Raw genomic sequence first — 71936 nt, 5'->3', positions numbered from 1 at the left:
TCTAGTTTCACTCTATCTGCATGAAGATAGACACACAGAGAAACAAAAAAATTATATGTGACTTACATAGACCATCCATGACATGCCTGGGCTTTCTGTTCAGTCCCAGATTTTCTTCTTCTTCTTTAGATAACCAGTCATTTTACTCTAGGCCAAAAAAATTTACCATACAAGATCCTTTCTCATAAAAATTATTATATTTTCTTTATAACCTTCCTTACCAAAAATACATCTTTGTAAGCGTAACTGTCTTCCTATCTCTTTGACCTACTTACAGATTTCTTACTACCTTGTGTCATAAGTAACTTTTTCAAATATGTAATTTGAACTATCTTTTAATTTTTATTATTTTTCCCACTAATAGCACATCTTTTGGCACATTTTATGTATAGAATTATATATTAACTATAATTCTTGTCCTTAGTAGCCTTAACTTTTAGTGAAACCCTTAAAAGCAAGAAATCTTGAACTGTCAGATATGAGCATTTTATAGATAAAAACAATTCCACAATTTTTAGAAACATATTTCCCCATATCACAACCCTTTCATAATTGGAAATGATCCAGATATTCAATGAGCATCAAAAATAATTTTCATATTTTAAATTACACAAAAAGTTTACCTAAAACATTTATCCTATTTATATGTACTCAATTATTTCATTTTTAACAGTTTATTTAGGTTACTTCTGAAAACTGAGGTGTTAGACACCATCATTTAAACTCAGACATTTCCTTGTTAACCATTTTATAATCTATGGATATCAAGTGTTCACTGAAATAAGAACCTTAAAGTGAATTACACAGACATTTTCACCAATAACAGAGAAGATTCAGCTGTTTTATTTTGTATTATGTTATTGTTTTAAGTTCTGGTGTACATGTGCAGGTTTGTTACATAGGTAAATATGTGCCATGGTGGTTTGCTGCCACCTATCAACCCATCACCTATGTATTAAGCCCAGTATGTATTAGCTATTTTCCCTAATGCTATCATCATCTGTGTCCTCCCCTGACAGGCCCCAGTGTGTGTTGTTCCCCTCCCCATGTTCGTGTGTTCTTATTGTTCAGCTTCCACTTATAAGTGAGAATATGCAGTGTTTGAGTTTTTGTTCCTGCATTAGTTTACTGAGGATAATGGCTTCTAGCTTTATCCATGTACCTGCAATGGACACGATCTCCTTTTGTTTATGGCTGCATAGTATTCCATGGTGTATATGTACCACATTTTCTTTATTCAGTCTATCATTGATGGGCATTTGGGTTGACTCCATGTTTTTGCTATTGTGAATAGTGCTGCATAAACATACACATGCATGTGTCTTTATAGTAGAACTATTTATATTTCTTTGGATATATACCCACTAATAGGATTGCTGGGTCAAATGATATTTCTGGTTCTAAATCTTTGAGGAATCACCACATTGTCTTCCACAAAGGTTGAACATTACATTAAATTCCCACCAAATGTGTGTAAAAGCATTCCCACTTCTCCACAATTTAACTGGCATCTGTTGTTTCTTGACTTTTTAATAATCGCCATTCTGACTGATGTGAGAAGGGTGGTTTTGATTTGCATTTGATAATCAATGATAAGCTTTTTTCATATATTTGTTGGCCACATATATGTCTTCTTTTGAGAAGTGTCTGTTCATGTCCTTTGTCAACTTTTTAATGGGGTTGTTTGTTTTCTTGTAAATTTGCTTAAGTTCCTTGTAGACTCTGGATATTAGACCTTTGTCAGATGTATAGATTGCACAATTTTTCTCTCATTCTGTAGGTTTTCTGTTCACTCTGATGGTAGTTTCTTTTGCTGTGCAGAAGTTCTTTAGTTTAATTAGATCCCATTTGTCACTTTTTGCTTTTGTTGCTATTGCTTTTGGCAATTTCATCATAAAATCTTTCCCCATGCCTATGTCTTGAATTGCATTGCCTAGATTTTCTTCTAGAGTTTTTATAGTTTTGGGTTTTACTTTTAAGTCTTTAATCCATCTCGAGTCAATTTTTGTATAATGTGTAAAGAAGGAGTCCAGTTTCAATTTTCTGCATATGGCTAGCCAGTTCTCTCAGCAACATTTGCTAAATAGGGAATCATTTCCCCATTGCTTGTTTTTGTCAGGTTTATCAAAGATCAGATGGTTGTAGATGTGTGGGTTTATTTCTGAGTTCTCTATTTTGTTCCATTGGTCTATGTGCCTGTTTTTGTACCATTACCCTGTTGTTTTGTTTACTGTAGCCTTGTAGTATAGTTTAAAGTCAGGTAGCATGATGCCTCCAGATTTGTTCTTTTTGCTAAGGATTGTCCTGGCTATACGAGATGTTTTTTGGTTCCATATGAATTTTAAAATAGTTTTATTTTCTAATTCCATGAAGAATGTCAATGACAGTTAAATGGGAATAGCATTGTATCTGTAAATTTCTTTGGGCAGTAGGGCCATTTACATGATATTGATTCCTTCTATCCATGAACATGGAATGTTTTTCCATCTGCTTGTGCCCTCTCTGGTTTCCTTGAGAAGTGGTTTGTAGTTCTCCTTGAAGAGGTCCTTTACTTCCTTTGTTAGCTGTATTCCTAGGTATTTTATTCTCTTTGTGGCAATTGTGAGTGGGAGTTCATTCATGATTTGGCTCTCTGCTTGTCTGTTGTTGGTGTATAGGAATGCCTGTGATTTTTGTACATTGATTTTGTATCCTGAGACTTTGCTGAAGTTGCTTATCAGTTTAAGAAGCTTTTGGGCTGAGTCAATTCAGTTTTCTAGATATAGGATCATGTCATCTGCAAACAGAGACAATTTGACTTCCTCTCTTCCTATTTTAATAACCTTTATTTCTTTCTATTGCCTGGTTGCCCTGGCCAGAACTTCTAATACTATGTTGAATAAGAGTGGTGAGAGAGGGCATCCTTGTCTTATGCAGTTTTCAAGGGGAATGCTTCTAGCTTTTGCCCATTCAGTATGATACTGGGTGTGGATTTGTCATAACTGGCTCTTATTATTTTGAGGTATGTTCTTTCAATACCTAGTTTATTGAAAGTTTTTAACATGAAGGGATGTTGAATTTTATAGAAGGCCTTCACTGCATCTATTGATATAATCATGTGATTTTTGTCTTTAGTTTTATTTATGTGATTAATTACATTTATTGATTTGTGTATGTTGAACCAGCCTTGCATCCTGGTGATCAAGCTGACTTGATTGTGGTGGATAAGCTTTTTGATGTGCTGCTGGATTCGGTTTGCCAGTATTTTATTGAGGATTTTTGTGTCAATGTTCATCAGGGATATTGGCCTGAAGTTTTCTTTTTTTGTTGCATCTCTGGTAGGTTTTAGTATCAGGATGATGCTGGCCTTATAAAATGAGTTATTGAGGAGTCCCTTCTTTTCAATTGTTTGGAATAGTTTCAGCAGAAATGGTACCACCTCCTCTTTGTACCTCTTATATAATTCAGCTATAAATCTATCTGGACCTGTGCTTTTTTCTTTTTTTTCGATTGGTAGGCTATTCATTACTGCTTCTATTTCAGAACTTGTTATTGGTTTATTCAGGGGTTCAACTTCTTACTGGTTCAGTCTTGGGAAGGTGTACATGTTTGGGAATTTATCCATTTCTTCTATTTTTTTAGTTTATTTTGCACAGAGGTTTTCATAGTATTCTCTGATGATGGTTTGTATTTCTGTGGGTCATTGGTGGTATCCCCCTTATCATTTCTGATTGTTTGTTTGAGTCTTCTCTCTTCTTTATTAGTCTAGCTAGAAGTCTATCTATTTCATTGATTTTTTTCAAAAAACCAGCTCCTGGATTTGTTAATTTTTTGAAGGGTTTTTCATGTCTCTGTCTCCTTCAGTTTGCTCTGAGGTGGTTATTTCTTGTCTTCTTCTAGCTCTGGAGTTTATTTGCTCTTGGTTCTCTAGTTCTTTTAGTTATGATGTTAGGGTGTTGATCTGAAATCTTTCTAGCTTTTTGATGTGGGCATTTAGTGATCTAAATTTGCCTCTTAACACGCTTTAGCTGCATCCCAGAGATTCTGGTACATTGTCTCTTTGTTCTCATTAGTTTCAAAGTACTTCTTGATTTCTGCCTTAATTTCATTATTTATCCAGAAGTCATTCAAGAGCAGATTCAATTTCTATATAGTTGTTTGGTTTTGAGAGGGTTTCTTAATCTTGGGTTCTAATTTGATTGTACTGTGGTCTGAGAGACTGTTTCTTATGATTTCAGCTCTCTTGCCTTTGCTGAGGAGTATTTTACTTCCAATCATGTGATCACTTTTAGATTAAGTGCCATGTGGCACCAAGAAAAATGTATATTCTGTTGTTTTTGGGTGGAGAGTTCTGTAGCAATCTATCAGGTCCACTTGTCCAGAGCTGAATTTAAATCCTGAATATCTTTGCTAATTTTCTGTCTTGATAATCTGTCTAATACTGACAATGGAGTATTAAAGTCTCCACTATTATTGTGTGGGGGTCTAAGTCTCTTTTCAGTTCTTTAAGAACTTGTTTTATGGATCTGGGTGCTCCTGTATTGAGTGCATATATATTTAGGATAGTTAGCTTTTCTTGTTGAATTGAACACTTTACCATTATGTAATGCCCTTCTGTGTCTTTTTTGACCTTTGTTGGTTTAAAGCCTATTTTGTCAGGAACTAGGATTGCAACTCCTGCTTTTTTCTGCTTTCCATTTGCTTGGTAAATTTTCCTCCATTCCTTTATTTTTAGCCTATGTGTGTCTTTGTACAAGATATGTGTCTCTTGAATACAGCACACCAATGGGTTTTGCCTTTTTATCCATCTTGCCATTCTGTGTCTTTTAATTGGGGCATTTAGCCCATTTACATTTAAAATTAGTGCTTTTATGTGCAAAGTTGATGTTGTCCTCATGATGCTTGCTGGTAAATTTTGTAGACTTGTTAATGCAGTTGCTTCATAGTTTCATTGGTCTGTGTACTTCAGTACCTTTTTGTAGTGGCTGGTATTTTCCCCCCTGCCAACCATGTTTAGTGCTTCATCCAGGAGCTCTTGCAAGGCAAGCCTGGTGGTGATGAAATCCCTCAGCATTTACTTGTCTAAAAATGATTTTATTTCTTTTTCACTTTTGAAGCTTAGTTTGGTCAAATGTGAAATTCCAGGTTGAAAATTATTTTCTTTAAGAATGTTGAATGGCCCACAATTTCTTCTGGCTTGTGGGTTTCTGCTGAGAGGTCTGCTGTTAGTCTGATGGGCTTCCCTTTCTAAGTGAAGCCTTTCTGTCTGGCTGCCCTTAACATTTTTTTCTTCATTTTGACCTTGGATAATCTGAAGATTATGTGTCTTGGGGTTGATCTTCTTGTGGAGTATCTTATTGGGGTTCTCTGGATTTCCTGAATTTGAATGTTGGTCTGTCTTGCTAGGTTGGGGAAGTGCATTTTCCAATTTGGTTCCATTCTCCCCATTTCTTTTAGGTATTCAGGTATTCCAATCAGTCATAGGTTTGGTCTTTTTATGTAGTCTTATAGTTCTCACATGTTTTGTTAGATCCTGTTTTTTTTTTTTCTCTAATCTTGTCTGACTGCCTTATTTCAGCAAGATAGTCCTCAAGATCTGTTATTCTTTCTTCCACTTGGTTGATTTGGTTGTTGATACTTGTGTTTGCATCATGAAGTTCTCTTGCTGTGTGTTTTTTTTTTTTTTAGCTCCATCAGGTTATTTATGTTCCTCTGTAAACTGATCATTCTAGATAACAGCTCCTGTAATGTTTTATCATGGCTCTTCTTTGCATTGGGTTAGAACATAATCCTTTATCTCAGCAAAGTTTGTTATTACCCACTTTCTGGTACCTGCTTCTGTCAGTTCATCCATCTCAGCTTCAGCCTCATTCACTTGCTCCAAATTCAGGAATCATTTGGAGGAGAAGAGGCATTCTACCTTTTGGAATTCTCAGGAATTTTGCATAGGTTTTTCCTCACCTTCATGGATTTATCTACCTTTGATCTTTGAGGCTGTTGATCTTTGTATGGGGTTTTGTGGGGTCTTTTTTGTTGATGTTGTTGTTGTTGCTTTATGTTAGTTTGTTTTCCTTGTAACAGTCAGGCCCCTTTTCTGCAGGTCTGCTGCAGTGTGCTGGGGGTGCACTGCAGACTCTGTTCACCTGAGTATCACCAGTGGAAGCTGCAAAACAGTAAAAATTCCTGCCTTTTCCTTTTTCTGGAAGCTTCATCCCAATGGGGCACCAACCTGATGCCAGCCAGAACCCTCCTGGATGACATTTCTGGTGACCCCTGTTGGGAGGTCTCACCCAGTCAGGAGGCACGGGATCAGAGCCCTGCTTATGGAAGCAGACTGGCTGTACCTTAGCAGAGTTGGTGCATGGTGCTGGGGGAATCCCCCTTGTCCAAATTACCCAGACTCTTCAGAGCCAGCAGGCAGGAAAGATTAAGTCTGCTGAACCTGAGACTGTGGCCGTCCCTTCCCCCAGGTTCTCTGTCCCAGGGAGATGTGAGCTCTGTCTGTAAACCCCTGGATGGAGTTGCTGGAATTCCTGTAGGGACGCCCTGCTTGGTAAGGAAGGATGGATCCAGGTCCCACCTAAAGAAGCAGCCAGGCCACGATCTGTCACAGCCACTGTGCTGTGCTGTGGGGTGTACCACCCAGTCCAGACCACCCAGTGTTCCTAGCACTGATAGGGGAAAACTGCCTGTCATGGCAGTCACCCTTCACCCCAGGAACTCAGTCATCTTAGGCAGACTCCAGGCTGCTGTGCTGGCCAGCAAAAATTCCAAACCAATGGGTCTTAGCTTGCAGGGTTCCATGGGAGTGGGACCTGCTGAGTGAGGCCATTTGGCTTCCTGTATTCAGCCTCCTTTCCACTGGAGTGGACAGTTCCCTGGCCTCACTGGAGTTCTGGGAACCACCAGAGTATGTAAAAACTCCTGGAGCTCTGTGCCTGCCTGAACAGCCACCGACTGGAGCAGCTGCCATGGGTCTGCCCACTTTTGTGCTTGAGACCCAAGGTCATGGTGGTGTAGGCTCATGAGGGAATTTCCTGATCTGCAGCTTGCAAAAATCCATAGAAAAAGTGTAGTACCCCAGGCAGGTAGCACAGTCCCTCACTGCCTCCCTTGGCTTGGGGTGGGAGGTCCCTTTGCCCTGGGCAGCTTTCGGGTGAACCATCACCCCACCCTGCTTTTCCTTGCTCTCCATGGGTCGCACCAACTGCCTAATCAGTCACAATGAGAAGATCTAAGTACCTCAGTTGGAAATGCAGAAATAACTTGTCCTTTGCGTTTGTTTCAGTGGGAGCTGCAGACTGAAGCTGTTTCTACTCAGCCATCTTGGTCCCTCTCCCCTCAGGTGTTTTCATTAAACCAATAACATAATTAGTATTACTTATTAAAAAATCTGCACAAAGATCTTTTTGTTTCGGCTAGGTTTATAGTTTTATAACCTTCTATGCCAAACCCTGACCCTTCAAAATATCTACAAAAGACAAATATAAAATCCAGACAAAAATGTATGCTGACAATTTTGAAGACATTTCTATTTTTAATTTACCAATAATTTTAAAGCCAGCTTGTTTAGTAAAGTTATACTTGTTATGTGAACTTGAAAACTGCATGGACTTATTTACTTAATTTATGAGTGCTCTTTTACTTATAAGCCAATTTGGTAGACACAATGTATAACAGTAAGTACATACAAATAAACACATCTAGACATGTATACACACACATAAATGAAGATACAATAGCTTTAGCCATGAGATAGTAATACAAGCTCACTGGTTTTACTTTCTTTGCCCCAGTAGGTAATCCAATGAAGGCTGTGAACCAAAATCTCGGGTAAAGCAGTTTCCATGGCAGCTAGATTTTTAAAGGCCAAACCTCCTCAGACTTCAAAGAACATTAGGGACAAACAGCACCAAAGGAGAATATCACATACTAGCCAGGCCCGACCCTGCTTAGAACTGCAGCACAAAAGCCTGGGTACACGCAAGTCCAACCCACTTTCCCATTCAATAGCAAACTCCAGAATTCCCAACAATATTAGCGTCAAACCATATTGCAAAAGAATATCAAGTTTACAAGATCCTAATTTCCCATGACTATATCAAAGACATACAAACAATCACCAGAACACAATCCAACTGCTGCAGCAACAAATAAGCCCCATGAATGCCCAAACTGTCCCATTGTCATCTGTGAGAGAAAATTCTAAGGATGGCTTAATACTAGACCTCTGAACCTCTACCAACGGCATCCCCTTTGGAGAGGATAAGGTCTGGAATAGGATCCCCTGGGAAGTCCCCCTTTGGGGTCCAATCTTAGAGTGTCAGATGTCTCTGACCTTAGGTGGGCCCTGGTGTCACTTTTTATGTTTTCCCTCCAGAGGCAATGGCCTACTATGAGCTTTCCCTTTGTCCCTGGATGAAGGCCTTGACTTCTAGCATCCTTGTAATTTGATAAGGCCACACTTTCCCAGGCTTCCTATTCCACTCGAGTGCTGGCCATGAACTTTAATGATAGGAACTGGAGGCTGGAGAAAGGAGGTCAAAACACCTAAAAGACATTATCTTTTGCAGTTAAGGATTAACCTTATAGGAAATTTTAGCATAAGAAAAGAAGGTTTAAATCACTTGAAGTGTGTGTATTCGCCATGGAAGAGCTCCCAAGCTGCATTGCAGCTGCCGCTTGTGTCACACATAGCATTCAGGACTATAACCAGAAAGATAGAAGAGTCTTCCTTTTTCCAGGCAGGGCAGTTATAAAAAAAAGTGTTCCCATATATGGAGGAGAGAGGAAAAGGTAAAAAGAGAAGAAAAATAAATCCCAAACTTTGGGATTACCTCCTGGCTGGCTCCCCAAAATATGTTACCAGTGGAGGGTTCTTGGATATTTGAACAAATAATTGAACAAAACACACAAACAAAGCAATGAAAGAAAAGCACAGATTTATTGAAATGAAAGTACATTCCACAGAGCAGGAGCTGGCTCAGGCAAGTGGCTCAAGAGCACTGGTTAACAGAATCTTCAGGTTTTTTTTTTTTTGACAGAGTCTCACTCTGTCGCCCAGGCTGGAGTGCATGGCGTGATCTGGCTCACTGCAACCTCTGCCTCCCAGATTCAAGTGATCCTCCTGCCCCAGCTTCCCGAGTAGCTGGGACTACAAGTGCACGCCAATGTCTTTGAGCCCATTTTACATGATGGTTCTTGGGCAAAAGAGAAACATTTCTGAAGACCTGCTTTTTTAATGGTTGTGTGTATAAACCATGTGAATAACCACAACCAACCCTAAATCACATCTGTTTTGGCCATAACTATTCTTCCTTAATTCCCTTGCAATTCATACTGTTCTCATTTGATCTCTTCTCTGACCCCTGGAATTACTGGCAGTTTGTGTAGGGGAGGGCTTAAGGCTTAGACCGAAGATTCTTTTGTAAGGCCCTTATTGATCTTTGACTCCTCCAGACTAGACTAAGTGTTACTGCAGTGTTTCTACATCCTCGAATTCATCTATCAGCATTTGTGAGATTTTGTTATTTTTCTTGTTTTACTCTCTTCTTCCAGAGTTGTTAATATTGTTGTCTAAACTTCTCTGTATTCTTTCCCCAAAGCATAGAACATGGGTAGGTCAAACTATATGCTTAATAAATATTTTTTGGACAATGAATAAATACATCCAAATTCATTTGGTAGGAAATTTAGAGATTTTATTCCACAGTAAGGGAACTAACACTTATTAGATGCTTATATTATGTCAAGCATTGTGCCCAGCAGTTTTTTAAAGTTGTATTTCAATTCTATAACATATACACAGATTCCTTGTTTGAAAAAATTCATACACTAGCCGAGAAAATGCTTATTTGACCTTATTCTCAATTTCAATCTCTTTCTGTGCTCCCCAGTAGGTAATGACTGTTAAGAGTTGGTATGTAAATTTAGACTTTTTCTGCATATTCACATTCATATATATGTACCAATTGAAAATAAATAACACTATTTTATGAGGCTCTGTGTGTATTTACATAAATGTTATCATGCTGAGTGATCATTCCACACCTTGCTTTTTTTTCATTGAATGTTATTTCTTGGAGCTCCTTCTGTGTTAGTAGATCTACCTCGGTCTTTTAAAATTGTTTCATAGAATTGATACACAAAATCTATGTACCTATTCCCCCATTGATGGATATTTAGGTAGTTTCCAGATTTTACCAATCTATTACAAACAGTAATTGAACATGCTGCTTTATGCTAATATGCAATTTTTTTCTTTCTTTCTTTCTTTTTTTTTTTAGACGGAGTCTAGCTCTTTTGCCCAGGCTGGAGTGCAGTGGCACAATCTCGGCTCATTGCAACCTCCGCCTCCCAGGTTCAAGTGATTCTTCTGCCTCAGCCTCCCGAGTAGCTGGGACTACAGGCATGCGCCACCATGCCCGGCTAATTTCACCATATTGGCCAGGCTGGTCCCAAACTGCTGACCTTGTGATCCGCCTGCCTCGGCCTCTCAAAGTGCTGGAATTACAGGCTTGAGCCATCGTGCCTAGCCCTAATATGCAATTTTTATGGTAGAAACTGAGAGGTTGAATTGCTGTTTCCAGGGAATGTCTAGCCATCTATATAACAGGGCACCTATCACGTTACACTTTTTGGAAGAATGATATTAATGTTATTCCCTTTGATGGGCTCTTTATATGTATCCCTTTAATCCTTGAAACAACACTGTTAGATTGGGTTATTTTCCTCTTTTACCTACAAAATACTACAGATGACAGAAAGGGTCCTTACATACACTATTTCTCTTTCAGTTCTCACAACCACACTATGAGATAGAAATTTTCATCATTTTTATGTGAGATAAGATATATAAGGCTGGAAAGGATGTGAAGTAAAATATACTCTGGCATACACTAATAAATTAAGAACATCTCAAGTGCATATTTACATGACACCAAGGTCATTCATTGAAAATACACATTTTCACTTGCATGCTTGGTACCACTCAGAGACAAAGAAGAAAATATTAAAGCAAATTCTTTCAAAAACTGCCTAAATATTTTCTCTAGTCAGGCAAGATGTAAGTGCAGAAAGAGAAAGGAGAACTGGCTTGCTTCTGCTAAATAGAATCAGTTTTAATAAGATCGCCACCTAAGTTATTTACCAGGAGTGATGAGCTGTATATAACATAGCATTATTCAAAAAGTAATGAATTTCTTTCTTTTTTTTTTTTTTTTGAGGCAGAGTCTCGCTCTGTCGCCTAGGCTGGAGTGCAATGGCGCTATCTCAGCTCACTGCAAGCTCCACCTCCTGGGTTCACACCATTCTCCTGCCTTAGCCTCCCGAGCAGTTGGGACTACAGGCGCCCGCCACCACGCTCAGCTAATTTTTTTTTGTATTTTTAGTAGAGACAGGGTTTCACCATGTTAGCCAGGATGGTCTCGATCTCCTGACCTCGTGATCCGCCCGCCTCGGCCTCCCAAAGTGCTGGGATTACAGGCGTGAGCCACTGCGCCCCCGCCATGAATTTCTTAATGGAGAAATTTTGTAAATTTTTTTTCATAAATGACCGTAAAACAAGGGAGAAACCAAAATGTTAAAACATAAACAGAATTGAATTAATAATGAGTAAGTAATGCTTTCCAAAGTTAATGATAGCAAGGAGGCTCTATCCAGCTTACAGCCCCTGTCTACACTCAGCTAAAGGACTGACCAGCTGTGCTATAGGCTCTAGCAAAGGAAAACAGTCTTGAGTGTCCATGTACCAAGTATCAGGGGTTGGGGGAGCAGTTAATAAAGAGAGGGATGGATGTTTTAAAGTCTACCCCTGGATTAAGCCACGTAAGAAAAGACTGCCACACAACATTGCATCAGAATCCACAGAGAATGATTTATACTGAAAGACTCTAGAAGAAATAGACCCTCTGACAACTGTCTTCTTCACTACAATTTTCCTGTATTCACCCTATTAACAATCTGTACTGTATCATTGAACATGGAAACATAAACTCTTTCCACGTTGGCCACTAACAAGTTTTGAGTGAAATTTGTGGGACATCTGTGGCAAGAAGTTTAGTCACTCTGGGAGCACTTTTTTTTTTTTTTTTGAGACGGAGTCTCGCACAGTTGCCTGGGCTGAAGTGCAGTGGCGCGATCTCGGCTCACTGCAAACTCCGCCTCCCAGGTTCAACCTATTCTCCTGCCTCAGCCTCCTAAGTAGCTGGAATTACAGTCGCCTGCCACCACACCCGGCTAATTTTTTGTATTTTTTAGTAGAGATGGGGTTTCACTACGTTGGCCAGGCTGGTCTCAAACCCCTGACCTCATGATCCATCCGCCTCGGCCTCCCAAAGTGCTGGGATTACAGGAGTGAGCCACCGCGTCTGGCCTTTTATTCTTATTCCTGGCTCTTCTCTGCACCTCTGTTTTTGCTTTTATCATTCTTTAATTTTTTTTTTTTTGTTTTGAGATGGAGTCTCGCTCTGTCGCCCAGGCTGGAGTGCAGTGACGCCATTTCGGCTCACTGCAAGCTCCGCCTCCCAGGTTCATGCCATTCTCCTGCCTCAGCCTCCCGAGTAGCTGAGACTACAGGTGCCTGCCACCACACCTGGCTAATTTTTTTGTATTTTTAGTAGAGACGGGGTTTCACCGTGTTAGCCAGGATGTTCTGGATCTTCTGACCTCGTGATCCGCCCGCCTCGGCCTCCCAAAGTGCTGGGATTACAGGCCTGAGCCACTGAGCCTGGCCTAAATTTTTTATTTTGTATATTTTATATATCTTTGCAGGATGCTTGCTTAAATATTTTGGAGCAAAGTAGAATATAATAAAGTCCAAGATTTTGCTTTACCCAGAAAGATGATGCATTAGAAAGAGAATGTGTCATGGTTCTTTTGGTAACAAATATCAGAAATGTCAATCCACTGCCACCAGAAGAAAAGAAATCATAAATGCCCACTTTAGAAAGTCCATTAGGATAGGAATTCGAAGAATTGTGCTTGGTTTCTTACTCAAATTGTGTGTCTTTTTAGATAAAGTAGACATCCCACTGTCTTCATGTATATAATGGAAATATTAATAGCTGTTCTTCCATCATATAAATTACCTGTACAAGTTTGAGTGAGGGTCAAACTAAATAATGTAAGTAAAATAAATTTTGTGAACTATGAAATCAGTGAAACTTCTAACACATGTAAAGTCAACCCTCAAGTGTGTTTTGAATCTCTCTACATTTTGTGGTTTCTTGGATCCAATTAAAATAAGAAGGAAAATCATTTTTTAAAAGAAACCACAGAACAGCATCATAACCTAATTTTTGGTAACTCATCCATGTAATGTGGAACTGCCCCCTTTCTATCAGGATTATGACTTTAGTACTTTTATTTATGATCATTTTAACAGAACCACAACTCCCTTTTTGTGACAAAGACTGCTAAAACTGCAGGGAAAGATAGACTGCTAAAAATCTGAAAACCTATGGGGATAACTCCTAATGAAGATGGTCTCTAATATCTGCTCAAAAATATTAAGTCCTTTAATCCATCCCTAAATCAAAGCATAAGATCAAATTGTAAGGGAGCAAATGAAGACCCTCTTCCCTTTATCAATTGCTCAATGGCAGTTTAAGAGATTTTGACAAACACTTTGACAAATACTTTTACCTTCAATGAAACCAACACATTCTCCTACCTATGGAGATGTGGAGTAGAGTCAGGAATAAAACAATAAAACAATAGTAAAACACACTTGTTGTTTTACTACTTTTCCATGTGCTGAGATATAAATATCGTATCATACTATTGTTCTCACTGACAGTTTGCTGAGGAGGAGAATATACCAGGTGAGGGTGATTATTATTTGAAATGGAAAACTACATACAGTGACGGTCAAGAATACAGTATGGGCTCAATAAACAATGTGGAATGAGTTGGCAGGTCTTAGAGGACATTCCAGGCAGGTTTTCATATTTATATTCACTGCCAAGTATTATCACTGTTATTTGTAAAGAATCACAGGAAATCCTACCATCCACCGTGCTGAGGGCACTAAAGGGCATACGTGTTTGAAGCTTTGACCATCGCCTTTCAATAATGATTGTGGTCAGCTGAAAAATAAGCCCTTCTCTCCCAAAGACGTCTACATTCTAACCCTCAGAACTTGTGAATGTGTTACCTTATGTTCTATAAAGGAGTTGGTCATGGGGGCGTGACGACAGAAGCAGAAGTTTGGAATGATACGGAGAAGGGGCCGTGAGCTAAGAATACAAAAGCTGAAAGAGGCAAGAAAACAGATTTTCCTCTGAAGCCTCCAGAGGGAATGCAGCTCTGAAGACACCTTAATTTTAGACTTCTGACCTCAAGCACACTGTTGTGTGTCAGACTTTTCTTACCTGGCTTAATCCAGTGGTAGACTTTAAAACATCCATCCCTCTCCTTATTAACTGCTCCCGCAATCCCTGATAGGTGGAAAATAAATTTGTGATAATTTGTTGAGACAGCCATAGGAACTTACTGCAATGATACACAAAATGACTCCAACCCACCCCCATGGAACATCCTGAGGGATCTTATAAAAGAGAAATTGTATCATTTTACTCTCCTGAATAAAACCTTTTATTCTTATCATATACAACGCATGATAAAATCCACTCCTATACCTGTCTCTCCAGCCTCTGCTCAAACCACAGCCAGCTCTGTAATCTGTAGTCACCCTAGACTTCCCAACATTATCTCCATTCTCTTTCAGTATGTCTCAGTCTCTGTCTCTCTATCTGTGATATGGTTTGGATATGTGTCTTTTCCAAATCTCCCTTCGAAATGGGATTCCCAATGTTGGAGGTAGGGCCTGGTGGGAGGTGACTGGATCATGGGGGCGAATCCCTCATGAATGGAAGAGCACCATCCCCTTGGTGATAAGCGAGTTCTTGCCCAGTTAGTTCACCTGAGAGCTGGTTGTTTGAAAGAGTTTGGGACATCCACCTTCTCTCTCTCTCTCTTGCTCCCACTCTCGCCATGCGATGTGTGATGCACCTGCTCCCCCTTTGCATTCTGCCATGATTCAAAGCTTCCTGAGTCCTCTCCAGGAGCAGATGCTGGTGCCGTGCTTCATATAAAGGCTGCAGAACTGTGAGCCAATTAAACCTATTTTCTTTACAAATTACCCAGCCTCAAGTGTTCCTTTATAGCAATTTAAAATCGACGAAAACAATCTGTTTCTGTCTCTGTCTCTGCCTTTCTATCTGTCTCTATTTATGACTCACTCTGTCTCTCTATCTCTGTCTCCCTGTCTCTGTATCTCTATCCGTGGTCTATCTCTCTGTTTCTTTTTTCCCTCTCTGTTTCTGTTCTCTGTCTCTATGTCTATCTCTTTGTCTTTCTGTTTCTGTATATATCTCTGTCTCTATATATCTGTCTATTTCTATCTCTGTCTCTGTCATTCCTCTCTGTTCTTCTATGTCTATCTTTGTCTCTGACTCTGTTTTTGTCTCTTCTTTCTCTGTCTCTCTCTCTTTGTGTCTGTTTCTGTTTCTCTCCATATCTCTGTCTGTCTCTCTCTCTCTGTTTCTCTGTCTCTGTCTCCACGTGTGGCTCTTTGTCTCTGAATCTCCATCTCCCTCTCCGTCTGTCTTGGAGGGCCATGCTGATCCCCAGGGCCACATTGACTTCCCTGCTACGTTCTCTCAGCATCTTGAACTTCCCTTTCACATAGTGCATCGTGTTCAATGTCTGTCCTTGAATGACTCTATAATCTTCATGACAAAGCAACTGGTGCCTGACTCAGTATTTGCTCAACAGATTTGGGGAGGAGTACATTATTAATTTGACTGTACCTCACAACATTTTTAGAGCTATCCATGATCTCTTAGTGACTGCTCTACCCACTCTCCTCTGTTTACAAGCAAATAACTGGAGCTCCCAGTGGGGAAATAATTTGCTAATGTCTCGCAGCTGGTTAATGAAAGCACTCTTTTCTGGCCCAGCAATCTTTCCACTTATCACACAACAGCTGGGTGTTGCTTGTTGACAACTTACCCAAGAAGAGGTGAAAGGTTCTAGAAGGAAGAATGCAGTACGGTCTGAAAACCCTTGCTCCACTGTTTGGCGACTCTGATTTCCTGTTTTCAAGGAAATCATGCTACTTCAGCTATCCCATGAATCCTGTGGCTTGGGAAACTTCTTCTCATCATAATTATCATGCCTCAAATGGAAGAAACCGTAAGAGAATATACGGACTGGCAGTTTTCAAATTGTGTTCCAGGGATCCCAGGCCTGCTCTGAGAGGTGAGGAGGAAGTGAACTTCTGGGCTTTGGCGCCCTGCTTCCTGCTCAACCGAGGGAGCTCCTCTTTCATATGTTTTATATTTTTGGTTTCCATGTAAGCTTACATGGGAAAAGAAAGGCTCTACAGCTGAATAATGCTTATAATCCACAAATTTAATATAATCCTCTAATTTTGTAAGTGAGAAAATGAAAGCCCAGAGAAAGGAAGCAATTTGCAAGATGGTGGCAGAGCTAGGATTCACACCGACTGCTCCTGAATCCTCATGTCCTGACCATAATCTTTCCTCTCTATGAAGAATTCCTTCATATTATCTCACCCACCATGAAAGTAAAGGAGAAGAACATTGCAGAGATCTGGCTCTTGTTAACATCCCACTGCCAATGAAGTTAGTCTCCAGACCTTTCTCCACCCTCAGACCTCAATTCTCTCTTTTTCTCTCCCCACTTCACTGATGTAATCACTAGCTGCTCTTTTGCCCTCTCCCGACTCTCAGGAAAAGTTGTGTTGTCATCACTTGGTGAAATAGCAGTTCTTCATCTTTATTCTAGCGGTTCAGGGAGAGGGAAGGCAGATTAATTACATTTGCAGCCTGAGCTCTCCCTATGGAAAGAAAGTTGTTACTTTCAGAAAAAAAGGGTTTTAGACTTCTGTGAAAGTATTATTTTATTCAGGGCAGGGATGTGACAGCAGGAAAGTTTGTTTCCCACAGCCCTGAAACCACAATACATGCATGGCAACCTGTTATATCTAAGAAAAAGTTAACAATTACAAAATAATTATAACAAAAGAGAACTTGGCTGGGTGAGCTGATGCATGGAAACCCTGCCCTGCATATACTCAGGTATAGACACATTTCTTCAAACACAAAGATTCAAGCTCAAAACCAAGAAAGGGAAATACCTGAAGGCCAAAAAGAGAGAACTCAAAATCAGAGCAGTAAGTGGGAGTTGAAGCCCTGCAGCTAAGGAGCTTGTTGGGCCTTATGTAGACTTAATGGCAGAGTCTTGGGGCTTTAAGGGCTGTGGGTGGGGATCCAGGCTGCTGGTCCTGTGTACAATGTTCAAGGGGGTGATGGAACTGTCTTGGGAGTCAAGAAGGCTTATGACCACATAGGTGTGACGTTTTTGTTCACATTGTTCCCAAACCAAGAAATTACCATAAACACTGGTTCAGCATAAGGCCTCATATACTCAGCATATTCAGTATAAGTTTATTCAGTATATTGAATCTAAGTCCTCATATACTGATAGAGTAGGCCTCAGCAGAGGCAAAGCTAAAACTATTTTGGAGGGACAGTTCCATAAACCGGAGCAAACCAGCCTCCCACAGCAAACAACCCCAGTGGAAATGCAGCTCAAGACTCATAAGTTACAAACCACACAGGGAAGCAAGTCACAAAGGGGAAGTATCAGCAGAAACAAAACACGGAAAAATTTCCACACCATGACCTGGATTCAACAAGATATTCTTTTTTTTTTTTTCAAGTAAAACATCATGGTCATAATTTTTAGTTGAAGAAGTTTGTTATCACTGCATTGCAGAATCACAGACCGTGTGTCATTCAGATGCTGGAGAGAATCTCAACAAGCTTTTTTATTTTACAGATGGGGAAACAGAGACTCAGAGAGGGGAAGTGACTTGTCTAAAGTCACCCTTAGGTTAGTGGGAGAATGAGGAATAGAATCAAAGTTGCCAGGTTTCTAGCCCTGTGCTACTTTTTCTGTCCCATGAGGCCCTAATTTCTCAAGGTAAAAATTAAAAATCTAACCTCAAGAGAGGACCAGTAGAAAAGAGAGACAGAAAGACCTATCAAGGATCTAGGAAAAGCTGGAGTGAGGACCTTAGTTCTAATTAGCAAAGCTCCTATTTGGCTCTCTAATAACTAGAAATTTTAAATAAATGCCTCCTGTCTTGTATTTGCATTATGCTGACCTGGTTCTCTTTCCTAGTTTTCCCCTACTTAGTCCTTCTCCTGCTGTTGGCATAATGAAAGTGTTATTACAATTGGGGCAAGTCAGGTTCTGTGAGAGTTTCTTCTTCCTTCCCAACCTTTGCCCCACCCAGCTTCTATATCTATGTAGGAGGGTTAGGAACAGGGAGAGGGGTAAGACCAGGTACCTTTAGGACAGACTCATTAGCTGCAGATATCAGGCAAAGATGGGAAGCAAGGTGGGTATGGAACTGGCTATGGGTTCAGCCTTGCAGGGCCAGAGCCTTGAAGACCAGATCAGATGTAAATAAGGCCAAAGCTTTTGGCATAGAGGAGCACTGTCTTTAGGCTTTGTAATTGATTCATTATATAAGACATCAAGTTTACACCATCCCACGTTTGCCAAGGATATAACTTCAGACCAGAAAACCAATTCTTTTATAGTAAGAAACACAAATAGCACAAACTAGACCCAGGGTAACTGTTCAAAAATATTGTAGTAAATTCAAATAAAAATTTCATAATAACGTTACTTAAGCTTGAGTATTCCATCTCAATGAGTCATGGCCTGCTTTTCCAGGGAAATGTTTGAGAAATGCTGTCAGATTTGTCTGTTTTATTCACGTCTTTATTCATTCAATATAAGCAAACTATGTACCAAACATTGCTACATTCCAATAAGAGAATGATAAACCAATGACACAGTCCTCTGCCATTAAAGAGCTTACATTCACTGGAGGAGAGAGTCAAACAAAAAGTCAATTGAAATACAGAGTAATAATGCAAGGGGTGCTATTGGAGCATGTAAGAGGAAGATTCTGGTATTATTTAATGCCCTATCATTTAATAACGGTTTATTGGGAGGTGCAATCCAATGGCAGCAAATGTGAGGGAGCAAGGGAGATAAGGTAGAGAAGGAGAGGAAGCAAATCTAGAGGGGTGTATTACTGAGCTGATCGCAACTCAGTGAAAAACACAGGTGGTTAATATCTTTAACCAGACCATACGTAACCACCAGGGCTCAGGACAGTCCGTTGGAGGAAGAAAGGAGAGGAAATTGTCTGCTAGATCTCTCCTGTATCTCAGCTCTAATTCATCAATGTTCACTGCCCTGTGGAATTAAGTCCTCTTAACTTCTGGGCTGTGCAGCACCTCTGGCCAGCCACTGGAGAAGCCAGATGCCACACACAATGACTTGGTGCTTCAGTGGAGTCCAGATATGATGAGAGGAACCAGAATCTCTTTGAGGTCCTTCATGTTTAGGGTCTTCAGATAAAGTACAGGATGCTCAGTTAAAATTGAATTTTCGATAAACAATGAATAATTTTTTTATTCCCCAAGTATTGCATGAGACATATTTATACTAAAAAACATATTCACTGTTTATGTGAAATTCAAATTTAACTGGGTGCCCTGAATTTATATTTGTTAAATCTAGCAACCCTACTCTTGCTGGACTTGCATAGGAACCACTGGGGAGGGGGAGACCATGCCAGAGCCCAGGCCTCTTCCTGGGAGAGAGGCAAGTGGTTTTGGAGGTGAGGGGATGGAGGACAATCTGGGAATCTACACAGAGGGAGTAGCCAAGGCTTGGGAAGCTGGTGCTGCTGATGGAATCTAGGGAGGCACATAAATTGTTATCTTACAACATAGGCCTATGGATTCAACAGTGGCTTCTAGGAAGAAATCATGTTTAAACTGAAATATGAGGACAAGCAGAAATTAGCTTGGAGAATTTAGGAAGTAGCCCAACCTAGATAAACAGCAGGCACTGCCCAGGTGCTAGAGAGAGCACTTCAGGTTTGAGTCACTGCCCCCACCCCTCTTTTTACCTGCCCCTCAAAAGATAGCTCTTCAATTGAGGTTGCCTCTACAACCCTTCCTAATGCTCACTGCAAAATTTTCTTACATATTAAATTGTCCCTAAGTTTGTAAATATTTCCCACTTATGTTAGGTTGAAATTGAGGAAAGCCTCATAGCTCTCCCAGGAAATTGGGTGTCTCCTGCCTCACAGTTATCATGTAGGGCAGGACTCTTCTGGGTCATGTAGGACTTTTTCAGAAGAAAATCCACACTTTGAGGGATTGTGGAAATATTGAAATATTTTCTTCTTGAAAGTTAACTGGTGCTTCTTCAAGCACATTAATTGCCCTATTCATCTTGATCTCTGACCTGAAAACCACTGAAATTCTCCAGTAACGAAAAAAAAATTGACCCAACAGGAGGCCTCTGGGACCCTTGCATTGTGGTCCTCGTTCATTCCAATTAGTCAGTAAACAAGATAGATACAGTCACATCCTCACAGGACCTCTAGGCTCATGGCCATCTAAGGCTACCATCTTATTATGCTTGGATACGATATACGGCATCACTGCCAAGACAGTCACAGCATACAAGAAGAATGCGATCAGCCACCAGAAGATCAAACAGACCATTTTGGGATCAGTTGAAGCAGGAGTGTTTTAAGATCAGAACTGTCTTCACAGGAGCTAGGGAGCCCCCATGATCTGGATGCATCCAAGCAGAGGTTGGATGACCACTTTGTCAGACTTTATTGGAGGATGTTAAATCATTGGCTGGGAAGACAGGTCCTTTTTAAATATGAGATTCTATAATTCTATCATTCTAAATTGAGGGTCAGTAAACTACAGACTATAGGCCAAATCCAGCCTCAACTTATTTTTAAAAAGATTGATTGGAACACACTCATGCTCATTGATTTTCCTATCACCTACTTTTGTACTACAGTGGCAGAGCTAGGTAGTTACCACAGAGACCATTTGATTTCAAAGCCCAGAATATTTACTAGCTTCTCATTTATAGAAAAAAGTTTGGCAACCCCATTGTAAAACACTCCTAAAATGAATTTTTTGATAAAGCAACCAACCAGTCACTTCTCATTTACCTGTGTCATTAATCCAGATGACATTGCAACCAGATTGTTTTTCTGAAAGATATTCATACCTTTGTTTAGGATATTAGTAAACAATAGTCAGGTGGTCTCTCTGAGTCAATATGACTTCTCATACTGTCAAATCCATAACTGGGGAGGAAAGTCAAGCTTCTGAGATGCTCTAACATGCCTTTCCCCCCACTCCCATCCTGAAGACTGTACAGCAAGCAAAGCTGAGAGCTGATATACATTGAGCTCCTGCCTGCACCACGTTGAGATTTACATGGATGATTGCAGTCAATCCTCTTAGCAACTTCATCTACTGTATAGAGGAAGCTCCTATTGTTTGTGGGTCACAGTTGGTAAGATGAGGGCTTAGGGAAACTCCAGGACTTGCACAAAGTCATCTATTGAGCCAGAATGTTGCCTGTATTTCAATTCTGAAACCTCTATTTTCCATCTATATTTGTCAGTCTAGCAGTTGAGATATTTGAGTGACTAGCAAAGCAAGAACAAAGTTGAGGGACTGAATAGACTCACAGTCCAGGCTTTGCTCTTAATCTCGTATTAAGATTATCAATAAATAGAAGAGGCAATGTGAACATTTCAATAGATGACCCAAAGCTCCAAATTCTATATAATTCTGTGATAGAAGAATCACTTCACTTAAATTGCTTGTTTTCACCTTAACTTATTCATGGTCATTTCAGGCAGAAAGAAAAATGGTGGCAATTTTACTTTGCTTCTTCTCAAAGTTTATCTGAATATCCCATTGTAAAAGAAGAAAAGATTGAACGTGAGACTGGTTTTATGTTACCTAATAATGAAACAAATTTAGAAATATGAAGTCTGACAGCAGTTAATCCAGAGAGACCAAATGCAACTGCTTTTATTCATATCTTCCTTAAGAAGGAAGTTACATGAGAGGGAAGAAGTGGAGACTGAGAAATGAGGACCTAAGAGAAATTCCACTGTGTTTCCAGTCCTGTGTGTGCAAAGCTCTTCATACTAAACTGTTTTCGGCTGAAGGATAATGCAAGAGGTACTTTTTATATTAGGCTAATGTTATTTGGGAGCCTGAAGGCAGATGGGCAGGGGAAGTAAGTTGGTCCTAATGCTCAATCTTTGTAGAGCGTAGCTTGGAGGATAGACGGAGAGGAAACAATGGCTCTCAGGGCTTACTCTGTCTCCTAGACTCTTCAAATGACCAATAACAGATGCTCAAGGAGAATTTATTTAATGGATTGATGAATTAGGCTTTCACTAGAATGTCCTAGAGAACTGTGTTGAGAATGATGTTGAGGCAACTTCAGGGCTCAGTGGAAATCAAGGGTATGACTGCTCAGTGATGTCTGCCATGACATGGAATAGGAGTGTGGAAGCCTACAGGCTAAAAAGGCTAAGCTTTTGCCACATCAGGGTGTCCTTCTTCTTTTTCTTTTCTTTTGTTTTTCTTTTTCTTTTCTTGTCTCTTCTTTTCTTTTCCTTCCTTCCTTCCTTCCTTCCTTCCTTCCCTCCCTCCCTCCCTTCCTCCCTCCTTCCTTCCTTCCCTCCTTCCTTCTTTCCTTCCTTCCTGCTTTCTTGCTTTTTTTTTTTTCAGTGTCTCACTATGTTAGCCAGGCTGGCCTTGAACTCCTGGGCTCAAGGGATCCTCCTGCTTCAGCTTCTTGAATAGCTGAGACTATAGGCTCACACCCTCAAACCAGCTCCTCTTTAGTCCAGTGGAAGTACCACCTCAAATCACTGACATGTGCCCTCCAAATCTAAATTTGCAAACGCCAAAGAGAAAAAAAAGAGCAGAAAGGGAATAATTGATGATGAGAAAATGGATCAAGGAAAGTGGAAGAGAGAGGAAGAAAAAGAGTGCTAATAGAGAACAGAAATGAAATGGCTTAGGCCATCAAATTCTGGCCTAGCTTTTAATGGGAATATGCAACACTTCACATGGGCCTCCTGTTTTCACCCTCCAGATTAAAAGAAGTCATGAAATCACTATGTTCTTAGTTTTGTGGTCAGATCACCAAATGATCCTGGTGGAAAGAAGAGCCTCTGAGGGGAAGAAGCTGACAACGCAACTCTTAAAACGTCAGGCTAGGAATCAACTGTTCAGAAAGGAAAATACTGCCACTTTGTTCACTGATACTTTCCAGATTTTCCATAACAAAGTTTACTGCAAAGTCTTTAAAAGCCATAGTTCTCTGATCTACTTAGTAATTATTTAACTATCAGTTTTCACACTGGTTTCCTAGATTCCTGCTGAAAGGGAATTGTCCCAGCAAATGCAACTAGACTTTCCTCCCCATTTTAGACCACAGGTGAAATGCAGAAGTAGGAAACACCTGGATTAGTTCCAAGCCCACACAGAAGCGAACCTCAGATATGAATCACGGTTTGGCGCTGAATGAGATGGTGTCAGAAGGTTGCACGGGATCAAACAGAGAAAGAAAGCAGATGTGGGACTTCCTTCTTGCCTCTTTTTGGAGGAAGTGAAATCGCCGTTCAGCAACGCAGATGCAAAGTTTTTGTAGACAAGATGCCTCTTTCTTTTAGAGATCAGTGTTAGCCACAGGCCATTACTCCTCAAGTGTGGCCATCTGGGGAGGTTATGTGACTGCATATGCATTCTAGTACAAGAAAAAGCAAAGGAAATTTCTGGTGAACAGAATAAAACAGAAAAGTTGTGGGTAAAACGCACTGGTCACCACTTCCTCAAATGTGACTGTTATGAGCAGTTCTTCTGCTCCTGGTATGTAAAATTAAGTTAAGCCAAATTTCCCATCATTTGCACTTCTCCTTTCACTGTTTCCCAGAGAACTGGAAAGAGAACTTCCTTGAGCACAGCAGTCACATAATCCATAGGCTTTGGGTCATTTCAGGAATATAAAAATTCCAGAACTAAGTTTTTTTGTTTGTTTGTTTGTTTGTGTTTTTGACAGTCTCACTCTGTCTCGCAGGCTGGAGTGCAGTGGCACGATCTCGGCTCACTGCAACCTCGAACTCTTGGGTTCAAGCAATTCTCCTGCCTCAGCCTCCCAAGTAGCTGGGATTACAGTTGTGTGTCACCACTACATCTCGCTAAATTTTTTGTATTTTTAGTAGAGATGTGGTTTCTCCATGTTGGCCAGGCTGGTCTTGAACTCCCGGCCTCAAGTGATCCATCCACCTCGGATTCCCAAAGTGCTGGGATTACAGGCATGAGCCACCCTGCCTGGCCTGTTTCTTTTGTTTTTTTTTACATGGTTGTGCATTGGTTATTTTCCTGAGCACAAAAGTGATGATTACCCAATACCCATCAGTGTTTGGTACTTAATAGGCTCTGAATACAAATTTCTCGAGTTAATAAATACATGCTCATTGTTGAAAACTCAAAAAACACAGAAAAGAGGAAAAAATTAAAATAATTTAGAAAAACCTCTCAACCAGATGTAATTACTGTCTATGCGTTGGCGTACATCCCTCTAGTTATGTACATAGTTGGGGTCATGCTGAATGTTTATCATTCTTTTTTTTCATAACATTATTGTCAGAGATATTTGAACCAGAATAACTCCATCTCAAATAGGGGCTGGGTAAAAGAAGGCTGGGCTGCATTCCCAGAGGGTTAAGTATTCTAAGTCATGGGATGAGATAGAAGATCGGCATAAGATACAGATACAGATCACAAAGATCTTTCTGATAAAAGAGCATGCAGTAAAGAAGGCAGCCAAAACCCACCAAAACTAAGATGGCGACAAGAGTGAACTCTGGTCATCCTCATTGTTCATTATACACTAATTGTAGTGCATTCGCATGATAAAAGATGTTTCCACCAGTGCCATGACTGCCAATTTCCAGAAGTTACCCTGTATAGTCTAAAAAGGAGAGGAACCCTTAGTTCTGGGAATTGCCCACCTCTTTCCCAGAAAACTCATGATTAATCCACCCCTTGTTTAGCATATAATTAAGAAATAACGATAAGTATCCTTAATCAAGCAGCACATACTTCTGCTCTGCCTATGGAGTAGCCATTCTTTTGTTTCTTTACTTCTCTAATAAACTTACTTTCACCTTACTCTGTGGACTTGCCCTGGTCCTTCTTGCACAAAGTCCAAGAACTCTCTCTTGAGGTCTGCATTGGGAACCCTTTCCAGTAACATTATGGCATAAGAATTTCTCATGTTATTAAAATAGTTTTAAATAATTGTGATGGCTATACAATATTTTGTCTTATGGGTACAATGTAATTTTACCCTTGTTGGCTCTTTCCGCTATTTTCAATTTTTTTTTCCTATGATAAAATGAGGACAAAGGCTATAGAATAAAAAATACAGTGACTAGACGTCTGGAGACATAGGAACACCTGAATATAGAACTGTCTGTATTAACCTTGCTTGTATTCTCATTTCAGGAGAGTGAGCTCTCAACAGGGTCTACTAAAGAGAAAGCAGAGGGTAACAAATTGTCAGCTTGTCTCCAAAGCAGTGTGAGAGTATTCTAATTTTGATGAACCATCCCAGAAATAGTTTGAAGAGAAGTATGTAGGTATTTCAACAGACTTATTGGAAGTACTCAAGGGCATTCAACTCTCATTTTTCTAATTCTGGGATCATGCTGCTGAGGTATAAATTTATGGCTAACTGATTTATAAATTAACTAGAACATCCTGTGCAAAGATTTGGTTCTTTAGCCAAATACAGACTAGGCACTGGTTCATAAATTAATCCCTCTTAGGTGGCTGGTGTCACTTCCCAGAAGCATGATAACTGTGGCACAAATAGAACCAGAATGGCCAGGTGTGGTGGTGCATGACTGCAGTCCCAGATTCCTGGGAAGCTGATGTGGGAGGATTGCTTGAATCCATGAGTTCTGGGCTGTAGTGTGCTATGCCAATTGGGTGTCTGCACTAAGTTCAGCATCAATATGGTGGCCTCCTTGGAGCAAATCACCAGGTTGCCTAAGGAGGGCTAAACGGGTCCAGGTTGGAAATGGAGCAGGTCAAAACTCCTATGCTGATTAGTAGTGGGACCATGCCTGTGAATAGCTACTGCACTCAAGCCTGGGCAATAAGCAAGACCCTGTCTTGGAAAAAAAAATATACCTGGAATGCAGTATTTCTAGATTTATAGAACACCATCATGGTTTTGATAATAACTGGTGAAGCCCAGCCTGGGAAGCAAGATAACTAGCCTCATTCTTTCTAAAAACACTTCTTTGCTGCATTAATAACCAACAGAGGAATTCAACTCCTTGGAACCTTCCTTCCAGGATGCATACAGATGATGGTGTAGTGATACCTGTGAATTGCAACATGACTTTTTCAGTCTCAGTACTGTATCTAGTTCATGGTATAATCTTGGGAATGTTAAGGATGCAATTGGGAGCTTCACTAAGTCCGCTGGATTCCCTGGCTACCACTAAGCATACTAAGACATAGCCTAATTGTCCCAAAGAATTAACAGAGTTGGGTTTCAATCAAACCTGTCACCATTGTTTTAAATTATGGGCTCTAATAGAGCTGGCATTGGAACTTGAAAAGAAACTCATGTAATTATATTCTTCTAATGATATAGCAAATGAATTTTTGCTTTTAGAAAAAATATTGGGTAGTGAAGAGCCACATTCTTTTTTATCCACCTAAACTGATTACACACACTTAGCAATGGAACAAAAAATTAAAGGTATAACAGGTACCAACTTCATGCAAAATGCACACACACAGAGGATATATAAATGTGTGTACACATACACATATGTTCCTTGGCCCCTGTCTGCTGTTGATAAATCAAAATCTAGATAATAGTGTGGTTTTGTCTTGAACATTTCTATCTGAATGAAAACAACACAGTGTAGGAGTTCCTTGCCCTCGCTTTGAATGCTTAGGACAATGCAAATTGGGGTTTCCCAGCATATTGCAACCGAATCCTCTTCAGGCCCTGTCAGCTGTGCTCCAGACAATGCCATCCCCAAAGACAGAATTGCTATGGTTCATAACAGTAAAACCCACAGGACAAGTGTCCAAGAGTTTCACTCCTTTCTTTTGTGGAAACAGCCTCCACCCTCAGGCAAAGAGGAAACCCAGAGTTGGCCTTGACTAACAGCTTGCATAGGTATGGTGGAGCCAGGGTGTTTCAGTAAGGGTGGTGTGGTCATTTGCCTCTGCATTTATAGTAAAAGAAAACTGATATTGGAGTCCCAAGAGACAGCAGTCAGGGAAAATATGAAACATCAAGTCCAAGAGAATGAGCAAAAAGCAAAGCCAAACTTTCTGGTGGAGGAAGCAGTAGGGTGTGGGGTCAGGATTTTTTTCTAAGTGCACACCCCTGCAGCAGAGTAACCAGCCAGAGCTGGGGGAAAAATTAGGATAGCTACCTGTTAGGCATGTAGGGCTGTGTTTGCATGTTTAGTACGGCATACATTCTTCAAAGACCTGATGGTCTTTAATATTCCAACCAACTCTCGTTTCCCCATTTTGTCATTAAATTAGCTTAAAGAGGAACTTGTAGCGTTTAGAGAACTCATGAGTTTTCCGCTTCATCATCTGCTTCTGTTTTCTCCATCTTAGTTTGCCCAAAGCTTGCTGGCCACTGTGTAGGGCTGGTGAGTGGCTGGGGCTGTCTGAGCCATGAACAACTTCAGGGCCACCATCCTCTTCTGGGCAGCGGCAGCATGGGCTAAATCAGGCAAGCCTTTGGGAGAGATGGACGAAGTTGGAGTTCAAAAATGCAAGAATGCCTTGAAACTACCTGTCCTGGAAGTCCTACCTGGAGGGGGCTGGGACAATCTGCGGAATGTGGACATGGGACGAGTTATGGAATTGACTTACTCCAACTGCAGGACAACAGAGGATGGACAGTATATCATCCCTGATGAAATCTTCACCATTCCCCAGAAACAGAGCAACCTGGAGATGAACTCAGAAATCCTGGAATCCTGGGCAAATTACCAGAGTAGCACCTCCTACTCCATCAACACAGAACTCTCTCTTTTTTCCAAAGTCAATGGCAAGTTTTCCCCTGAGTTCCAGAGGATGAAGACCCTCCAAGTGAAGGACCAAGCTATAACTACCCGAGTTCAGGTAAGAAACCTCGTCTACACAGTCAAAATCAACCCAACTTTAGAGCTAAGCTCAGGTTTTAGGAAGGAACTCCTTGACATCTCTGACCGTCTAGAGAACAACCAGACGAGGATGGCCACCTACCTGGCAGAACTCCTGGTGCTCAACTATGGCACCCATGTCATCACCAGTGTCGACGCTGGGGCTGCTCTTATTCAGGAGGACCACCTCAGGGCCTCCTTCCTCCAAGACAGCCAGAGCAGTCATAGTGCCGTGACCGCCTCTGCTGGACTTGCCTTTCAAAACACCGTGAACTTCAAATTTGAGGAAAACTATACCTCGCAGAATGTCCTCACCAAGAGCTACCTCTCAAACCGAACCAACTCCAGGGTGCAGAGCATTGGAGGGGTTCCTTTTTACCCAGGCATCACCCTCCAGGCCTGGCAGCAGGGTATCACCAACCACCTGGTGGCCATCGACCGCTCTGGCCTGCCGCTGCATTTCTTCATCAACCCCAACATGCTACCTGACTTGCCAGGCCCCCTGGTGAAGAAGGTGTCAAAGACAGTGGAAACTGCTGTGAAGCGCTATTATACATTCAACACCTACCCTGGCTGCACAGATCTCAATTCTCCCAACTTCAATTTTCAGGCCAACACGGATGATGGCTCCTGCGAGGGGAAAATGACCAACTTCTCTTTCGGTGGGGTTTATCAGGAATGCACTCAGCTCTCAGGGAATAGTGATGTCCTCCTCTGCCAAAAGTTGGAGCAGAAGAATCCACTCACTGGTGATTTCTCCTGCCCCTCTGGCTACTCCCCGGTGCACCTGTTATCCCAGATCCACGAGGAGGGTTACAACCACCTGGAGTGTCATCGAAAGTGCACCCTCCTCGTCTTCTGCAAGACCGTGTGTGAAGATGTGTTCCAGGTGGCAAAAGCTGAATTTAGGGCTTTTTGGTGTGTGGCCAGCAGCCAAGTACCTGAAAACTCAGGACTGCTTTTTGGGGGCCTCTTCAGCAGCAAGAGCATAAACCCCATGACAAATGCACAGTCATGCCCAGCCGGCTACTTTCCACTGAGACTCTTTGAAAACCTCAAGGTATGTGTTTCTCAGGACTATGAGTTGGGAAGCAGGTTTGCGGTCCCCTTTGGCGGGTTCTTTAGCTGCACAGTTGGGAACCCCCTGGTAGATCCTGCTATATCCAGAGATTTAGGGGCACCGTCTCTGAAAAAGTGCCCCGGGGGCTTCAGCCAGCACCCAGCCCTCATCAGCGATGGATGCCAAGTGTCCTATTGCGTCAAATCCGGGCTGTTTACAGGAGGGTCCCTGCCCCCTGCCAGGCTCCCACCTTTCACCCGGCCACCCCTCATGAGTCAGGCTGCCACCAATACTGTCATAGTGACCAATTCTGAGAATGCGAGATCCTGGATTAAAGACTCCCAGACCCACCAGTGGAGGCTGGGAGAACCGATAGAGCTGCGGAGGGCCATGAATGTCATCCATGGGGATGGTGGTGGTCTGTCAGGAGGGGCTGCAGCTGGGGTCACAGTGGGGGTCACCACCATTCTGGCTGTTGTTATCACCTTGGCCATCTACGGCACCCGGAAGTTCAAGAAGAAAGCATATCAGGCAATTGAGGAAAGGCAGAGTTTGGTTCCAGGCACTGCAGCAACTGGAGACACCACTTACCAAGAGCAGGGGCAGAGTCCAGCTTAAATCTCTCCCCGAAAATGGTTTCTCTCATCTCCAGTGTGGTCATTGCTGACCACTCTGTTTTCCTAAGCATTGAAATGGCAAGTGCAACCAAAAGTAGGTATATTCGTGACTTCTTGTTTAGGTCTCTGGGCCAGGAAATTCATACTGTTACATGGATAAGGTTGGGACTGGGGAGAGGGAACAGTTGGGACTAGAAGCAAAAGTGATTCTGGGACTAAAATAGGAAGCAGATGTCCTTTCCCAATGTGTGTTGCTGTCTTCACCTGAATGCATTTGTGTAAAAATAGCGGAGGGAGAATGTGAACATTTGTATTTGGAAGCTATGAATTTACTCTGAAGTTTGCAGTTGTTTCCAATTTGTGAGCTCTAAGAGTTTCTGCCTGTAAGAACTACTCTCCTTTTATTTTGATTTTTAAAAAGCTGTCTGAATTTCACACTCTTAGAGCCTGGAAGAGCCCTGAAAAGACACAAGTCTTGCCTGGCTACTGCTTTTTAACTTTGAGGGCTCTATGTTGACAGACTGTTATCTCCTCTGGGTGACCTCAAACATCTGAAAAGAAAGATGTTGCCTGTGCCAATTCCACTTTTTCCAGCTGCCCCTTGATGAACACTCCCTTATACCAGACCACTCTTGGACTTCTGACTGGTGTCATCAAGTCCTCAGAAAATATTTTAAGTTATAAACTTCTACTAGTGGGTCAAAGAGGAAGGGATGATTTGGAGACAAGGAGTAATGAAAGATGGGTAAAAACTGGAAAAGATTCTGGTGCTAAGTACTACCCCTTCATCTTCCATGGATGGTCCTTACCTTTCCTGTCCTCCTGTTCTATGAACACACACACACACACACACACACACACCCCACATTTCAATAAGTCTTCATTGTTCTGGGTCCTTACCTTTCCTGTCCTCCTGTTATATGAACACACACACACACACACACACACACACACACGCACACACATACCACATTTCAATAAGTCTTCATTGTTCTGGGTCCTTACCTTTCCTGTCCTCCTGTTATATCAACACACACACACACACACACACACACACGCACACCACATTTCAATGTCTGCATGGTTCTGGGGGTAACAAAGGCAAGAAGTTAAAGTAAGACCACATTTGAGTATTACTTACTCTGTAGAATCAAAACAGAGTAGTTAACACCAATTATGCAAACTACTTTTTTTTCCAGCAGAAAGGGAGCTGACATGATCAAATCCATGTTTTCAAATGAACTGAAAAAGGCATCCAGCACCACTTATAACACATTTATTTCAGTTCCAGGCTGACAGCCCTGGGGCATCTAGCAGGATGCATAATCGTCATCTGGTGAGAGTTGGGACTTTGCTTAATTCTAATACCAATCTCTCCTGATTGTCCTGATCCCCCTACAATATTTTTTTAAATGAATCAAATGTCATTAATGAGTTATCTTCTGTGGAGGATGACTGTTCTCTTTGTTAATGTTCACAATCAAGATCTTGGGCTGAGAAGAGGCCCTTCACCCAAGGAGTGTGAAGTATCACAGCGTGTGGGAAGGTGGGAACCAGGATACCCATTCATTTCCAACCGAGACACAGAGAAGTGAGTCACAGAATTTGAGCCCGCTCTCTTGACTGCCCAGCCAGAGACACTGATTTCTGTAACCTCTTCACTTGATCCTGCCTCTTAAGCATTAAAACATTCTCCTAAACCTCTGAGTGTTTTGTGGGTTCTGGGTGTTTTGTACGTTTTAGCCAAGCTAACCACTTGTCTGCAAGTACTGACTTTCCTATGAATTCTTTGAAGATTATTGAGTCAGAAAGGAAAAATATAGCCCCAAATTCCCAGGCTTTTAATGCATTACATTAACTGCCTATTGAAATGAGAAGTTCTTCACAAACTTGTATACCCACTAACAAGATTGCACATAAATATGCATTAAAGTATATACTAAGAAACCCTCTGTCCAACGGCTCATGCATATGAAGTCCGAACATGGGAGTTTGCCAGTTGCATTCATCAAGTCGTTTTGCGGAGTCAGATCCCTGATGGAAGAGCTCACAGGCTCTGCCTTCCAAGTCCTGGGTTCCTAACTGGTGACCTTAGGCTGGGGTCTGTGGGGAGACCAACCCTGGCTTCCAAGAAAACCACATTCCATGGACTATCAGAAATAGACACAGATTTGGGTGACAAAGGTGGCTCTGTATTTGCATTTTATTTTTGTGTTCTTGTCAGTTTGGGAATGATTAATATTAAACATTTATTTGAGAAACAACAGCCTGTAAATAATTTAAACACACACCATATTGCAGTCAGGCAAAGAGACCTTTAAAAGTGAATATTCGTGATTCTAAAAGTGTTTTTCTCCCACACGTTCACTTACTCATTTTCCCAGCCATGTGGTCTGTTCCTTTAGGCAAACAAAGAGTCTAGCCAGGTCAAATGTGTGGGTGGGTAATATGTGGAAAATTTGTTTTTAAGTGGTTGGGGAGGGACTTCCCCCACCCAGTGGCAGGGCTTGTGGTTGCTTACAGACTCAGGGAGGTAACCCAAATCCCTCACAGATAGGTGCACTAATCTACAAACAGCAGAAGGCCAACAAGAGTAACAATTTTGTGGTTGTTCATTTGCCATTTATTGTTCTGCAAAGACACCTCATGAGCACCAGGTGGCGATGTCCTTTCACGGAGCAACACCAAAGACTTCAAAAACATTCCAGTTACAAACAGAACAATTCACTTAGGACATTCACCTGCCTCTCCCAGAACCCCCAATCTAATGCCGGGGACCACAGAGAAGGAAAGGGGTCAGGGGTCCTTTCTTGTACCAGTGAGTCTTCCCCCAGTTTTCTCATGCACCCAACAGTGCAATACCAAGACGAGTACTTTTGACCAAGTATAAAACCACAGAGAAGACCAAAATGTACAAAAATGGGAAGAGAATGAAAACACAAAGGCACACGCAGCCACAAATACACAATTAACCTTTTAGGGGATGAGCATCTGACGAGGTTTGTCTCCAATCCAATTTGTCATCCCTGGAGACTCAAGAAGGGAGAAACTAGGCTGCTGGTGCTAAGACCATGAAAGGGAAGGCATGGAATCCCCTACTTGGGCCAGGAGAGCACAGCAGAGCTTCTAGTGGGAAAACACTCTGTGTCAAGGTAGTAGATGCACAGGGCTCAGCTGGCAGGGTTCTCACTGAAATCTAGACTGCACCTTTCCAGGTTGGCACAAGAGAAAGGGCAGAGGAATGCTCCCCGCCTTGCCGGGCACAGTGTTAGAAAGGAAATTCAAGATCCCTACTGCCCAGAAAGCCACACAAGAACAGCACGAGGATGAGGTAGCCCCTACTGGGCATCTGCAGAGAGGACAAGAAAGGGGGCACAGACACAATCAAAAGCCCAGGGGAAAAGGCTTGAAGGTATGAAGTCGACCTCTCCAAGTGGTATTGCCACAGGCACAGCGGCTCCCTTTCCATCTTGAGTCTTCTTCCTTCTGCTCCTGGCCACCCCCTTCCCCACCTATACCTTCTTCTCCCTGATGTGGGGAAACTGATCTCTCCCCAGTGCCTAATGCCATTTTGAAAGTCTGTCTTCTTTTCTTCCCCACCTCCTACTGCCTCATTGTGTCTTTCTTCCCATGGACCCTCAGCCTATTTCTGCACCCTTGCGGCCAAGAAGCTCAGCAGATACTTCACCAGTGTGCGAAGGTAGAGACGGCATGAGGCTCTCCAAGTAATCTCTGGTACATGGTAACCTGACAAAGGGCATGGGTGTGACATTAAACACCGCAGGGATGTCTCTTCCATTTAGTTCAGGTGTTTCCTTCCTAACTATGGCAGGAAATTGCCCTGTGGTGCAGTAACCTTGGGACCAGTCTCCTGGTCTGCTGGTGAGATACAATGGCTGCCTGCCGACAGGAGACACAGGGACAAGGATGGCAGAGCAATTCCTCCCATCAGGGCCCCCTCTGGTGGAGCTGATCAACATCCCTGTAACCATTTGGAAAGAGAGCAAAGGCTCAGCACCAGCACATCCACAGAACTGGGTGACAGGCAGGTGAATCGACTGACAGGCAGGTGAATCGACTATCCACCCCAATGTCAAAATGGCTGGAGGCCTAACAGCAAGCAGCTATGGGGCTGGCTTTTATGAAAGATTGGCCTCCGGTTCCCATCTAAGTACCATTTTTGAAGGTTCTCTTGTTTCCATTTTTCTAGCATCAAAAACCTTCCAAATATTATGAAATATATATGCATATATATATATATATATACGTCAAACCCCCAAAACATGAGGTATATAAATTCAAATTAGTATCCAGAGGAACTTCCCCCAAACACATAGTTCAAAGAACCCACTTTCAAAGGGGGAATTGGGTTTCCCTTCTTGATCCCCCCTGTTCTCCTCCCTGGCCCCCAATTCATTCCTTACTGGGAGACAAAGGCAATAAGAATGTTGGGGAGGAGATAGGGTCTTGGGACACAACAAGATGCAGATTGGACCAGACCATATTGTGATCCCAACCCCATTAGGAATGAGCTAAAGAGATTCTCTCCCTGCTGTAAGTCAATCTATAATAGATGAGGGAGATGAGGGACCCAGCAGCTCTGGGCTCTGATTAGCAAATTTGCATGGAAACAGATTGAAGCCTTCATAGAAACAAGACTGGATGGAGATGAGCTCTGATCCAATCTTGAAAAGAAATATAAAAGGATGAGTTCAGCCCTCACCTCATTGCATCTCCCCAGGCACAGTTCTGTCTTCATTGGGGTTTCAGTTCACTACGGGATAGGTTGGCAACAGGTGAGGAACGTCAAAGGACCACAGACTGGCTGTTGGAGCCCCATCAGAACTGGGGTTTGGCATCTTGCAAAACAGAGTGCAGGGACATGACGGGCCTTCCCTTCAAGCTGGCCCAGCAATGCACACACGCCCACACACACACGCGCATGCACAGACACAGAGGGCACAGAGCCCAGCATGGGCTCCACTCACAGTGACTCGATGAAACTCATGGAATCTTTGAGCTGGTCTAGAATGAGTTGGGAAGAAGGCTGTGGGCTCCTCTCCCTGAGGACAGTTCAGATGCTCAGTGGGATGCAGGCTCTGGTTTGATCAGAGAGGGGCTAGAAACAGCATCATGGGATGCCACCCCAAAGAGGAACCCCAGAGTCCATCCATCCACATGAGAGAACCAGATGCCTCTTTGGACAGGTCAGAGCTGTGAGGAGGAGAGGAGGGCCCAGAGAAGCCAAGGACTGTGATGACAGCAGAATGTGCTCCCAGAGGCTTTTCCTTCTCCGACCCTCTTGGGAAGAAGTGCTTCCTTGCTCTACACCAAGGCATCAGTTTCTGATGTCACAGCAGTTTAGTGATTCACCCCTTTGCCCACCCCCCAACCTTGCACAGTGAGAGCTCCCTGCCTCCAGCAGAGGGAGAATAGCAGAAACTCCAGTCTCAAAGCAGAGTGGAAGTAGCAAGAAGCCGGCTGAGGCAAGAAACCCCGGCTTCCCAAAGCCAGGATATGGAGTGCCTAAGCACTGCCCATACCCTAGGTGTGCTGACCATGCCCCTACTTGGGAGGTGGGGTAGGGAGGAGATTCCTGCCTACCCAGCACCAAAAACTCCATGGGAACAGACCCAGGATGGCCCTCATCCCATCTCCCTTTGTGTTGGATGAGATTTATGAATGATGTCGCTATATTCAGTCTGGCTCCCACTGTGGTTGGGAGGGATGAGGGATGGACACAGGGCAGGAGGGGAGGATAGAAAATTGGGAGGGCAGGACACCAACTTCTTCTACATTGACTCACTCTCCTCACTTCCTGTCCTGCAGTCTCCATGGCCCCTCCCACCTCAAAGCTTTTCTGGCCTCAGTCCTTCTCCTGGGCAGTGCTGTCCTCAGAGATGCCCTGGGCAGCCAGTTCAGCCAGCACATTATCCAGGTAATTGGCATCTGGGTAGCCATGGCCAGTGAGATTAGAGCCAAACTCTGTCTTGTGGTGGACCTCATTCCAGATGACGGTGTCTGACTCGCCTGTGGTGCTGGAGGTGCCAATGGCAAAAATGAGGCGGCGATCCCAGGCCACGAGCAGCAGCTTCAGAACCTAGAGGGACAAAAGTGGGACATGAAAGGCAGTCAAAGACTATCCCTTGGACGGTAGAGAATCCTCCCAAGGGCCCCATCCCTTCCTGCATCATGATACCCTAAGCAGCCCAGGGGAAAGAAAGAGATTTGGACTTGGAGTTTGGGAGCTACAGGCTGAGTCCTGGCTCTGTCACTGAATAACTGTGTGACCTTGGAGAACTTATAGCACCTCTCTGAACATTAATTTTTTTTATGAAATGGCAATGGTACAATCTGCCTCTAAATGTTGTGAACATCTTACTGGACACTCCATGAAAAGTATTTTCACACCAGTGCCTACAACGCACTAATTGATAAATGTTATCTGCCAACATAACAGCTGCATTTTGAAAGACAGGATCTAGGAGTTGAAGGCACTTATGATCTGAGAACTTCTGAAGTTCTGCCCTTCATTACTGCCACCACTACCTCAATGTAGTATTAATTCATCCAAAGCTGAAGCTGTGCACTATTTTTCTAGTGACATCTTGGAGCACTCTGACTTTCTCGAGGTGAGAAAACTGAGGCTCAAAGAAAGTTTTGGGGCTTGCAGAATGTTCTAAATCAGTTAAATTAAAAAAAAAAATGTTTGTTGAGCAAGACTAGTGGCTAATGCCCTGTTCCAGGCCTTGGTCAGAGTAGTGTCCAGCATGAAGAAAAAGCATCCAGTGAAAATGTCTTGGGTTGAAAACTGAACTACTGTAAACATGGTATGGGCTGGAGGAGAGGAAACCATAATAGTATGAGTAATAAAAGCAGACATTAGAAATATGAGCTGCTATTTCCTGAGTGTTTACTTTCTCAGTGTTGGGCATTGGGACATATAATCGTTACAGTAATCAGATGATATAGGTATGCCCATGTGCCACACATAGTGACATTTTGGTCAATGACTGAACACATATGCAATGGTGATCTCACAAGATTACAATAGAGCTGAGAAATTCCTATTGCCCTGTACTTACTATACTGTACTTTTAATCATTATTGTAGAGTGCACTCCTACTTATTTACAAAAAGAAAAGTTAACTGTAAAACAGCCTCAGGCAGTTTCTTCAGAAGGTATTCCAGAAGAAGGCATTGTTATCATAAGAGATGACAGTTCCACTCCTGTTATTGTCCCCAAGGCCTTCCAGCAGGATAAGATATGGATGTGGAAGACAGTGAGGCTGATGATTCTGCCCTTAGTAGGTCAAGGCTAAGGTATATGTTCGTGTGTTCATTTTAAACAAAAAGTTTCAGAAGTAAAAAAAAAAAAGTTTTTAAAAATAAACAAGCTTATAGAATAAGGATTAAAGAAAATATTTTTCTACAGCTGTACAATGTGTTTGTGTTTTAAGCTGTGTTGTTACAAACAGGTGAAAAGTTAAAAAAGTTAAAAGGTTTTTAAATGGAGAAGTCACAATAAGCTAAGGTTAGTTTATGATTGAAGAAAGAAAAGTAGTTTAATAAATTTAGTGTAGTTTAAGTGTACAGTGTTTATAAAGTCTTTAGTAGTGCACAGCAATGTCCTAGGCCTTCACATTCACTCACAGATTCACCCAAAACTACTTCCAGTCCTGCAAGTACCATTCATGGTAAGTGCCCTATACAGATATACCACTTTTATCTTTTATACTGTATTTTTACTGTACCTCTTCAATGTTTAGATTCACAAATACTTACCATTATACAACTACTTATAGTATTCAATAAAATAACATGGTGTACAGGTTTGTAGCCTAGAAGCAATAGGCTATACCATATTGCCTAGCTGTGTAATAGGCTATTCCATCTAGTTTTGTGTAAGTACACTCTGCCATGTTTGTATGATGATGAAGCTGTCTAATAATAATGATATCCCTGTCATTAAATGACAGAAAACTGGACTCTCATCATCCCTCTCAAGGAAACAGAGGCTCAAAAGGTAAAAGACTTGCCTTGGTCTTATAGCTAGTAAGTGGCTGGGGGCGGTGGGGTTAAGGGATTGATTTCAGGACTGCCTGACTCCATAGCCCATGGTCTGAATCACCACTCTGTTGACTCTCAGATGGGAATCAGTCTAGAATTCATGGAGGTTGCTTCTGAGCTGAGTAGTAAAGGAAGGGAAGGATTTGGGGGCATATCAATAGAGAAGGATGTATAGACATAGTAAACAAATATAAACCCAAGGCATGGATAAATTACAATTGCTGTCACTATGCTGTGCATTTTACAAATGATATTTTCATTTAATTTTTCCCACATCCTGTCCCTACAGATGGAAATCATCACCACTATTTTACAGATTAGGAAACTGAGACTTCAAGACATGAAGCCACCCAGTTCCCACAGCTAGTAAATGGCAGAAATGGGACTTGAACCCAGGCTGTTCTGGCTTCAAAGCCCATCCTCTAATTATACTTCAATCTACAAGGAAGCCCAAGGTTAGGGTCCTGGAACAGCAGATGTGAAGGATAAGGATGAGAAATTGGTGTGAGGAGAAGGTTTAACTCACACTGTAGTAGGTCTTGTATGTCAAGCTGAGAAGAGTGCACTTTGTTGTTTCTTCATTTTATTTCTTTTACACCCAAAAAGCTTGATTCTAGAAACTGTTTGAAACTAACCTGGTAGCAGGTAAAAGATGAAGTCTTATCTATGTTGGCAGTGGCAGGGTTAGAAGAGGAGTCTAGTGGTTTGGAAGGCAGTGAGCGCAGGGAGGAATGAGCTAAATGGATGCAGTGGATAAGAACAGGAGTCCAAGAAGGTTAATGTGCCCATCTGGGTACCAGGGACTCTGAATATGTCATTAACATAAAGAGGGAGGCCTGGAAGAAAAGCAGCTCTTGGCAACAGGATTCTAGTTTTAACCGCAGGACTTTACAGTGGAGGCATTTCGCCAACAGTTGGGATGTAGCTCCAGGGCTCAAGCACAGAAATCTGGCTCTTCAAGGTAAACAGTATCAGGGATGGTCCTGACCCCTAATCTGGGGACACTGCACTCGCACATCTTCTCAGTGTGGTTGATTTTCTATTTCTTCCAAAATACCTGCCTGCCACCTGTAGGGGGAGACCATATCTATACCCTTTGACATGAAACCCAAAGTGCCTCCCTGTAGAAAGGTCACTGTCCCACCCCTTATCTGGCTTGCCCAGGACTTCTTGGGGCCTGTGAAGGGTGAGTGGAAGTAACAAGCATCCAGGGGCTCTAAATGGGATTACACACTTCCGCTTGGGTTCTCTGTTTGTCCTCTGCCCCTTTCCATGGGAAGGGCATAGGCCACAGAAGGGCTGCTCCTTCCACCTGGCCTGCAGAACAGGAAGACACATGGAGCCGACTGAAGCTGCTGCTATGGTCTGAATATATGTCCTCACGAAATTGCTATGTTGAAATCCTCACCCCCAAGGTGACAGTATTAGAAGGTGGGTCCTTGGAGAGGTGATTAGGTAATGACAGCAGAACCCTAATGGATGACATTAGTGCTGTTATAAAAGAGGCCCCAGAGAAACCCCTTGCCCCTTCTACCATGTGGGGACACAGTGAGAAGGCACCATTTACAAACCAGGATGGGTTCATATGAACAAGTCCTAGCCAGACACTAAACCCACCTGCGCCTTGATCTTGGACTTCTCAGGTTCCAGAATTGTGAGACATAAGTGTCTATTGTTTATAAGGCACCCCGTCTATGGCACTGTGTTACAGCAGCCAGAACAGACTAAGACACTGACCCACAGCAACAGCATAGCCATAGCTGCTGACATGCAAAGTGCATGACGAATAAATACTTGTTGAAGTAAGCAGCGGAAATTTGGAGAGAAAGCTCACTAAAATATATCTTGTCTAATATTCCCCCCAATACTCCCTTTAGATCAATGGTTCCTACTCCTTTTGAGATCGGGAAAGATTTTGAAAATCCAATGATTTTCTGGCCTCATCCATAGAAATACAAACATAAATTTTTTATTCTAATTTTAGAGTTCATAGAACCACTGAAGCCTAATCATGAATCACTAGGAATCCAGAAACCCAATGATTGTTTTCTCTGCCCTTTTGGGAAAAAGTCAAATAATATGAAAGTACATACAAAGAAAATAATCTACATATTAAGATCCCTATCCCAGACCAGTGTTTCTCCAGCTTCAATGTGTTGTCAGATCAGCTACGCATCTCGTTAAGATGAAGTGGCTTCTGGTTCTGCATTTCTATCAAGCTCCTATGTGGTGCCACTGGCGCTGGTCCCAGGACCAGCGTTTAAGCAGCAGGGCTCTAGACACAGGATCTTAAAATAGATGATATTGCCACTAATACCCGAGAGAGGAAACAAACTGATATGGTTTGGCTGTGTCCCCACCCAATCCTCATCTTGAATTGTAGTTCCCATAATTCCCACATGCTGTGGGAGGGACCCAGTGGGAGATAACTGAATCATGGGGGCAGTTTCCCCTATACTGTTCTCGTGGTAGTGAATAAGTGTCACAAGATCTGATGGTTTTATAAGGGGTTTCCCCTTTCACTTGGCTCTCATTCTTTCTTGACTGCCACCATATAAGAGTTGCCTTTCATCTTCTGCCATGATTGTGGGGACTTCCCAGCCACGTGGAACTGAGAGTCAATTAAACCTCTTTCCTTCATAAATTACCCAGTTTCATTTATGTCTTTATTAGCAGCGTGAGAACAGGCTAATACACAAACTAAATGTCCACTCCCACCCACCTAATTCTAATCGTAGCCACCCCACCTATGGTTGACTCAAATTTGACCTTGTTACTGTGTGCATCTAGACTTAAAAGAGACACAGTTCTCTTTGGTCTGTGCATTGTAAGAAGCAAAACTTTAGGCCTTGACATAGAAGTAAACTGCCCGATCTATTCTAAAACCTAGTTCTATGTGGAAACTTCCGGTCTTACTTTTCTCCCTTTCTCGCTGTCCGGAAGGTAACAGTGTCGTGGGAAGCCTCGGGCGCTGAAACTCTTCCCAGGATTCGGGTGTTCCGGTCCCTGAAAGCAGAAAGCAAGCAAGCAAATGGCATTTTTCAAAATATTTCTGATAAGAGCGGGGTTAGGCTGTGACTAATTTCAATAATAATGACAATAATAATTCCCATAAAGCCTCAACAGAGAACAGACCCAAAAAGCACTGTGAGTGGTCATTTAGCACGTGTTTCTGTGTCCTTAGACCTGGGTTTGGATGCAGAGCTGCTACCTCCCACTGCATTAGCTGGAACCCTCTCTTGGGGCTTTTGTTCCCCATCTCTCTAACAGGAATGATGCAGAGTCCTTCCCTTATGGGGCTGTTATAAATGTTAAGTGAGTGGTGCCTGATGAGTAGTAAGAGCTCAGTAAATGTTTAACATCATTGTCCAGCATCTTCATCATCTATTGTCTTACAAAAGAAGAAATCTGCAGTGCAGAGAAGATATGTTGTGGCTTCTGTAATATTAGTGGCTCTGCTAAAATTGAAGCCCAGGTTTCCTGAGGCACACTCTGGATTTTTAACTACTCAGAATAAAGAAAGTGCCTCCAAGCTATGAGCCATGCCAACAGAATTTTCTGAATGATTCTTGTGGATTTTCTCCTTTGTCCTCATGGGTTTTTGTTTGTTTTCTTCTTTAACAATAGGAATTGGGATAGTCAGGACTAAAAATCTTCTAACAGCATTTCAACTATTGCCACCCAATAACCTATTAAGTAGGCAGTCTCAGGCCACTTGGTGAGAAAAAAACTGAAGCACAATTGAGTGAGAACAGGTTTCCTAATCAGTGACCAGAATGAGTCCACAGGCTTCTTTGAGAAGCTCATGAAAAGCGGCAAATTTTCTCCCGGTAACAATGACCAAATCCCCTCCTCCCCATACAAAGGTTTGTCTATAATTTCTGAGGATCCCTGACCCCCTGAGGGATGGAACCCTCTTTAAAAACCCCTTCTAGATTCAACCAGTATAAAACTGATACTTCCATGCAGCTCTTGGCACAAGTTCTCACGTAGATGATCAGCAAATACGTCCTGCCTGAATAAATGAACGAGTGTGGAAGAACAAATGAATGAAAAAACTGCAAGAAAAAAACCCAGATTTTTCTTTTTCTCTTATTATGGACCATGGTTCCAAAATGATAAGAAATTCTGTGGCTTTCCATTTTCTTAAATAGTTAACATGATTCAAGATCACCTATGGTTTGACATGGTAAATGCAATGGGGTCTCAGAGAAGGGAGCAGTCACCGTGAGCTGAAAGAAGCAACAACGCCTTCTCGGAGATGCAGAATCCAACATTTATGAATTTGACATTTACAGGAAATCACTACAAATTTACAACCTTCCCATGGCCCCGGCTGTTTCTAAATCAAGTTGCCTGACTGAAAGGCCAGTTCTAACCACGGCTTTGACTGCTCCTGATCTGCCTTCGACTGCCGCTTGTGTGGCCAGCTCAGACGCCTGCCTGGCACTGACCCAACACGGCTGTGCCCTCCCAGCTCGTTGCTAAGTGGAGCAGTCACGACTCTGCCTCAGCCCAACCCAGAGTTTCTCCCCAAGGGAATAGTTCTCTGCAGTGAATGCAGAGCTTGAAGGTCTCGACTCCTCACAGAAGCACATGCCTGTGTGGTCCCTGGAAACTTGAATGACATGGCACTGAGTGTCCTGCTACTTACACTCAGGGATGAATGTAGATCCTAACAGTGGAGAGCTGCATTTCCCTTGATACGAGCTTGGGTTTTTCAGGAGGAGCCACCGTGGTACCTGTCAAGGCAGCATGCACCACCTGTATCCCCTAGTGTGGGCTCTCTGCTCTTTAATCCTGGAGGAAATGGTAGCCCCACGTTTGTCTTTGCAAGCTTCAGTCTGTTCTACTGCTCACCAGAACATCGTCTGTTTCTCCCAAGTCCTGTTTTTTCATTCATGTCTGTATCACCTTGACTCACTGCCTCTGAGACACTCCAGAAGTCTCACCTGACCCCATATCCAACCATATCTCTCTCTTCCTTATCCCGGCCTTCCCTTGTTCGAGCCCCATTCCTAGGGCCTGGACTGTGGCAGTGGTCTTTTAATTGGTCTTCTTTCCTCTGGCCATCCCCGACTCTTTTGCCTGACTAGCCTTCCTAGAGCATAATTCCATTCACACAATGGTCCATATTCCTAACTGCACATCCAATAACTGATGATTAAAATCCACGACCCCCGCCCTGGTATTCAATGCCTTCTATGATCTGGCTGCAACCTCCCTCACGGCCTAGTCTTCTCCCTCCATCTCCTTCATGCTTCCTCCCTCTACTTCCTTGCGAGTCTTGAGCCCCAAATTAAACCCTTCCTTCTTGCCCTTTGATACTCAAATTTTTCCTCTACAACCCTCTTACCTACTCCCACTAAAAACGTTCTCCTCCATTTTTTAAATGTCTTTCTAGACTCAACTAGACAATTCCCTGCACTAGAAAGTCTCCTCTAACCCTTCCAGAGAGACAGACAGATATAAGCCCTCCTCTTTACCATGACAAGCAGGACCTAAAATGATGTTGACGACCAGGTATTGAGCACCTTGGTACTGTGCTCATTCTTCAATACGCATAGGCAAACGTTATCTGCCATTCTCACCAAACCTCTGCCAATTGGGCTCCTGGCTGGGCAGGTGAAGAAATCAGGCTCCAAAAGGTCAAGGGCCTGTTGTCTAAAACAGCTGTCCCCAACCATTTTGGCCCCAGGGACTGGTTTTGTGCAAGACAACTTTTCAATGGACCGGGGTGGTGGGGGATGGTTTTGGGATGATGCAAGAGCATTAGATTTATTGCACACTTTCTTTCTATTGTTATTACATTGTAATATATAACAAAATAATTACACAACTCACCATAATGAAGAATCAGTGAGATACCTGAACTTGTTTCCCTGCAACTAGATGGCCTCATCTGGGCGTGATGGGAGACAGTGACAGATCATCAGGCATTAGATTCTCATAAGGAGTGTGCGACCTAGATCCGTCACATGCACAGTTCACAATAGAGTTTGTGTTCCTATGAGAGTCTAAGGCTGCCACTTATCTGGCAGGAGGCAGAGCACAGGTGGTATTACTGGCTCACCCATCACTCACCTCCTACTGTGCGGCCCCTTCTGTGGCCTGAGGGTTGGGAACCCCTGGGCTGAAGGCACCAGCTAATAAAGACTCAGCTAGGAAGGGGAACCCAGGTCCATTGGACTTTGAAGGCCTGTGTTCTCACTTTGTCTACGTTGCATCTCAGAGGTTTTATTAGTGATGTACATTTATCTTCCCCTGACTGGCTGGTAAGCCCCTCCAGGAAGAACTATGAATTATTCGCTTCTTTTACAGGCTATCACAACTTCCTGTTTTATTTCCTCCACATCAATGATCACTATCTGGAGGTACCTTGTTTATTCATTTGTTTCCTTTATGGCCTTCCTGGCCCCACTAGAATAGGGGCTTCAAGGAGCAAGGATTGCGTCTACTTTGCTCATTGCTTCTCCAATGTCTAGAACATGTCTGGACCATAATCCACACTCCATGTTTGTTAAATAAAAGACAAAATGGAAGAAGAAAACTAGGAGGGAGGAAAAGAGGATAGAAGAATTAATATTTGCTAAAGAAATGCACACAGTCAATGGCCCAGAACACTCAGAAAAAGCTTCATTGTGTGAAGGAAGGTGCCACATTTGTATTTACTGGCAGGAATAGTGTTCAGATTTGTTCTTCAGGACTGTCTTTCAGAGAATCAAAAGAGGAAAGAAATGCCCACCAAAATCAAAGCCAAGTATAGCTATCAAATTACAAGTGCAAATACCGTTTGACAAAGAAATTCCACTTCTGGAAAATTATTCTACAGATATATTCACATGTGTATAAGGTTATTCATTCCAGCATTATTTGTTGTAGCCAAAGATTGGCAACAATCCATATGCCCATCAAATGGAGACTGCTGAATGCAAATAGTGGTACATTTATACAATGGATGATTACACAGACACAAGAACGAGGAAGCTCTCTCTATACTGATGTGGAAAGATCTACAGACTATATTGTTAACTGAAAAGTGCAGGGTGCCAAACAATGTGCCTAAATGTCACTGTTTGTGAAAAAAAAAAGGGAAGGGTGGATGCGATTTTCCATTGTGTGTGCACAAAGAATCCTGGAAGGATACATAGGAAAGTCAGAACAATAGTGTTGAGTAGGGGGATGTAGTGTCAGCGGGCGAGGCTGGGTAGATGGCGGAAAAGTGTGGGAAGGAGACTCTCCATATGTAACTTTTTACCTGCATACACATAGAACAATAAAAACCAAGGGGTGACAGAAAGGCTCACCTGAGAGAAAGGCTCACCTGAATGCCGGGGGGGATGCTGTAGATGATCCGGATGGTTTTGCAGTCTGGGTGGCCAGGCAAGGAGTGGGGGATGAGGTGGTACTCCATCTTCCCTGGAGGTTGGGTGCCTGTCTTCACCCCATAAATGGTCTTGCAGGTTGGACACTGCAAACTTCCATCCTGAGGGGCCAAGGCCAGAAGAGCCAGATTGGGAAACAGTTTTGGTAATAACTTTCCCACCCAGTCCCAAAAGGTACCAGAGATAAAGGGCCAGGGGAACAAAATGCACCCTGGTGAGTGATAGATCTTAGTTTTTCCCTCCCAGCCCAGTCACCTAGGCTATTTCTGCTTTCTCCAAAGTAATAGGAGGTAAATTCCACAACTGGTCCCATGCTCCATGCTGAGGGATATGTAAGAGAAGCCCCTGTCCCTGAGGAGGGGACCAGCTCTCTAGGGCAGGAGCCTACACAGGGAGTCATTATTCAGCCACTCAGTACCAAATGGGTGGAACAGACAGAAAGACCTGGAGAGCAGCAACTGCCCAGTTCCTGAGCATCAGAATCACCCACAGAGCTTGTTAATCACACAGATGCCTGGGCACCACATCGGGTCCACTGAGTAAGAACTGGGAAGCTGCAAAGCATAATGGTTCAGGCTGTGAATGCGAAAATCAGACTGCCTAGACGTAATTCTTAGCTCTGCCATCTGACTGCTGTGTGACCTTGGACAAATTAATTAACTTCTCTGAGTCTCAGTTTCCCTTATAGGAGAAGGATAAAAAATATCTGTCTCATCGGGTTGTTGGGAGAATTAAATGAGATAATCTATAGGAAGATCTTAGCATGTGGTGTATCTAAATGTTATTAGCATTTTTATAATTTCCATGGAAAGACTGATGCTCATACAGGTTTGGAAACTACTGCTATGAAGAGAGAAATTGGCCACTAAGAGCTGGAGTAAATGAGGATAACTTTAAGAAAATGGTCCTTGAAGAATAGCTATGAATTTGCTTAGAAGGATAGAGTGTAAGGTCTGCACAAATACCTAGAAGAGAGAATGATGCCAGTAATTATAGTGCTTTAAATCATACTATAAAGAGTTTAACATTTCTTGTTTCATTTAGGCTTTAGCTTCTGACAATGGCCTGGAAGAAATTATTAGCCCCTTTTTGTAGAGAGGAAAATCGAGGCACAGCAAGATTAAAGGACTTCCTGCTTGTCAGGGTGTGGGGTCTGTTTAAACCCCCAGCTTTGCATTGCAACTCGGTGGCTCCATTAGTGGGAAGAGGCAGTTCTGGATGCAGGGGTGTACAGGGTGACGGTTTCACTGCAGGACCTGGTGAGGTGCTGCCTGGAGGAGGGCCTGGACACCAAATCCTATTCCCAGGCTCGCAAAAAGGAGGGGCAAAGAGAAGGAAGGCGCATGGGCTGGGAGCAACGTGTGTAAAATGTGCTGCTGCGCAGCTGGGATGAAAGCTTGCCAGGACATCCCCAACTCCTCGGGAAGACAGGGATCCTCTGCTGAGCTATTTAGGGACTTCTCCAGTCTACTCACTTAAAGCAATAGCTCGTATTCAGGGTGACTATTCTCTGAAACCAGGTTCCCACTTTCTGCTTTGGCCTTGACTTGCTTCATGACCTAGGGTGAATCACTCCTTTCTTCTTGGGCCCTTTTCTCTCATGTGTTTGATAAAATAAAAACACATGCTTCAAAGTATTAGTGCAAAAGAGAATAAAGCATAGACTCTTGAGAAACATTTTTGAAAGCCCCATGGAAATAAAAGTAGAGTTAGCATATTCTTCTTGAATATAGACATCAAATAGGGAACAAATGTGCTAAGAAACCCCTTTAAGCCCAAAATAACTTCTTGAAATGCAAGATCCCAATGAATCCTTTTAGCCCAGGGTTGGGAAAGTGAGCAAGTGATCCAGATTTGCATCCCCCATCAATGACTGACCACCACTATAAGCATGTCTCTCAGGGACACCAAGAAAGCACTTTGGGAACTTCAATCAAATAGGCTACATGAAGATGAAGGAAAAAATTACAGCCTTTAATACAAAGGCGATATCAATTTGAATAATAATAGCATAAGACCCCATAAAGTAGGTATAGTTTTAATCTCCATTTTCCAGATGGAAAGTCTCTCTCAGAGATTGGAAAACCTTGTCCAAGGTCATTCAGCTAATAAGCCAGGATTCAAGCTCAGGTCTCCCACCTCTCTTACCTCTACTTCTTTCCCACAGTAAGAGACGTATAGACCAGACCAGACAGACGTATAATCCAGACATACTTCTTGCTTAGTGAGAGGTTGGGAGCTATCAGGGAGATCTCAGACTCTGATGTAATCTAAGCTTGGCCTGGAGAAATAAGTACTCATGGAAATAGGGAGTAAAAGTTATCTCAGGTACACGAAAGAACATGAGTCAATGACTTAGGAAATGCTCAGACACTGTAAGGAGAGAATGATCACCTATGGAGTCTTCCAGATTCCAAAGAACCAGCTCTAATGAGGGGATACCATTGCATTGTCAGATAATAGACAAGACAAGCATCCCAAACAGCCTTCCCCTCTTCCAACAGTGGGATTCTAGGCCAGGGATTACCAGGTGTACTTTGGCAACAGTCTTTAGTACCTTTGAAGGGCCAATCAAGGGTGTTTTGAAATTGTCCAAAGAAAATTGTAGCTGAAAATCACTAACCCTGGGGAAGAAAGGGTGATTGGGAAACCCATTTACAATGGTATGAACGAATACTCACCATGGGTCTAGCGCTGTGATAAGAACTTCCTTCTCTCTCACTGATGGGGGCACACTTCACCTAGCAATGGGCCATGACAATGGGCCACTCCCCTCAGAACCCTCATGGGCAAAACCTACCCCACTCTTAGACCTGACACTGAAGATGGAGAGTTAGATAGCACAGCCCAAAAGGGAAGGTGAAGACGGGTCTTACCAGCACTGTAATTTAGTAAAGAACTGATCCTGCTGAGAACAGCCAAGATCACCACTCTTGCCTAGGGGTAACCTCTAAGACTTCCCAGATCACTTGAGCAAGGGCCCTAAAGGGCCTTCACCATCTTGCTACTCCATAGCCCAGTGTGAAGGGTGGCAGGAGCCCCATAGGCTGGCACTGACCTTGTTCCCATTGTTGTACATGGCAACCAAGCAGTAGATGTGGTAGACGTGGCCGCATCTGGACAGCTTCCCTACCAGGTCAGGTTTTACCGTAGGCTGCGGGCCCTTGTAGCCTGAGGGGGCCGTGAGGCGTTCCATACAGATGGTGCAGTCCTGGGGAGGGAGGAGACACAGCAGAGAGGCTGTCAGCTCTCACCCAGCCTGGGAGATTTCCACATGATCTTAGAGGTCAGATGAGCTCTTACCACTTCTCTTCTAAAACGCCCACAAATCAGGGTGTATGTGCTTTCTGGAATCTAAATATCGTTTTGTCTTTACACAACAACGTCCTGAAATAATTCCTGGTACTGATTAACTTGGGCTCATCATCTAAATTATCATAATCGTGAGGGCTATAACAATGCACTGTCCTTCTGTTTTGTCCTTCAACGGCTTATGGAGGAAACGAATACTGTCAACAAGCCCACTGAGGAGCTTTACTTAAGGTGAATTTTTAAGGAATGTAAAGGAATTGTATTTTAACTGTACCAGAGGGACGGCTATTTAAATAAATGTCCAACAGGGTTTCTAAACCTCAGAACTATTTACATTTTGGGGAGGACAATTCTTTGCTGTGAGGACTGTCCTGGGCATTGTAGGGTGGTTAGCACCATCCCCGGCCTCTGCTCTACTCACAAGGTCCTGAGAATAATGACGACCAAAAATGTCTCCAGACATGGCCAAATGTTCCCTCAGGGGCCAAATTGTCTCTGGTTGAGAACCACTGTTCTGTATCAAACCCATTTTAAGGTGAGTTCTTGTGGCTTATCACACTGTTTTTCTTAAATTGAGACTGTCATGTTAAGGTAGCTTAAAAACAACCAGCACTATGCTGAAGGGGGAGGCGGGAGAGATTGAGGTGCAGCTGCAGCTCTGGACCATGGACCTTGAACCCTCAGTGTCAGTTCTGACCAGTTCTGTATCCATGAGAGCTTGGAATGCAGCCCCCGCCATATCCTGTAGAAACCAACAACATAAGAGGAAATGCTTGTGGGTGATGGAGAGGTGAATCCCGCTCTTCTAACCCTGAACTCACCTCATCTGGTGGGTGCCGGACTTTCTGTAGATATTTTTTTAGCACTTCCTCTGGGGTTTTACCTGCAGAGACAGGAGGTTCAGTGGGCCACCAAGGCAGAGGTAAGAGATCAAACAGCCTTGTCGTGCTAGACATGGTAGAGGGGGAAGTTATCAGGCAAGTTAAAAGCAAAAAGGGGAGGAATTCCTTCTGCAATTTAAGTTAAGAACATGGAAGAGAGTATGGATTGTGGAAAAGCTAGTGAGATGGTTTGACGAGAAGGCTTTATTTCTTGCAGTCCCTTTTCTGACATCTCTCTGCCTATTTTCAACAAACCACTTTTTTAATTGAGAAGAGTTGAGTGGGTTTCTCTTCCTTATAATCAAATGATTTGATAACAGCACTTTGCAAACTCTTACACATTAAATAGATGTTAGGCAGTCTTACCACCTTCATTTTACAATTTGCTAAGTGTAGTCTCAATTTATAATGTGGTGTCAAAGTGTGATTATTTTTATGGGAAACAAGGAAGTTATGACCCACGACTCCAGAACAATCTTTCCTGGCTGTGGATGGCACTGTCACTGCCAGCCAGCACAGTCCTGCAGCAGGGGAAGGGTGATCCTCTGGGAAGCATCCTGATGGGCTGCAATGATTTAGGGATTTTTTTCGGGGGACTGGACTCTTAAAAGGTAGCCCAACCTGAAGGTAGAGGATGGGATGATATAACCTGAAAAATGATCAGTGCTACCTTGGGCCACTCCCTTAATTTCTCTAAGCTTCTGTTTTCTCACCTATGAAATGGGGATGAGCAATAGCACTACCTCAAAGGGTTGCTTTGACAATTGAATGAGCAAATGGATGTACTGCCCTTTAGCTCTCTGCCAGATAAGGGCCCGATATGCACTATTAATAATAACAGGAAGAGTGGGAAAGTGTAAAATGCTGTTATTTCCGATAACACTATGAGCAAGGCAATTGAGCTCATTTAAGCAGGGAAATCTTGACGGACTGGAAAAGTAGGACAAGGGTTTGAGGAAGTGGATCATGCAACAGCCAAAAGCTTCGATGCAGGCCCTTTCCTCCAGTTGCCCTGCTTCTCTCGTAAGAATTAAGCTCTAGTAATTAAGAGCCTATTTCTTGCCAGGCCCTGGGCTAAGTGCAACACACACATGATCCAATTTAAACTTCACAAGCCTGCAAGATTGGGGCTTAGGGAGATGGTCAAATTTAACAACTAATGCCAGTGACCAGAAAGACAAGCCACAGAGCTAAGCTGGGGTCCTGCAGTGCTAGGAGGGTACAGATATTGACCCCTTATTTGCCGGATTGCGTGCAGGTAGGAGGGGGTTCCTAAAGGAGGATTTCAGAGCATCTGTAGGTTCTAGGGGGACACAGGACAGGGACTACTTCCTAACTGTCATGGATGCATTCCAGGATATACCTGCTGGATACCAGTTATACCAGTTGTGACTATTTTTACTTCATTATAAAAATGAGAAAATAGGGGCTCCATGTGGTCACACAACTTGCAAGAAACAAAGGTACGATTTGAATCCAGTCTGTTTTGGTTCCAATGCCAAAGTCATCTTTCTCTTCTAACATATTTTCTTTGTACCACGCCTTATATTTTTATGTTTCTATACTTTTGCATTGTATATTTTTATTTCTCAAGGTGTTTCCATCTGATCCATACACATCAGCTGTGGTATAATCGTCAAGATTTACTGGTTAGGCCCACTTACAGATGCAGAAATTGAGGCACAGAGGGTGAAGCCGTGGCTATGACCCTTGGAGGTTGAGGCAGACTCAGGGCTGACAGCCAAGTCTTTGACTCTCAGTACCCCACGAGACAAGAGGCTGGTACCTTTCTTGGCTTGTTTTTTGGTGGTCTTGCGGCTTGTGTTGGAAACCCCTGGGATGGATTTTATTTCACTCTTGCTGACGGGGGGTGGGTGTAGGACCAGCTTTGGTGGCCTGGTGAGACACACAGGCAGCCCCGCTGCACTCATGAGGATCCCAGTGATTCCTGGAAGGGGCAGGGCATGGGTGAGGAAAGACTGGAGACTTAGCTCTCAACATTCCCCAAATTCCTCTTTCCCCATTAACCTACTCTCCTCCTTTCCAGCAGAAAGTTCTCATAATTCCTGGATTCTCTACCCTGTACTTTCCCCAGAAACTTATTCATTCACTCACTTATCTTCAATTGCATGCTTTCCTTTTAGTAATCAGTTCTCTTCCAAACTCTTCATACCCTTCCCATGCAATTCCTAAAATCACCATTTGCTTTCATTAATATCCAGATTCTCTCCTTTTTTTCCACAAATGCTCACGACCTATTTTATCACTCTGATTTCTCTACCTTAACCCAGAGCATCCTGGGGTTTCTCTTACCTGCCAAGGCAGGGTTGACAGGACTGGACCCATTTAGGTTCTTCACTGGGACTGTGGGGACCCTGTGAAAGGAAAGAGCACATACAATGTCATTTTGACACGTGGAACAAAATGGACCAGTATTTAATTCTAATAAAATGCAGTTAAGTGCTTAACACAGCAGACAGCAGGAAGTGACATCTTCAAAACCTAAGTCAGGCCATGTCACGCCACCACTCAGAACCTCAGAACTATGTTCCTCAGTTCACTCAGAGTCAAAGTTAAAGTCCTAGCAAGGCCTACAGAGCCCAGCACGATCTGCCAACACTGCCACCCAGCTTCTCTTATTCATCTTGCTTCCTCTCATATCACTCAGCTCTCAAGGAGCCAGGTGCACTCCTGCCTCAGAGCCTTTGCATATGCTGTTCCCTGTACCCAAAATGCCCTTCCACCAGACAACTGCTTAGTTTCCTCCTACAACTCCTTCAGTCCTGGCTTAAATCCTACCTATCAGGTGAGGTTCCTGAGACCATAGTATTGAATATTGCTACCTACCCCTCCATCCCACGCCAGGACTCCTGCTCTACTCAGGATCCTTTAAAAGAAATTATTGCTTATTATGCCCCCTTCTAGAATCTAGGCTCTACAAAGGGCAAAATATCTTTGTCTGTTTTTTTCAGAGCCAGGCACTAGTAGGCATTCAATTGATATTTGTTGAAGGATGAAAAAACAAAGAAGCAAGTTCAAACCAGGGTGTACAAAAGAGTCACCTAAGATGTTTTTAGAAGGACAGGGTCCCAGATCCAGACCAGAATATCCACCTGTGGAGCACGAGAAGCTGCATTTCCCAAAGCTCCTGAGAGGCTGCAGATGTAGCAATCCCCAGCCTAACATTTGGAACCACTGCTAGAACAGCTGTCACTTCTCCTTTTCCCTGAGACATACATAAATATTAGGCAAAGCCTCCTCCCCTTTCTGTCCTTCTCCCCAGCAACTCCAGCCAGGCTGGAGAGGAGATGGCACAGCTGCCTGGGAAAGGCGCGGCCCTCCCACAGCGCTGACTTGGAAAATATGGGACACATGGGTCTGGGTCTTGCGCCATCCTCTCTGCCACCCACACTCCTGCAGCTGGGCTTGGAGAGGCTAATGGACCCGGTCACAGATGACTCCAGGAGGCAGACAGCCTGCAAAGCCAACAGCTCTGCTGTGGGGGCAGAATGGTGCTGGGAAAGCAAGAGGAGGAAAAAAAGAATATTTATGTATTGATTTATCCATCCAAAAAGTGTTTATTGAGCCCTACTTTGTGTTGTTTGCTATTCCCGATGCTGGGGGTCAGCAGTGAACACATGGCTCATGGCCCTTCTTCACTCACATGTTACAGTTACCAACATGCACAGAGCTCACCTCCTCCCAACAGTGGCTCCAACTGCTCACAGCATATAAACCTGTCTGATCCTTCCAACATCCTATGCAAGAGGTGCAGTCATTAACACCATTTTAGAGACAACTATATTGAGGCACAGAGAGGTTAAGGAAACTTGGTAAGATCACACAGCTAAGCCAGAAAATCTGGCACCACAGCCCATTTACTATGCCAGGCTCTTGTGTTTACATAATCCTTATAACATCCCACACTGCAAACATAGACCAGAAACTCAGAGAGCGTAATGAATAAACCCACCACTAGGAATGGGGAAAGCTGCAACGGGACCTCCATGCCAAGCAGTGGGGTCTGTCTCTGCCCCTCATCCTTGTAAGGGAGGTTCTTCCCCAGCTCTAACCTACTTTGAGCCTGCCTGGGGCTCTGTCCCTTCCCAGGGATGATGACATGTGCACCAATGCTGGGAGATGGATGTGAAAGAACAGATGTGGGAATGGGAATGTTTGTGTCTCACCAGGCCACCCAAAGCCGCTTTTCTTCTGAAACTGTCCCCAGGATAAATCAAACCAGGATGGGAGGATTGAGGAGAAAGCTGAATACAAAACAAGGGCCACTGGGCCAAGAAAAGAAGAATGGACTTGTTTCTGGACTCTGTGACCTGCTCCCCAGGGCCAGGCATGGTATGGTGGATGGGCAGTCCGGAAAATCAGGTTCAAGTCCCATCCCTGCCAGGAGTTTCTCGCTAAGGTAGTTAACTTTTCTGAGCCTCAATTTCCCCATCCGTAAAACTGTGAGGGTCTTGGGTTAGAAGACGCTACGGAAACGGGCTGACAACTTCCCACCAATATCTGAGAACAAAATGGCCACCCAAGCCCTGAGTCCTCCACTTATGGCCGATTCTCCTCGCCCAGCCCTTTCTGGAGAGGTTTGGGGAAAAGACCCGGCTTCCTGTGTCCTGCTCCCAGCTCCCCAGCAGGGGGCAGCACTCAGAACCCAGACCTGCACCTACCTTCTCCCTCGCCATCTTCAGAGCCCCCACTCCAGCTGATAAGTAGCTGTGATCTGGGTGACAAAAGCCACCTTTGTTCCCATAAACTGGACTGGCAGGTTTCCACACCCAATCTGGCCAACCAGGAAATAATCCAATCCCCAGAACACCACACATTTCAGGCAGCTCAAGAACTCAGGGGCAAGATGTGGAGAGAGGGAGGGAAGGGCCCGCATGTGGACCTGGGACACACAAGAAGACTGTGGGTTCAACAGGTGGGAGAGATACATGTCCCTGCCACTTGAGGAGAGGAATGACATGGCGGGTAGGCTTGTCACTGGGCTCTGGGAAGGAGGAGTCTGGGGAGAAGGGGTATATTTGCTTGTGAAATCCAGAACCGTGTAATGGAAGGAGCTCTGCACTGGAGTCAGGGAGTCTTTGTTTTAGCCCCGCTCAGCACCGACCTGCTTTGCCTTTGGGAGAGCCGCACAGCCTCTCTGCGTTTTGTTGACCATATCTAAGTTACCACAGCCGTGAACTGGGCATCCTAAATGTCTGCCCCATGGGGTCCCTGTGAGGATTTAGGAACTAGGTCAACTAACTGTAAACAGCTGAGCCCTGTGCAAGTTTGCGTGACTGTTTATGCTTTTACCTCCCAAGTATAAAAGGGGCATTGGGCTGAATAAAGACGTTTTCTGCTCTAATATTCCAATTTTCTGATTCTCGAGGTCATGGGTATCCAGCATAAAGTTGAGTGCTGGGCAGTACTTGAGACGGTTGATCTCACCTCCCCCACTATTACTGGTTAAACCTTGGAGAACAGCCCATGAAGTCCCAGCTGGTCACACCCTTTTGGGGCCCCAGCTTCAAAAGCCTGAGCTCTCCTAGAAAACTGCAACCCAATGGCAGGCATGCATCTCACATCCTTCAGGCAACTCCATCAGCCAAAACTGTCTGTCCTAACCACTTCTTGGCCAATCATAAGACACCCCCTGCCCCCATTCAGTTGGCCTGTTCCCTGATATGGAGGGTCTTTTGTTTCTGTCGCTAAAACATAAAACTAAGACAAGAGAAGAGAGCTGGCAAGGTGGCAGAGAAAGGAGTTTTGAGGGAGGGAGTATATCTCTGCAGTCACCATGACGAGCAGCAGTGTTTTTCTCGGAGTTATGCACCAGTCCAGGAATCCTCCAGCAGGACAAGGATCTTGTCTCTACGGCAACTGAGGCCTAGCTGGAGACAGAGAATCCTCAGCTCTAGAGGAGGGGGCTAGAGGGGTGACGCTTGCCTCCACTGCACAGCCCCCTTCTTGCTTCCCTTTAGAAAACCCCTGCTTCTGTCTCTGAATAATTCACAGGATCTTTTGTTCCTGCCCCCAAACCTTTCTCTTCATCCCACTCCTCCCGCCCTCCCTGGTCTTCCTTTTTCCGTGGGAAAGTTGCTGGAAGAGGTCATGGGCAGAGAGAGGAGGGGGAAAGGGGCCCTGCAACGACAGAAGGTCGATGGCAATGCCAGACAAAGGGAATAAACACGCTAATTAAATGGTCAAGAAAGGCTGGAGGAGAAGATGGGATTGGGGGTGAGGGAGGTGGTAAGAGGTGAAAAGCAAAGGTCTGGAAGATCGAGAGGAGTAGGCAGGGGCCTCCCTCATCAGGAAAACAGAGTAGAGAGAGAGAAAAAAAAAAACTTGTTTCTATAGCCCTTTTGAAACTGTACTGCTCAGACCTCCACCCATTCTCTAGCCCCAATTCTATTAGCGGGCAGAGGAAATAAAGAAGATAGATAAAGCTGCTGACTCCACTCCCTCATCGAGATTCAAAGCCACCTGGGTGCCTCTCCCTCAGTGATGGCAATGAAGTCACTTGGCATTTGTCAAGGGCACCAGAGACAAGGTGGGATGTCAGACCCTACTCAGCTTTGACTTCAACTACATGGACACCTGTTAACAATAATAACAGCAATCACAATGACAGCAGCCTATACTGACTGAACTCTTATTATGTGTCAAGCACTGTGCTAAGTCTATACACTTAGTATGTCATTTGAACCTCAAGACAACTGTAAAAGGAAGTTACTATTACTATCCCATCTTACAGATGAGGAAACTGAAGACAGAGGATACAAATCTTGCCCCAACTGACACAGCAAGGCACTTGGGTTCAAGCCCAGACAGTCCTAGTTTCTGGAGGACGGGTTCTTACCCAGCACAGGAGCCTCCCTCCTCCATGCTAGCAATCACCCTGGAACTCTGTTAGAGGCCCCCAGGATGGTGCTGTGTGAAATCGGGGAGAAATTAAGCAGCAGCAAGGTTTAGCCATCCATTCTCTGCTCCCAAATACTTCTGCCATCTCAGGGGAAGTCATGAAAATCTCATGCATCTCACCAGCATTTTGCCTTTTATAAACTGCCTTTGTGTACAATGAGGAGCTAGGCTTTAGCCAAAAGAACAGTGGATCAGGAGGCCAAAACCTGGGTTCCAACCCCTATCGCATAACACATGAGCTCTGTTTCTCCTTGGGAAATCAATTCTGAGCAGGATGTCTGTGCTTAACACTTAGATCACAGAGTAAGAGAATGCACTGCCAAGGGGCCAACTCCCTTAGTGGAGGTTTTCACGATAACTCCATGCAGTAGGTAAGGCCACTGGATCTTGCAAAGATTCTGTGGCTCACCCCAGTGACAGAGGTAGGAGTAGGGGCTGGGCCTCTGGATATCCAACTCGGCACTCTTCCCACTCTGTGGTGTACCCTCCTTCATTCCTCCTCCCAGTGCCAAACCTCTGTGTGCAGGGACCCAGCTGAGTACCAAAACCACCTTCTTAGAGCAGCCTGGACTTTCAGACTTAGGCACCCAATGCAATTGAAAACCATCCTGATCAGCTGGGATCAGGGGCCACAGGCAGAGCCAGGCCTCTCTGGAGACAGAAAGGGAAGTTGGGTGGCTGTGAGATGCTAAGAAACCAGGGGCTGGCAGGCAAAGGTTGCAGCCACCATATGGATCTGGGTCACTTCGATTTTATGATCAGGAAAATCAAGAACATAAAAACCAATACAAACAGGACCTACAGCATCAACAGGTTGTCACAGAAATAACTGAGACAATGTATGGAAAGTGCCTGGCACATAATAAGTCATCACTAAAAATAGGCCGGTATTCCAATTTGGAGTCACCTCTCTGGCTTCCAGAGAGACTACGGGAAAGAAACTCTCATTTTGCACCTACTGAATGCTGGGCATTGTGGTAGGTACTTGGTAGAAGAGGAGCACAGCAGAGTCAGAATCTGGGCTCTAGTGTCAGATGTCCTAAAGTCTGAATCCCATTCTCTGCCAATGATTAGCTATGTACCCTTGAACAAGCGAACATCTACTGTCTTCATCTATAAATGGGATAATGCCTACTTGCCTACTTCATAGAGTTGTTGCAAGGATTAAATGAGACGATAAAGCCCCAAACTACAATATAGTGGGAGTTCAATTAATGTTATTAATGTTGCCTATTATTGCTTAGTAGGCACAATCTCATTCTGTCACCCAAGCTGGAGTGTAGTGGTACAATAATATCTCACTGCAGCCTTGACCTCCTGGGCTCAAGAGATCCTCCAGCGTCAGCCTCCCAAAGTGCTGGGATTACAGGTATGAACCACCACGCCTGGCCACAATCTTCTTTAAGCCTCACAGCCACCCTAACAGGTGTATTACTGCCAGCATTTACAGATGAGAAAGTTAGGACTCCATGACGTTAGGGATCTGGTCCTAAATCATATGGCTAGGAAGGGCCAAAGTCTCAACCAGAGTCCAGATCAGAGGCCAAGCATCAAACCCTCCCTTATCCACCACACCTGCAGCCAGGTGCACCACCTTCACCTGCAGCCAGGGGTCAGCACAAGATGAGACGCTTAAGTCTTGGCAGCCCCTCCTTCTTCTGATCCAGAAGATCTGCTATAGCCTATCTCTACCCTGAGTAAATGCTCTGAGGCAGCTGTGGAAGCACTTACCCAGAGGCGATCAGCACCCGGGACTGGGCAATGGCCAGTCGCTGCAGGTTGGTACGATTCAAGGTGGCCAGGGCCACCCTTCCGGTCTTGCTGTTGGGTCCTGGGGGACTGGCAGGAGAGCCCATGGTTGTCCCAGTGGGCATGCTGGAGGCTTGTCTCCGGATCACCTGCGATGGGGTGGTCTTCAGTGGGCCTTGAATGGTGCCTGTGCTGTCCAGTGGCTTGGCCCCAGAGCCTGGCGGTGGGGGTAGCTTGACCACTCCAGGAGGCGGCATGTTCTTGCGGGTCACTGGCAGCTGTAGGGGCCCAGTGCTGCCATTGACCACGGCTGCCTTAACACTCATCACCAAGACACACTGGGGACAGGAGCAGGGGGACATGGGGGGCGAGGTGGCTGGCCCAGGGCTGACTGGCCAGGACTGAGCCTTAGGCAAGGTCCCTGTGACCATGGGGTAGATGAGGTCGAGGCGCCGGCGGACGCGGCGTTGGCGCTGGGTCTGACGGTTGATCTGGCCCATGGTGTTGAAGTCAATGACGTAGCTAAAGCCAATGGAAGTGAGGTCGATCCAGGGGTGCTGCTTCTCATAGGCATGCTGGATGGTGATGCCCACTTCCATGTCGTAGGGCGTCCAGGAGCCATTGTCGTTCTCCCACTCCCACACCACGCCCTTCCCAGGGGCCGAGGAGGGGTCGTAGTAGTTGCGGCGAACTGGGCGGAGAGTTCCTGCCAGGGTGGGATAGGGGAGAGGTCAGAGTCAGCATGCAATTACACTGAGTGGCATGACATTAACAAGTCATGCCATTGCCATAATGGCAAACATGAAACAAGTCCTACTGTGTACTGGGCATGACACTGCCTGAAGTGCCAGCTTTGAATGAAACTCATTTCTCCCTTTAAGATGTCTATAGTCCAACCAGGGTAGAAGCAGATGAGTTACAGCATGAAGGATATGGGTGGCAGTGTAAGGTAAGGTAGCAGAAAGACTGCCTCCTGGTTTGCAGTCGGGACATCTTGGTTTGCAGACAAATTCATTCCATTTACTAGCTAATATAGAACCTCTCAGCCTCCCTTTCCCTCCTGGGAAACAGGATAACTCCTTCCTAGAGTTTTTGCACAAACTAAATATGACTCACTTATTTATTCAGCAAATATGTATTTGTACATGCGAGGTTCTGGATTTCATGTGAACCCTATGAATGCGCTAAGGCATGTAAAGCCCTTGACACACAGTAGGTGCTCATAATGATCATATTCCTTCTCCTCTGTTCCTCTAAATGCTCTTGTGCCAAGAGTCATGAGGAAAAGAATACAGGGCTGTGGAAGCCTAGAGGACTGAGGGAAGACTCTGCCTCCATGCGGGAAGGCTGCCCAGAAGTGGCTGTGAGGGAGCTGGATCTCTATACATTTATGAATGCTGTCCAAAAAAAAAATGGTGTGTTACTATGAGAAGAAGGGAAATCAGGTTGGGAGAACTCTCTCATATTTCCCAACATTAAATCTTATATCAGTAGCAAAAGTAACATTCTCTATGGTCATGAGAATAATTTTATATTTATCTGATGTCTTTCTTTAAGAAGCTAAAACCCTCCTAAAGATAGGATTGTCTTAATTTTCAGAGTCTCACTTTGGGGCCGGGAAGAGGTCAGGGTTATTACAGGGTAATGGTACAGCAGATATGAACTGGCAGGACTGTAAGGGAACTGAACCTGTAACTGTTGCCTCTTTCTCCCTCACTCAAAACCAGAATCCTGACTCATCCTCAACCAGGGCTCATTTCATGGTATCAACATTAAGGCTAAAGATGTCTAGCTCAGGGCAGGGTGGGGAGGTCGGGGAGGGCCCCTGGGATGCTGGAATCTCTGCATCTGTCAGCTTAAGCTCTATCCATCAAAGTGGTGAGAAAAGGCTGCCTTCACCAGCCTCTGACCCACCCCTCCTTCAACCCAGAGGGATACACCAAGACTGGGGACAGAATCCCATTCAAGGGGGGAAGAAAAGAAACAATGGCTATTCAGGCCTTTGCCAGGGTCATAACCTGCCCCCCACCCCATCTCCAAGCTCCTTAATGACCCAAAACATCAACATTCAGAGGCACAAGGGAGAAGCAGAACAATCCCCTATTCATCACCAGGGCCTCTGCTGGGGAACATGGGGGTATCAGGATGGTGGGGGCAGGGGAGGGGGAGGCAATAGTTCCCTGGTTTGCCTCCATTTCCTTCCTAAGTGCGCAGCTTGCTGGGGAACAAAGAGTATGGGCTTTGGGGCCAATAGGGGTGGTTTTGTCCCTTCCAGCTGTGTGATTAAGCCTCAGTTTCCTCATCTGTTTGGGTCCTGGGTAGTGACTTCAAAGGGTGGATTTGAGGATTAAATGAAGAAATGAATGCAAAACTCAAAAATAGCACCTGTCACCATGGCAAGAACTCACTGAAAATTGGTGATTATTTTTGTAATTTATTTTCTATTATATGTCTAAGCAGGATGGAGAAACCATGGAGAAGGTTTAGCTCAGGGTGTGTGAGGGTGTGTGTGTGTGTGTGTCTGTGTGTGTGTGTGTAGGGTGGTAGGGGGTGTAAGAAAGAGAGAGAGAAAAAGTTTCTATATAACTGACACAGGATTTTCTTCTCGGTCACTTTTCAAGCCAGGGACCTCTGGCTGGCAACACCCTGCCTGGGCCTCACTTGGCCACACAACCTGCTGCAGGAGATGGCAAGAGATGACTCGCCCACTCTGCCCACCTGGGCCAAGTTTGGCTGCACACCAGTTCCTAAGTTCTTGTCCCACACCCAAGAAGAATGAGGATATGCTGACAATCGAAGAGTGAGCAAGGTGGGGAGTTTTATTGAGGGATGAAACAGCTTTCAGCAGAGAGGGGACCCAGGGGTGGTGCCCCTACCGAAAAGTGGGAAAGTCCCTGCAATGTGGCTGAGTCTGGGGCTTTTATAAGCTCAGAATAGGGGAGGGGCAGGCTGTAGGTAGTACTGGAAAAGGCAACATTTGATTGGTTAAAAGGCATTATTCAGAAAGAATCAATTGGGAAAGGGTACAAAAACAGGAACAGAAGTTCTCACTCTGGGTTGCGGGTTTTATCTTGGACCAGCAGTCCAGTCTTTCAGCCTTCAGGCTGTTTTTGGCTTGAAAGTGGGGTTTCACTGGGGACCTGCCCCTATCTGCCTAGTCATTTGGCTGCCTTCTGCTGCTCTCAAATTGGTATTTGCACAATCTTTATTACTTACAAAGCACCTCACATATCCCACGTAAATTTCATAGCAATCCTAGAAATACCTTTCACAAATGAGGAAATTAAGTTTAGAGAGTTTAAATGGCACTATTTTATATTCTCTCCAGGGTGGCAGGGACTGTGCAATTAACCCCCTCACAGATTTGCCTAAAAGACTTTTTTTTTTTTTTTAAAACACAATACTGTTATCAATCCTGGAGATGCCTGAGAGTTGTCCCAGAACTTCTGGAAACTATGCCATGGATCTTTAATATACCTTTCTAGGTTTGTCTTCCTCAGTCTCTGTGTTTTCTTCTATTCCTGCCTGACAGAGGCCCCTTTTATCCTCATGCATTCCCCCAGAGTTCCCTGACTCCCTTCCCCACAATTCGCTAGGTCCCTTCTACTGAAATGGCCTCCTTTGCCATTTTTACCTATTGAAATTCTCCTTACCATTCAGGTCTCAAGCCATTTTCCATCCATTTCTTAAAATGTTCTCCCAGCCCAGGCCCCACCCTCAGGAAGCCTGAGCTGTGTAGCTTGACTATGCTGATGTGCACCAATGTTTCAGCAACATTTTTCATACCATCCTGCCTTAAGTGGGTGCAGGAATGCCACTGTGGAGCTCTTTGCATTCTTAGTGCCTAATGCAGTGTCTGGCAGTTGCAAGGGCTCCAGAAACTGCTGTGACTGATTGAAGACTTCTGGCTGCTTTAATATTTAATCATTTATCACATATCCCTGAGCACTCATTAACTGCTATGGGGAATGCAGATTCAAGCATTCCTCAATTAGCTTTCAGTCTGAAACAGGGTTAGAAGACAAGTGTGTGAATGACTATTTATGAGGCAGAACGTATCACAAGGAGAATGCCAACAAAATGCATGTTGGCAGGAAAATTGACCATGTCCCTTCCCTGCGTAAATCCCTTCCATGACTTCCCATTAGGTTGAAATCTAAATCCCCCCTACCCACCAACATACATGGCCCCCTCATAGCCTAACTGCCCACATTTCAGCTACACTGGCCTTCAATCTCTCCTCATTGCCAGGCTTCTCTGATTCTGGGCCTCTTCACAATGCTGGTTCCTCCCCAAAACTCTGGCATCTTTTCCATAGCTCTTCCCACAGGAAGAGTTTATTTCTTCAAGGAGGCCCCCTGGGCAGTCCTGGACAGGTGAAATTCTTGTTCCTTTTAAAAATTTTTTAATAGCATTCATCTCAATGTGCAGTTACATATGTATTTGTGTGGCTAATTTGATGAATATCTATCCCCTTCACTAGAGAGTGAGTACCATGAGAGTGGGCATCAAGGTATGTGCTCATGGCTGTATTCTCTATGCCTGCATGTCCTAGGCACTCCAAAATATTGATTCAATAAATGAAGTAATGATGGTTTGGAAAGCATTTCAAGGTGTGGAGAATGTTTTAAGAAATGAATAACAAATGGCATGGACTCGTATAACAAAAAGAATTTTGAGAGGTAAAAATGGCAAAGGACAGTGTTTCAGAAGAAGGGACCTCAAGGCTAGCTGGGGGGGTGAAGGGTGTCAGAGAACTCTAAAGGAATGCATGAGGATAGAGGTAGCCTCTGTTTGGCAGATTGGAGGGAAATATAAGGCATAGAAGAAGACAATCCTGGAAAGATATGTTAGAGCCAGAGAGGGTATGGAAGGTCTGAAATGTCAGACTATGATAGATTTAATTTGTAATCAATGAAGAGCCAGTGAAGTTTGTTAAGAAAAGAGGGGCAAGACCAGAGCCACTCTGTCCATTAGTTCCAGGTGAGTGGAGAGGTGTTGGCATAGAAAATGAAAAGAAGGTGACAAACTGGAGAGACCTTACAGAGAAAAAAATGGGTAAGACTTGATCATGAGTAGCTGAATGCTTTCCAAGTGAGTTTTGAGGATCGCCTCCGTCAGAATCTCCTGGGGTATGAATTGAATCAGCAGTGCCCTTGAGACCTACAGGCCAGCATCTCCAGGACCTGGGCATGGGAATCTGCATGTGAATGGCCACCTTGAGTGGTGCATGGGTACACTCAAATTTCAGCTGTTGGGCTACAGGGTCTATGTGCCTGTACCTATTAGGTGCCCAAATAAGATTCTAAATGACAGAATGAGTCAAAGAATCCTGGGTTTGGACCATGGGAAAGTGGTAAAATGGTGTCAGAGGGATGTCAAGAGGAAGAGCTGGTTTTGGAGGGAAAGTTGTTGAGTTCAATTCAACGCTACAGAGAGTCAGAGATAGCATGCAGACCTCAGAACCAAAGTGTTGAGACAATAGACATGGTGGGATTTTACTCGCTGATTATTTTCAGAGACCACCCTATTTTGGATGTGCTAGTTCTTGACTTTTCTAGAATCAGTATTATAAACCAGATAATCTGTGAAGTAACCCAAGGAAAGGGGCTCCAGTAGGATAGGGATTGAGGATGTTCATAAACTAAGGATGAAGAAGGAGAAAGAAAATCAGTTTTTTACAGATTTTCCACCTGCGTTACAAAGCACCCAAAACCTTTCAGCTTCTGGGAAGTGGAAGGCCATGCCTTCCAGGCATGCACTGAGGTCTCTGGGGCATGTTACACACATCTATGTAAGTGACTCACTGCCGTTAGGGCATGCGCTATGTCCAAGAAATCCCAGGCCGCTCTTACCAGCATCCCCCACGCCCACCAGAATTTTCCGTAAGGACAAAGAAATATTTGGATGCTCTATTATTGCTATATCTCACATGTCTGGAACAGTGACTGCGCTAAATAGTTGCTCCATAACTATTTACTGAATGAAGAAATAGGACATAGGGCACCTAATTCAGAATCTCGGCCCTGCCATTGACTAGCTGTAAACCCTTGAGCAACTTAATCACTTTCAATTTGTTTCCTTACTTATAAAATGGGGATAATAATAGGTTCTTCATAAGATTGTTGTGAGGATTAAATAAGATAGTGTGTGCAAGGTGCTTGGCATGATGCAGACACATGGTGCATCCTGCACATTGTAATTATCATGTGGTCATCATGATGCCTGCCTCCTCCACTTCTATGCTAACATAGGGTAGAGGGTTTTGTGGCGGGGCTAAAACTCAGCTTCTGTCAAATCATTTAATTCAGCCCACGCTCTTTCTCTCCATCTGACACTTCTCACCACTTTAAAAGACATAAAGAAGGCAAAACCTGCACAGAAAACTCGGAGCTGGAAAGAACGCTCCTTTACCCTGTGCTTATCAGTATCATCACTGGCACAGGGGCCAACCCATTCACCTGTTGATCTGCATGATGGGAGGAAAGAAAAAGAGGGAAAGAAGAAATCTTAAGGCTGCTCTTCATTCTAAAAAAAAAAAAAAATGAGGCCTGACCATTTAGAGATTTGCTCAAGGTCACGGAGTAAACAGTGAGCCTGGAATGAGAGCCACAGTTGTTTGTCTCCACTCTCAGCCTGGATCTTCCTCATTCTGCTACTGAAAACCTGGAGTTGGTAGGGTCAGGCATGCTGAAAGGTACAGGGTGATGCTGAAGTAAAGCTCTTCAGTCACTGCCCTACAACAGAAAAAGTACAACCCAGTCAAGGTAAATGATGGCAAGTGGAGAGGGGCCCACCGAAGCTTTTGGAAGTGGCCAAGAGCCAGTCCCATCTATCTCACCCCATCTCTACCCTTATTCCAGATTCTCTAGCCCAAAATGCCTAGAGGAGACTGGCATAGAATGCAAATAAGATCAGACCTCTAGGCAGTCTGGGGAAGGAGAAGGGCCCAGGGCAAACAGAGGCGGGCAGACGGGTGTCTGGGACCTCCCAGCCATCTCCCTGGAGACAGGCTGGATGAGGTCAGGAGCCCAGGCGAGTGGAGAGCCTGAGGACTCTCTCAGCAGCAGAGCAAGCAACTTCTAAAAAGACAAAGCTCTCATGTCAGGAAATGTCCCCATACAGAGGAGGCAACAAAAAAGGAGAGGAATCGCCTCTGGGCAGGGGACTTCCAGATCTCTTTTGTTTATGGGGATGTTTCTGGTTCCCAGCTTTGAATTATGGCTTAAGGATGGTGGGTAATTTAATTAAACATTGGGAGGGCTTGGCTGAGGTTGCCTGGGAGCCACTGGTTTAAAGTTCCTACCCTGTCATGGCCTCATCAATGAGATTGAGAGGAACTATGAGTGTGTTGGTGGAGAAGGGAGAGGAGGGGGCTCAGAGCTAAGAAACCCAGAGATTCTTCTATTCTTCTTTGACAAGCACCCTGACAGACCCAGCTTTTCTGGGAATTCAGCCCAGTGTCCGCAGCACCCAGCACAGGCCCTGGCGCACAGCAGAGAGGTATTCAGGATGGCTGACTGACTCTAGCAATGAGCGGATGAAACCACAGCAGTCTGATGATAAACACACCCTGAGGCAGCCTTTAAAATGATTCAGGGCAAGTTCTCTGCCTGAGGTTTAAAGTCCAGGGAGCACCAGCCTCTGACTAAATTGCTCACCACCAGGCAGTCCTCAGGTAAGAGTGATCAGACCTGGGAAACGTAGCTTCTTTCCTTCCACCCAGTTTTCTCTACAACTTCGCTTCTGTAGAAAGGGTCATGAACCTTTGTAGATACCTTGCCTATCCTAAGTACCCCCAAACACAGATTCCACCTTTGCCCTTTCCAAATGTGGGAAAGGGGCTGAGACGTTTCTGTCACAAGGGTGGTTTTCCAAATGCTGCAGAGATTTACTCTGAAATAGAAAAGCTAACACCTGCTTTTTTTTTTTTTTTTTCAGGACTGGAATCCCCTGTCAGGTGCTTTAACTGCTGGTCTCTCTCTCTCTGGTCCCACCTCCGTGGCTCAGCTCCGCCCAACACACACCCCCTCCACCCTACACACACCCCCTCCACCCTCACCTTCTGATGCCTCCACCCTCACCTCCACAACCTTTACCCAAGTTGCACAATGACATTCTCTCCCTCCCCCTCAGCCACACTTAATCCTCTTTCTCAATCTCCCCACATTCCTCTCTATTCTCTCCTCCTCCCAGTTTCCCTCAGCTCCACACAGGGATGAAGCCCCTCCAGATTCTAACACTTCCAGAATCCTCTCCCCAGAAAGCTCTCCTCAATCAGCCAGTGTCTGCAGAGTCCTTGGCAAAGGGGTTGCTGGGAGTTATGACTAAAGATGGGGACATGAGGGTGGAAAGATACCCCTTTCCCATGACAATCCTAATTAGCACACAGGATGTGGGGGCTTTCCAAGGAAGCAGAGAGACTCTGCTCAAACAGCTGTTCACTGGGGAGGGCCTTTCCGAGTCATCTTCTCTACTTCCTCCCCAGCACACCGGCCTCTCCAGGCTCCTCGGTTGCACTCTTGGGAAAGCCGAGCCAGAATTCCAGAAACAATGGCCCCCTCCCCACCTGTCACTGACGGAGGCAGAAACTCTTCCCGGGTCATCGATTAAGCAAGGACCAAGCAAAGAGAGTCAGTTTTGCTCTCCCTTGGGCAGCACCCCCACTCCCCACCCCCCAAGGCCCCATCCTGGAGGCTCCCTTCCTGGCTCTGACCTGGAAAGGCAGGTCAGCTGGGAAGCGGGTTTGTGCTGGCTACAGTGACAACTTGATTCTCATGAAAAGATAGGAGTTTGGCGCTCCAGGAGACCATGGGTTCCTTACAGGCTATGGTTTCAAGAGGAAGCCTGGGGACAGTTTCTCCTTAGGAATCTGCGTCCTCCTCCTCCGCAGACAAAGGGAGCGGCTTCCCTGCCATGCATTCCGAAGCCCCGAGCCTCCCCCTCCTCTCTCCATCTGCTCCGGCCTGTTGCTTCCGCGCATGTAGTGTGTAGCAGAGGCATTCGCCAATGCCGCGGCGTCCAGGGTACCCCAGCCCTAGTCTCTCCTCCCAGGGAGCCCGGCGCTTCCCTTACCCGACTGTAGCGAGAACCTCCGGGGAATCCCTTCTTCCTCCCCCAGTTCCCACACCCAGGACCCAGCTGCGGGGAGGCATCCCACACAGGAGACGCAGAGGCAGTGAGATCGGGGGTGAGGGGACGTGTGGCAAGCCCCAGCGTGCCTGAAGCAAAACAGGGTCAGGTCAGCCAAGGTGCCGGCCGCCACGGGATGAGGGCAGGAAGCCTTTGCGAAGGGCTGGGATTGCCTGTAGTCTGGGGCGGCCCTAGAATTTCTACATGGAAAGACTTAGGGCCACCAACTGCTGAAAAGCGGGGGCATGAAAGGGGTGGGGAGTGGATTGTTACCGACTAGGTTGAAGCTGGGTTTGCAAAACCACAACACTGATACTATTTGCATGGATGTATAAGGGGGAGGGAGGATCCTGCGAGGATCCAGCGGAGTGAATCGCCTCCCACCACCACCTCTTGGTGACACTGCTGCACAGAAGTGCCGACTAGGTGGCCAAGGTGGGTTCACAGGGAGGGAGGTACCTTGGCAGGTTGGGAAGGTGGGAGCAGGCGGGGCGGGGTCAGGGGCGGCTGGCTCACCCGTGTCTTGGCGGAACTGGTTCATGGACTGCAGGTCGATGATGTAGGGCGCGAGACGGCTGTCCACCTGGCCCAGCACCACGCTGCCCCCCGCGCGGGGGCCGGCGCGGACCACCGCCTCGATGTGGTGGCTCACCGCTGGGCTGTAGGGACGCCAGCGGCCGTGCTCGTTCAGCCATTCCCAGACCACCACGGCCGAGGCCAGGAGCATGGCGAGCCCGGGGCTGCGGCGCTGCGCGGCCCGCCTCCCGGGGCCCGAGCGCCCGACCTCCTCCGCTTCCTCCTGCGCCGCCGCCTCCGGGCCTCGACCGCGCCCCCTGCCCCGCGCCCCGCCGCCCCGGGCAGCCTCAGCTCCGGCCCATGGGCTCCTCCCCAGCCGTGCATCCACCGGGGCCGGGACACCGGGGCCGCCTGGCTGGGACTGCGCGCCGCCGCCGCCGCCGGGGTCCGCTGCTGCTGCCGCTGCTCCGTGGGGTCGAGTCGCTTCATGCAAATGCCCGGCTCTCTGCAAACAGGCCCCTGCCTTGCAAAAGCCACTCGGCGGGCGCGCGGCCCGAGCCCCGGCGGCTGCGAGCTGAGGCTGACGGCGAGGCGAGGACCCAGCCCTCGCACCAGTTGCGCCTCGGGCTCTGCAGACGCCGGGGTGGGATCTCGCCGCACGGCCGCGCTCGGAATGGCACGCTCTGGTCCCCTCCCCTCTCTCCCTCCCTCCCCACCCCTTCGCCGCACGAATTGCAGTCGCCGCCGCTGGGAGAGCTCCCCCTGCCTGTGGCTCTGCTCAGTTCCTTCCAGAATGAACCACCCCTCCCAAGCGGGGCGCTAAGGCAAACCCGCGCCCGCGTGTGTTTCCCTGGTTCCTTGATGCAGAGAAGCGACCCGCCATGACACGGCCCCAGGACCACCACTGTCGCCCAGCCGCAACTTTGCAGCCTCCTTCCCCCAAATGTAATTGTCTCTCTCTCTCTTTTTTTTTCCTTAATGCAGCATGATCAGTGTTCGCAGCGCGAACTGGAGACACGCATTGTCTCGGGGCTTGCGCACGCACTGGCACACTCACAGTCGCACACACACGCGCGCGCACCCCCACTCCTTCCTTGCCCCGGCTCCTATTACCTCATCCTCTCCTGCATCCTTAGCTGTCCGTCAAGGAAGCAGAAGACACGCCCCCTGCTGCTCGGGCGAGTGCCCTGGAGCTTACCCGCCCCCTGCTGGCATAAAGTGTCGTGTGCCGGCCAGTGGCCACTCCAACCTCTGCTGAGACCCAGTCCAAAGGGATGCAGCAATTTCGCTAATGATGGATTTATATTACCTACGTAGAGAGCAAATGTGGTTTTTCTGGCCAGATTCAACGTACTAGAGTCAGGAAGACGCATGTTAGATTAATTTTATCTGCATCGTTTCTGTAACTAAAATTATGAAACACTAGGAAAAACACGAGCTAGACTTATTTTGATCATCAATAGTTAATATGGAAAATAACCTTAAATAGGTAGGTTCTGACTAAAAGGGAAGACTGAAGTCAGGATTATGCATTATCCTTGTCAAAGAACACAAATTTTGTTTTGTTGAGATTGCAAACCACATAAAACAACGAATCGAGTCTTATCAAGATCCAAGTTATAGGATGCGGGAAAGTAAAAATTGATTATGTGTTAGAGAATGGGATTGTGAATCTTTTTGAAATAATCAATTTTTTCATAAATATCATATGACCCTTTTATGTTTTAGAAGAGTTGCTTCCCCCTCCCTCTCCTTGCAGCTGTCATTTCTCCCATTGTTAGAATTTTGCATCCTTCTACCTTTATCTTTCTCCCAACAGAGTTCTAAATACAAAGCAAAAGAAAAAGTGTGAGATCTGTTCTTCTTCAGGCCCCTAAAGGCACCAGGCTCAAGGGACCTCTGAGCTTTGTTCTTTCTGGTCTTCTTGCACAGCTTGGCCTCTAAAATGCCTAGTCGGCCTCTCCCTTAATTGGGGACTGTTCCTAATCCGACCTAAACAATACCACTCATTAAAATGTCGAGTTTCAGAATTAGAAGAACAAAAAGAAAACAAGGATACCTCGACTAATTATATCATAGGCCATTATTATTACCATTTTACAAATGACAGGACTTAAGGAATTTAAACTATTTGCCCTAGATTACATAGCTAGTTAGAGGGGAAACCAGTATTCAAAATTTAGTTGGGCTGACTCAAAAGAAAATGCCTGTTCCATAGCATGTCCTATACAACACAGAGGTGGCACAATAACAGGCAATATAGAAGTGTCTCAGTGTGAAAGAAGGGAAGGGAGAAAATGGGGGTAGAATTTTCTGGAAAAGAAACAGAAGGCAAACTGAAGAAAAAGTAATTTAAAAATTTATTGGGCTACTTTTATTTCTAGTCATAAAAATGGAAAGTATCAAAACTCAGGAAACTTTCTTATAGTCTTGGTAAGTATGAATCAAAAAGTGAAGAGTAATGATTCAAGGGGATATTGGAAGTACCAGCGAAAATATAGCACCTGACCAGCTAAGCCAGAAATTCCAAGGTGAAAAAAATCTAAACTAGATAAGCGGGCTACCAGCAAATGTTAGATGAGCTGTTTGAAAGGCGAATGGAAGGCAGAAGGAAACTGACGCCTACCTGCCTATGTCCAGCCTAGTTTTGTATCTAGTCTTCTTGTATCTTCCATGTTAAACACAACAGAGTATTACAGCAGAGTAAAAATATCTTATGACATGTGAGAAGGTTTGTATGTAGTCTGATTCATTTGCAAGAGGAAGTGAATACACACAAACACATACACACATATACACACAAATGAGAGGGGTCTTTAAAAGTTTATGGAAAGTGCATATTATGAAAAAACTAGGCTGGTAGTTCAAATTGTTTTTTTGCACCCAAATAAACTCATACTAACTTGTTATAACATGTCTGAACAGGATCTAGTTTGAGACACTAAGAAGGGTAAGACAATGCCCTTACTGAAGAGGATCAAGGATTAGCAGTCAAAACAATAGCCTACACCATAGATATGTCAACTGGTTCAGCTTACACAATTCTGACAAAGAAATTAAACTTTCCATTCCTTGATAGGTGCCAAAACCATTGCACCCAGGTTGGCCACAGACAAGAGCAGGCCTTTCAATAGAGATTTTAAATGGGTGGGATCAGGATCATGAAACATTTCTTTGAAGAATTGTAACAGGAGATGAAACATTACCAGTATAATCCTGATGACAAGGAACAACCAAAGCAATGGCTATCAAGAGGTAGAAGTGGTCCAGTCAAAGCAAAAGTGCACTGGTCAAAAGCAGAGACCATGGCAACAATTTTTTGGAGATGCTCAAGGCATTTTACTTACTGACTTTCCGGAGGGCCAGAGAACAATAACATCTGCCTAATATGAGAGTATTTTGCAAAAATTAGCAACAGCTTTAGGATAAAATACCTGGGAAAGCTTCACCAGAGTCGTTCTCCACCATGGCAATGTTCATGCTCATTCCTCTCATCAAACAAACGCACTTTTGTGAGCAATTTGATGGAAAATCTTTTAATCTGCTGTACAGTCCTGATTTGGCTCCTCTGACTTCTTTTTGTTTCCTAATCTTAAAAAATTTTTTAAAGAGCATCTGTTTTTCTATAGTAAAGTAAAACTGCATTGATATGGTTAGGGTCCCAGGACACTCAGTTCTTTAGTGATGGACTAAATGATTCATATCATCACCTACAAAATATCTTGAACTTGATGGTGCTTATGTTGAGAAATAAAGTGTACATTTTTTATTTTGTTTTTTAATTTTATTTTTCACAAACTTTTGGAAGTCCCCTCGTGTTTGTGTGTGTATGACTTGACATTAATAGTAAATTATAGATGTAAAATATTTGTATTTTAATAATCCATGATAATTTATAGTTCATCATGACCCAATTAGAAATAATAATTTATAATTATGTATAAATAATTATTATATATGTATATACATTTCTTAGATCTTCTAACACAATCCTAATTTCAAATAATCTGTACCATAAACCCTGAAAATCTCAGAAATTCCATTTTATTTATTAATTTTTTTTTTGAGACAAAGTCTTGCTCTTGTTCCCTAGGCTGGAGTGCAATGGCACGATCTCGGCTCACTGCAACCTCATCCTCCCAGGTTCAAGCG

At 44.3% G+C, this 71936-nt stretch overlaps 2 protein-coding genes across 2 annotated transcripts; one reads left to right on the top strand and one right to left on the bottom strand.

The window, feature by feature from the left end:
- Positions 1 to 27539: 27539 nt before the first annotated feature.
- Positions 27540 to 31525, top strand: MPEG1 (macrophage expressed 1). The gene has a single exon (XM_508450.9). It carries the CDS (start codon positions 27669 to 27671, stop codon positions 29817 to 29819), a length of 2151 nt encoding a protein of 716 aa, XP_508450.1. The 5' UTR covers positions 27540 to 27668; the 3' UTR covers positions 29820 to 31525.
- A 484-nt stretch (positions 31526 to 32009) lies between these two features.
- On the bottom strand, positions 32010 to 67999 carry DTX4 (deltex E3 ubiquitin ligase 4). Its single transcript, XM_009440478.5, has 9 exons — positions 67785 to 67999; positions 58119 to 58842; positions 51780 to 51841; positions 51253 to 51414; positions 49407 to 49468; positions 48332 to 48484; positions 45213 to 45374; positions 40805 to 40894; positions 32010 to 35918 (listed from the first exon to the last, which is right to left on the bottom strand). Exons 1-9 carry the CDS (start codon positions 67993 to 67995, stop codon positions 35685 to 35687), a joined length of 1860 nt encoding a protein of 619 aa, XP_009438753.2. The 5' UTR covers positions 67996 to 67999; the 3' UTR covers positions 32010 to 35684.
- Between the last annotated feature and the right edge of the window lie 3937 nt (positions 68000 to 71936).

This window comes from Pan troglodytes, chromosome 9 (genome assembly GCF_028858775.2).
Source record: "Pan troglodytes isolate AG18354 chromosome 9, NHGRI_mPanTro3-v2.0_pri, whole genome shotgun sequence".
Lineage (NCBI taxonomy): Eukaryota > Metazoa > Chordata > Mammalia > Primates > Hominidae > Pan > Pan troglodytes.
Note: the sequence above shows the minus strand (reverse complement) of the source record. Positions and strands in the feature narration are given on the sequence as shown.

Coding starts and splice junctions, on each gene's coding strand:
- MPEG1 (XM_508450.9), top strand. CDS start 27,669: ATGAACAACTTCAGGGCCACCATCCTCTTCTGGGCAGCGGCAGCATGG.
- DTX4 (XM_009440478.5), bottom strand. CDS start 67,995: ATGCTCCTGGCCTCGGCCGTGGTGGTCTGGGAATGGCTGAACGAGCAC. Junction 51,415..51,779: donor TGTCAACCCTGCCTTGGCAG/GTAAGAGAAACC, acceptor TGCCCCTTCCAG/GAATCACTGGGATCCTCATG. Junction 48,485..49,406: donor TCCGGCACCCACCAGATGAG/GTGAGTTCAGGG, acceptor CTCCCTCCCCAG/GACTGCACCATCTGTATGGA.